The sequence below is a fragment of the Mixophyes fleayi genome, chromosome 4 (assembly GCF_038048845.1).
Source record: "Mixophyes fleayi isolate aMixFle1 chromosome 4, aMixFle1.hap1, whole genome shotgun sequence".
NCBI lineage: Eukaryota > Metazoa > Chordata > Amphibia > Anura > Limnodynastidae > Mixophyes > Mixophyes fleayi.
The window spans coordinates 281,253,271-281,325,359 of record NC_134405.1 but is presented as its reverse complement, the minus strand read 5'-3'; the positions used below and the strand labels follow the sequence as shown (position 1 = coordinate 281,325,359).

The 72,089-nt window shown below is 41.0% G+C and overlaps 1 protein-coding gene across 1 annotated transcript; it reads right to left on the bottom strand.

Annotated features, from left to right (window-relative positions):
- Positions 1-52,508: 52,508 nt before the first annotated feature.
- On the bottom strand, positions 52,509-70,814 carry PFDN1 (prefoldin subunit 1). The gene is made up of 4 exons (XM_075209795.1): positions 70,713-70,814; positions 60,894-61,060; positions 56,313-56,397; positions 52,509-52,773 (listed from the first exon to the last, which is right to left on the bottom strand). The coding sequence occupies exons 1-4, from the start codon at positions 70,743-70,745 to the stop codon at positions 52,690-52,692; spliced, it is 369 nt and encodes a 122-aa protein (XP_075065896.1). The 5' UTR covers positions 70,746-70,814; the 3' UTR covers positions 52,509-52,689.
- Between the last annotated feature and the right edge of the window lie 1,275 nt (positions 70,815-72,089).

Sequence of the window (72,089 nt, the reverse complement as noted above, 5' to 3'; positions counted from 1 at the left end):
TTCCACCTATGTATTGTACAGTATATTGTGTCTGTCTGCAATAGTCATGTGATGTATATGCAGAGCGTACCTAGACCCGCATTCAACAAGAAGCGTTTCTTCAGATCCACTTCTAGCTGAATACATGCGTATGCTCGAATTACATGCATTTTTTTAAAAAAAAACAACACATAATATGTTAATTTTGCATGCTTTAATGAATCAGGCCCTTATTGTTTACATGAAGCTCAATTGCATTTACCATTGACATTTTTGTACTCCTTATTATAATTCTTTAAAACGATCCATTTATCCCCAATTACAAAGTGACATATTTGACACAAACTAAATTAAAAAATAGTTACTGTGAAATAAGAAAAAGAAAGTGCTTCTTAAGATGAGTTTTATTAGATCATTTGTGTCTTCCCTTTTCCTTATTACTACTTTATTGTGTCCCATTTCAAAATGTGCTTAAGACACGATTATTTCGTTTTCATAAAAAGATCCTCTGTATCAGTGATCAGTGGTCCAGTGTATCAGTGACCGGGAGAGGGGCAGATAGAAGAGGGGACATTAACTGTGTCTGGGGGGGGGGGGGACATTAACTATGATTAGAGGGAAGAGAGGGGAACATTAACTGTGGGGGGAGAGAGGGGTCCCTAACTGTGTGGTGGAGAGGGGGGACCTTAACTGTGGAGTGGAGAGGGAGACCTTAACTGTGGAAGGGGGGGAGAGGGGGACTTTAACTGTGGAGAGGGAGAGGGGGACCTTATCTGTGATTGGAGGGGGGAAGGGGGACCTTAACTGTGATTGGGGGGAGAGGGGGACATTACCTGTGATTGGGGGGAGAGGTGGACATTCACTTTGATTGGGGGAGAGAGGGGGACATTAACTGTGATTGGGGGGAAGAGGGGGACATTAACTCTGATTGGGGGTAGAGGGGGACATTAACTGTGGAGGGGGGAGAGGGGGACACATTTACTGTGGAGAGGGGACATTAACTGTGGAGGGGGGAGTGGGATGTTCACTGTGAATGTGGGGAGGGGAAAGGGGGACATTTACTGTGATTGGGGGGGAGAGGGGAACATTTACTTTGGGGAAAGGGAACATTTACTGTGATAAGGGAGTGGGGGGAATGTACTGTGATGAGGGATAGGGGATGCATGTATGGCGAAGAAGGAGGGGGGCACATGTATGAGGAGGGGGGGCCTGCCAGATTAATTAGTACTGGGCCCCACAGTTTCTGATGGCAGCCCTGCTGTTGTAAGCTTGTGGTCGTGTGTGCAGTCCCTCTAAAGCCTGGATACTCACCATCATTAGCCTATCACTCTGAATCTCTTTCCTTTTACCTATGTTTTTATCATGCTCCACGGCAGACTCTCTAAGTGCATCTACCGTGATGCCTCTCCAGTTAGGCAAAGAGGTTTGTACCCTGGTCTTCAGATTTTCTTTGAGACCATCCACTAGTACTGTAACTGCTACTACCCTGTGATGCACATCATCCTTTATGTCAGATATTCCTGTGTACTGTGTCATTGCTGACAGAGCTCTGGCAAAATAAACTGTTGCGGTTTCACTATCTAGTGAAAATTTGGCTACAGTTCACTACCACTGGAAAGTATATGGCCAGCTGTGAGTTTATTCGCCTAATATTTTCTTGGTTATCATCATCTGTTAAGGATCTGTCATCCTCCAACATACAATTCTTAATAAACTTTGTATATCAATATTGGGAGGAAGACAGGCCCTCAACACCACTCGACAATCCTTATTGGCTGGCTCATGTGCATTACCCAAGTCTTTGACGAATTTCTGACATCTGGCCAACTCTTTTTAGGATCTGGGAAATCAGACATAATTGAATGTAGCTCCGATCTAGTCCAAGGGCAATGCATTGCTACATGTTTTATAGGAACTGCAACATCTTTGCCCGCTTTCCCATTGGGAACTGCTATTGTGCGGACAGGATGCAAACCAACCAAATCACTACATTTAGGATTATTTGCAGGAATTACTGTTTTCGTTACAATGATTGTTTCCCCTCCTATTACCTTCTCCACTATTCTCACCAATTTAAGCCGCTGCCCCTGCTGGTGGGACCGCTCCCTTTCCTTGTCTGCGCTGCACTTCTAGCATGTTAATTGCATTAGCAATGGCTGAAATAACAGTGGGTTCATCATCTTCTTCAGAAACATTACCTATAAACTGGCTTAAAACAGGATATAAATTGCTCGTTTCATTTTGAACATTTTTTGAATCGGCTGTACTTACTCCCCCAACCGCATAGGGCGGTAGGGACGCGTTTGCGCTTACTTCTCCTCACTACGCAACGCTTCCTTCCAGGATACATCGGTGCTTCGCAACACCTCCTTATGGTGTGCACGGGCTGCCTTGCCACGTGTTCCCTTTCTGTTGCCATAACTTTAAGCAGTTATTACTTTCAATTCTATTTTTTGTTGATTTGATCAACAATACTTTATCTCTAACATTACTTAACACCTCTGAATCGAAACTACCAACCTTGGGAAAGGGTCTCACACAATCCTTGGTCATCTTGACCCATTTGTGACAGTACGCCATTGCGTACACATATATTTCTTAAACATAATATACCTCACCGAACCAATCGGCCCTTCCTTAGGCAACACATCATTGACCATTTCTAGCGTTTGCTTAGCACCCATGTGGAAACGGACTTTTCCAACACTTCGCAGCACACAACTACCACTAGAGATTTTTATTGACCATGGACGAATTACACAAGCTGCGTCTACTCATTTCTTAACGACTAAGTACAAGTGAACAACAACATGCGATTGTCAGCGTACTCAACAAAGAAAACCTAACACAGAAACTGGGAGCACAGAAATATCAACTTCGCAATACCCTGCCTATCCAGCACACCTGCTGAGTATTTTACAACTGGTAGCACTGGTGTTACCCAACCTTGCCAGCATATTTCCTCCAGCTACCCTCCCAAGTCACAATCACGGTCACACGCTGTACTGTGCGGTCCAATCGCACTGCTTAGAGATACTATCAATAAACTTTGCGATTACTATTGGGCGTGCTACGAAAAACTCTTGTTTTCGCCACCAGTTTGCCTGCCGTGTATACCGGTCATCGGCTGTCCTACCTGTCTCGTCAAACAGCAACCGATACTCTCTGTCTAAATCAACTTTTTACTTTATAATCACACAATTCACATACACCTTTGTTTTCTGCGCAGAAAATTAATTTCCCAAGTGATTGTAATAAGTTTTCAGAGGCTTTAACAATTGATCATACTATAAATATAACAGGACTATGTATAACGAATGATTAAACACATGGCAACAATACCGGAAATACACATACGCAATTCAGGAAGTACACATACGCTATGCAAAACAAATCCAATTAAAACGCACAGTGACAATAAAATAAACAGCTTTTCTTTCTTGTCCCTAGGTTTTAATCAGCGCTCTTTGGATTACACAAAATGGACATTCAGTTTCACAACACAGAATGATAAACTGGCCTTGAACACATTCTTACCCGTATATGATGCATCCTCCACTCTTTGTTGAGGAACCGAAATCCGTAGGCTTTGCGAAATCTTCCGGTAGCATGATCTCACAGCTTCGAGCCCCCAAATTGTTATGTGCGTCTAGTCGCTATCCAATTACGATTGTCAACCTCAAATTGTGTGGTTCCAAAGCACAATGCGATTTAATAGCAAAAAGCAATAGAGTAACAATTCAATAATATAAGTACAGCCGATTACATATGCAGAAGTCCTGGATCCAGCATACAGTCATTCAGTCCTGAAGTCTGTGGTTGAGAAGAGTGTCTGCTGGGCCCAGAGCTCCTGCTTATATACAGTTAGTGATACAGTGAAAACAATACAGATGATTTGGCATGTTTCCATAGGTTCAGGTTTCAGGATGGTCCAGTATAATGCAGGTCATTGGCCAGTTCAAACGATGCCCTCCAAGGGTGGGGGTCAGCTCTCCAAAAGATGCATACTAATCTTCCCGCCAAAAGCTGGTTCAAACTGGTCTATTTTACATTACACACACAATACCATTCTGATAATTTATTCCCTATAACCCATATCTTGCATACGCAAGGTGCGATCCTTTAAGCGATTGAACCGGACATCTGAGGATAAATAGGGGATTAGAATGATACTAGACATGATATGTTTCCTGTTTCCTGAACCTTAGATCTCACTAAAGTGTATATAACATTATAATATTTAACTATAAACTCTGTTACATTTCATTATAAATAACTATGTGTTGCAACTATTTTTAATATGAACTAATTACAAGTGTATGTGTTCATGTAAATGTGTGTATAAGTATTTGCACATGTTGTGGTTAATTACGCTCCTCCACTCCGTAGCGTGCTATTTACATAATTTCAGACATAGACAATCTGATTAATAGATATTAATTTGATATGACCATATCCAATTATTTGACTTCCCCTGCAGGCTCTGTTTAAATTCTGAGAAGGATAGAAGGGTCTTCATTGTAATCTCAATTACTCTGTCTCCTTGCCCAGGGAGCTGTGCAACATAGAAGGAAGGGGAAGGGAAGGGACCAGGGCTTCTACATTGTCAGATGCGAGGGTAGGTGCTGTGCTGGCTGAATGAGTGAGGGTAGGTGCTGTGCTGGCTGAATGAAGGGAGCGGAAAGTGGGGCCTTAGTATCTGGTGTCAGTTGAGGGAGGTGAGAAGAACGTGAACTGGAGCATTCAAGTATGACTACTAGTACTCTGCTTAAATTAAATCTCTGCCATTATGTACAGTAATAAAAGTTTCCCAGATGTGAAACCTCATGCACCAATGTCTTCTTTGAATTATTTTGTAAGTGCGCATATTACCGGACCTTGTCATCTCAGAGGGGTGGTCTGTTGCATTTTGATGATGAAATAAGTATATATTTTTGCAACTCCCCTATGTGCGATGAATGTTGGTAGCTGCAGATTGTGACAAAACAAGTTTGATAACACCTTAACCAGCCTGTCCCTCGTTTCTCACAAAATGTGGATTATGACATGTACTTGTAATAGCCCTGGTTTTGTTCCCCAGCTCACCAGAGTACAACTGCAGTGTCTAATTACATGTGGATAAGGGGATATTGTAGCTCTTTGTAAATATGTATATTGGTTATTGTATATTGTTGATATTGCAGTGAAGCTGTTATTCATTGTTCTTAAAGTGAAGTCAGGTGGGTTATGGTTAAGGATGAGATTCCAGGATACAGGTGAGGGGGCTGTAGCTATATTCATTCTCCCCCTCCTTTCTCAGGAAGCAAGGAACAGCTGGGGACCCTGTGACATCATAAAGTAGTAGAAGGGGGTAATTTCAGGAGGGGCTGACTGATATCTAATATCTGAAGTTGGGGAAGGCCAATTAGCATCCATTGTCCTCCAAAGGACTAGTCCAGACATTTTGTCTGCAACCCATCAGGGAAGCTTCTAAAGAAGCACAGCTCATCTCCACTACCCCCTCCAAGCCCCTGATCCAGCACATACTAATGTTTAAGAGGGAGAGACCCAGGGGTTTGACCAGGGAGGGGAAAACACTATGGAAATTTGACCCTAGATATAGGGAGCCACTCCAGGGGGGAGGTGATATTCTTTCTGATGATTGATGGGTGGAAGCTGCAGAGTGGCTGGTTTGAGTTGCCGTTCTCTACCAGGGAACTACATCTGCAAATCCATGGGTCTTCAAGTCAGGACAGCCAGGTGACTGTAACTCCTTAAGCTAGTGGGGTAAGAGACAGATGATATGGTAAACCTGACTGGCATTTATTTACTGTGTGTATATAATATTCTAGTGATTGTTTTTATTACAATAAATGTACTTTTCTAACTGAATTTGCCTGAGTGATTATAGGAACCTTAGAAGGTACTGGATAGGCTTTCTTAGCATAGTAAGGAACCCCTGGGTGGCCAGCATGAAGTGGTAGAATTGTGCCAGAGAACCCGGTATTTTCACACAGATACAGTATATTGAGACCACAATCATGCACTGCTGATAAAGAGCATTTCTTTTATGCAGTTAAAACACATCATGCTATCTATACAGAACTGGGTTAGCCTATAATAAACCAGCATCTTCCCTTGACATGCAGGCACTCCCATTACACATGAATTTCAACATTGTGACTGTCGATATTGACATTGTCGAAAGTCACAATGTCACAATTTTAAACATGTCAACAGAATGAATATGTTGACATTTACACTGTCATGATTTTGGTGTCAACAGTTATATTGTTGACATATTCACAGTCAAATGATTATACTCCCTGCAACAAGGTCTCTCCTCACTAACAGACCCACAGATGCTGCTCAGTGTTTATGATCCAGATGTCCCATTCTCGCCCAGCCATCCTCCATCATACTTTATACCCTAATCAATCTATTGACCAGGTGCCATCTGAAGAGCGGCAGATATGAGATGTTTAGATCCCTGCACACAATGCGGTGTGTGCAATCAGATTAAACAATCAAGGAATTATACCTGATTTTAAATTGGATTCTCTACAGCCCTACACAGAAGTAAGGTTAGGTACACACTACAGTGTTTTCAGTCGATGATTGAGTCAATTGGACGATAAACGACCGTTCGGCCCGATATCGCCCTAGTATGTACAATGAAAAGATGACCGATAGTCGTCCCAAAGCCACTGAAATCATTAATTAAGATTTTCAAACTGAGTTGAAAATCTCAGCAATGGTACGTCATTCCAATTCTGCAGTGTGTACAAACTCACGACCAATTATCCGACATTCTGCCGATAGGAACTATCAGCAGAAAGATTGTTGTAATGTTAAATCAATATATGCACATACTGTCATACTAACTATTCTACCTTCACTTTTGATTACACAGCCAGATGTCTTTTTCGAAGAAGTATTTTTTGCTGTGGCAGAGCAATGTGAGACAACAACACGTCACCCAGCTGACAGAAGACAGCCAGGAAAGCCCATTTCTACACCACAAATGGACCCACACACAAAATGACAATGGTAAGGTCACCCGGACACAAGTGGATCAAACAGGCAAGAGGGGAAAGAAAATGGCACGTGAGTATGAACAAAGTAACGCTGTTACGTGGAAAATTATAGAGACTGCTAACCACTTGATGTCAAAAGAACCAGATGAATTTGACCTGCTTAGCAAAAAAATGAGGAATGCAAACAAAGAGATACAAACAGAGATGGAGTGCTTGGTTTATGACATAATTTATAGGTCACAGATGGGGAATCTCTCACAGGAAACAATATTGACCCGATGGCCACACACATAGAACCAACGACATTTCAGGCCGGTCCAATTGTATACCTTTTGTCCAGTACCACTCCACAGGCAACTTCCACTTCCAGGCAAATTAACCCTACTGCCTACAGAACTTCAACACCAATGGGAAGCACAAGTATGCTTCAGTACACAGGGAGTCCGTGACCATTAAAAAACAGTGAACATTTTCAATACAAACAACAAAATATTTGTTTCCCTTCTTCTGCCCATCTCTGGTCTGCTTACCAGAGATGCATCTCATACCCTTGTAGACCCAAATCAATGTTTGCCCTCAAATCTCTAAATATTTGTTCCGCTTTCCCATCTTCCCAAATATCTACAGTGACAAATCACGTCACTTGTAATGGTCAGAATGTAAATGGCGCTTTTAAAGTGGCAATGGGTGGACCCACTGCCTGGATTACATTATACAGGCGGTGGGTCCTCCCATTGCTGCTTTAAAAGCCCCACTTTCACTCTGATCATTACAAGTGACGTTATTTTTCACTGTAGATATTTGAGAAAGTCACTTTTTACATGTGGAGCTAATTGAAACTGTCTCTTATATGGTAAGTAGATATTTGGAGCTTGTCGCTGTTATAGTAATCATTATTTTTTCTTCGGTGTAAAGTCTGTCGGCATTGTAAGTGCCGAAATATCCTACCACACCCAGCTGCACAGTGTCAGCACCTGGGCCAACGCCACAGGACCTCTCTGACATTTTACTATATGTGAATAAGGCAGATTTCCACTAAATATTATAACATTGGGTAAATACAGGAGAATGTATACCCACACATTATGATAAACCGCATAATATAAATGTACTTTGCACATGAAGTACCACAACAGTATAAAAACTGTACTTAATGTGATACAACTCTTGCATTTAACTTTCTCATACGACAATACTCCATAACCACTGCATTCAATATTTAGCATTATCTACAGACATTCTTTGTTCTTGTTATGGTAATCCATAATGGTAAAGATCAAGTTAACCAATATACAAAAATGGAGAAAATTTTTAAATACTTAATAACTGAGGTTAGCAGATCAGACATTTATTTTGGTATATATCATATAAAATTATTGGATGCAATGTATACAGGGGGCTATGCATAATATACCCGACAGTGGCTGTGACTGTTATGTGCACAGTGGAATTATGTAAAATGTAACCGGGAACTATATGATGTTTCCTGGGGGAAAGAGGGGGGGGTATGTATAATATACCTGGGGACTGCATGATGTGTACATGGTGGACATGTAATCTACCCAAGGATATGCAATTTGTACACCCATACACCTGTGCACCCACATACCTGTGTCTTCCCATGACTTGTGCTCCCACACACCTGTGCCCTCCCCTGAGCTGTGCATCCAAACACCTGTGCCCTTTCCTGACTTGGGCTGTCTCACACCTGTGCCCTCCCCTGAGTTGTGCATCCAAACACCTGTGCCCTCCCCTGACTTGTACACCCACAAACCTTTGCCCTTCTCTGACTTGGGCACCCACACAGCTGTTCCCTCCCCTGACTTGTGCTGCCACACACCTGTGTCCCCCCTGACTTGTGCACCACACACCTGTGCCCTTCCCTGACTTGTGCTGCCTCACACCTGTGCCCTCCCGAGTTATGCATCCACACACCTATGCTCTCCCCTGACTTGTGCTGCCACACACCTGTGCCCTTCCCTGACTTGTGCTGCCTCACACCTGTGCCCTAACCTGCTTTGTGCATCCACACACCTGTGTCCTCCCCTGACTTGCGCTGCCACACCTGTGCCCTTCCCTGACTTTTCCTGTCTCACACTTGTGCCCTACCCTGCGTTGTGCATCCACACACCTGTGCCCTCCCCTGCATTGTGCATCCACACATCTGTGTCCTCCCCTGACTTGTGCTGTCACACACCTGTGCCATTTCCTGACTTGTGCTGCCTCACACTTGTGCCCTCCCCTGACTTGTGCATCCATACACCTGTGCCCTTCCCTGACTTGTGCTGCCTTACACCAGTGCCATCCCCTGACGTGTGCTGCCACACACCTGTGCCATTCCCTGACTTGTGCTGCCTCACACTTGTGCCCTCCCCTGAGTTGTGCATCCATACACCTGTGCCCTCCCCTGACATGTGCTGTCACACACTTGTGCCCTTCCCTGACTTGTGCTGCCTGACACTTGTGCCCTCCACTGAGTTGTGCATCCATACACCTGTGTCCTCCCCTAACTTGCGAAAAAATATAAAGAAATTTCACTTAAAATGCGTGTGCTTGGCACACACAGATTTATTTTCATTATACGTATATTATTTATTACTTAACACAATATCTACTGCTTGCCCCTTACTTGAAGTTAACCACTCAATACACTCCTTCACAGCCTTAGGGTACATTTACACTAAAATGTTGAGCTTCTTGTATTGCACAGACAAAAATGCAATGCTTTGAAGCTAATTTGAGAAAAATGTTCAGATTTTTATGCAGAGCAACAGTTGGTGTTCTTTTTTTATTAATCAACTTCAAAACAATAGAAAAAACAAGTTGGAATTATAGAGGTATGATTGACATAACACTTTTAGGGGCATATTCAATTAGGATTTGCGCCCGCAATTACGCGTGGAAGCATGGGTCCTGGTACCGCAAATCCATAATGTTGTGCTACCATAATTACACTTTACATACGTAGCCACGAATCCTAATTGAATATGCCCCTTACTGCACTAGTTTGACAGAAGCCTCACATCACTATTCTGTGTGAATGAGGGACTCTGCCAGTTTTACTATATCTGTTTGTTGCTTCCCTTGCAACATCATGAGAACAACATGACACCGCCATCTGATTGGCTACATGTTGTTCTTTCTGCCGACTTTACAATTAGGAACAACAGATGAAGATTCAAGATATTAAGGTGCATTGAGATAGTGAAACACATTAAAAGTGATTTGAAATCACTGACAAACCAACTTGGTGTCAATAAGTTTTACACCACCATTCACCACAACTTCAAAGCACTGCATAAATCCTACAATCACCACTTCTGCTCTTAGCTACTGGGGATATTGCTCTTCCCTGGTCCTCTCTACCTCTCACACTGCTGCAAGATAAAACAGTCACTTACAGACAATGGAGGCATCCATTTTGGAGGTTGAGCCAGTATGTAACCAGTTGGCTAGAAACAAATAACATCACATAGATGTTGCTTCTCACAGGCCTGATAAATTCATGAGGTTCTGGTTCCTATGGGCTTAATCCTCATGAACATTAGCTAAGCCAACAAAATAACCACAGTGCATAGCTGACTGGTACACTTTATGGAATTTGCTTGCCTTACCTGCAAAACCTTAGTCAGTAATCCCTGCCCAATGACTAGCTACTATTTGGATATTAATATACTGTATATCAAATGCTGTGTATTAACAGTTAAATAATATACATAAATAAAAAAAACTTAAAATAGAGGGAGGTGCTTCTCTGCAAATTGTGAGTGGTAGGCATTCAAACTTACTCTGTTGAAATGCACTATGTGAATAGGTAGAATTATACATAGGGTGTAGGTCACATAAGTCACAGCATCTTAATTGACTGCAATCTCACCTTTTTGACCTATATCAGATTCTGCTGGGATGTTGGTGTTGAAGGTGGATACAGCTATCTCTTACTAGGCAAGCGATACTATCTTTTATTAAGCACAAGAGTTCCTTCATGGCATTTCAGTGCCCAGATTGCCTAAAACATATCTATTACATCCTATGATCCAATGAAATTTGTATGTGAACTTGGCAGATGTTTTAGATCTCTGAAGCCTTCTGTGAAAATTGTACTATTTTTCTTTTCACTGCACTCACTTCCATTTACTACAGGAGCAGAGAGGTACATTGACTGACACAGATCGACAATTCTTGCTGCTAAAAATTTTGGATAATGCGTTTGGGGCACTTAAGTCTGCTTTTCCCCATCCCTAGGCCCCAGAGTGCATAACTTGCACTGAAAATGTGTCCCCTTTTAGTGTATTGAACAGAGAGGGTACAATAATGTTTTAAAACAGTTTTAAGAACTCTTATCATCTCTCGCCTTGATTACTGCTCCTTGTTGGCCTCTCCAGCACCCATCTTGCTCCTCTTCAGTCCATACTCAATGCTGCAGACCAACCAAGGCCGTAACTAGGGCTGTGCGATAGGGCCGACCGCCCAGGGCGCAATGCTGAAGGGGGGTGCAGTTTTGGAATATTTTAGATGCATTTGGTCAAAATTGAGGGCTAGGGGGGCGGCATTAGTTTTTCTTGCCCCAGTTGCTAGAATTCTAAGTTACGGATCTGAGCCCAACTAATCTTCTTGCCAGTCCTCATCTGCCTCCCCTCTTTGTCAAGCCCTACACTGGCTACCTCTCCTTTATAGAATCCTCTTCAAACTCGTTATCATCGTTATCATTTATTTATATAGTGCCAGAAAACTTTACAATTGGGAACAAACACTAATAAAACAATACTGGGTAATACATACAGATAGAGAGGTAAGAGAGCCCTGCTTACAAGCTTACTATGGGACAATGGGAGTTTGCTACACGAGGGTAAGTGATACATCATATTGTAAATTGACTCAGCTAGAATGCAAATGTAAAAGTACTTAGTGGGCAATGTTGGTCACAGAGTTTCTGTCTTGTGTTAATTGTGTAGAGGGTGGTAATAACGTAACCTAGGGAGATTAAGGTTGAGGAATATTATAAGCTTGTCTGAAGAGGTGGGCTTCAGAGAACGATTGAAGGTTAGAGAATAGCATTATTGTGAGAGAGAGGGAATTCCACAAAGTGGGTGCAGCCTGAAAAAACTCCTGTAACCGGGAATGGGAACATGTGATGAGAATGGAAGAGAGATGCAGATCTTGTGCAGAATGGAGGTGTCGAGTTGGGAGATATATTGAAAAAAGTAAAGAGATGTATGTTGGTGCAATTTTGTTAATGTCCTTGTATGTAAGCAGAAGAATTTCATATTGGATTCATTAAAAAAATAGACAACCAATGGTGAGACTGTCAGAGTGGCTCAGCAGAGGAAGAACTATTTGCAAGGAAAATTAATCTAGCCGCTGCATGCTAAATAGATTATAGGGGTAAAATTCTGATTTTGGGAAGACCAGTAAGGATATTGCAATAGTCGATGCGGGAGATGATGAGTGCATGAATTAAAGTTTTTGCAGTGTCTTGTGAGATATGTACATATTCTGGAAATGTTTTTTTTAGATGTATGCAACATGATATAAAGTCAAAGTCAATGTGGAGAACAAAGGATAGTTGTGAGTCAAGGATTACACCTAGGCAACGAGCTTGCGGGGTGGGATTTATGGTCATGTTGTCAACAGAAATAGAAATGTAAAGCAGGAAGCTTCTATTGGTGGATGGGAATATTATTAACTCTGTTTTTGAACTTTTGATTTTGCGTTGGCGAGTGTAATAGATTAAATTATGGTACAATTATATAAGTTGGATGAAATATTATTAATGTATTGTATGCTTTCAGATAGAATATTTGAATTGTCTGTATTTCATGTATTCTGTGTAAGGGTTAAATTCTTACTATGTGTCTTAGAATGAGTAGGGGGTCTCATTGTATACAGGATGTTCAAATAGATACCAGATGCTCTAGGTAGGCATAAGTTTTAGGAATGTAAAGGTCACACATGCTCCTTGACCTAAACATATAGGTTTTCTGTATGATGAAATATCTGTCAAAAGCATTTATAATTGATTTCTTTATTTTTGTAGTGTATTATTTGAAAGTATATGATATGATTTGTGACATCTGTTAGAGGGGTGGATTTTCATGTATATAATCTGAGTAAGTTGACTGTATAGTCAGTCTTATTCTTCCCTAGAACTAAGACTCATACATTACATATCGGAAGAATAAATGAATTTTGCTTTTTTAACACTTACTGCTTTCCAAGTGCTTCAACAATTATGGAGGTCAGCACCGAGATCATCTGTAAATAACTATCAGCCAACACATCCACAGATGGGAGACGAATTATATATTCAACTGGGGCCACAAAGGTAAAATTTTATCTTTTCTGATTATATACTTCTGTCTCCTATTCTCTGATTTTGCTGAAAAGGTATTTATGGTTGTCTATGTAAGTATGAAATTGCAAATGTATTTTTGAACAGTTTATATGTTTGTATAGATGTATAAGTATAGATTTGGTACCAATTAGAATCTCCAATTGCTGTTTGTTTCTCAAAGAGACTGTTTAACCTTGTTAACCATAGTATGAAAGGTTGCATGTATGTGAGTGTGAAAGGGTTTCCTTTATGGGGCCTAAATCTGGTCAGTTTTCGTGTGCGTGATAACACCAGGATTTTTCTGACAAGATAAAAGTGTGGTTCCCCTAAAACGGTTGTTGCTGATAAAGGGGTGATACATGTTATAGTGGTTGTAGCCCTATTACCATCGTGCAGATACTGAATAAGTTGGACTATAAAAGAAAAGATTAAGCTGCACTATGGGATAACATGTAGCTACACTGAACAAGCCAAATTTCCCCTGGGAGTCTGGCAGCAATTATGTTCCATAAATATGGAAAAAAGTCTGTTCAATACGTGCATAAATGGTTAACATGGTGTTAACAAGGTGTCCTGAATTTACAATATATTGATCAATATATGGCAGTTAAAACTCCTAGTGCACCAGGAGAGCAAGACAACCCAATATCTGATTTATTACCTATTGTACTGGGGGCACAAAGAAGGCTGTATCCACAGGTACCTCTCCCAGTGGATCATCAAATAGATATAACACTGGGAGACGGAATTGTGTAAGAAACAAAAAGAGATGATGAAACTCCTGTAAGGTCTGATGAGCCTAAAATATCTGATGAGGACAGTAAGGAAGGGGTAAGGGGAACAGTAAGGGGTTCTGTTACAGAGATTAAAAAAACCCTTATGGGTAAAGATTATGCAAATATATCTGCAAGTAACATTACCAGTGCTCCAAGATGGTCTGGAAAATCTCCTGATGTCCACAGGCTTCCCTTAAGAACTATAACTATATGACCAAGGTGCACAGTGGGTAGCTCATGTCCCATGGACAAGAACTGAATTGAATTTAATTGCTACTGAATGTAAAGATTATAGAACTAAACCTGCAGAGGTAATGATTAAATTGCTAAGATTATACAAAACACATAGTCACACATTTTCAGATATATTGCAATTGTTTCATGCCCTGTTAAGCGCAGATGAACTTACTACTTTAAATATTCAGTGTAAGTGGAATGAGGCTAATTTTAAAACCCCTAGAAATGATGCAAGGGCTGATATTGATACACAGTGGGAACTTACAATGGCAAAATTTAAACAAATGTTTGCCCTGAGAGTGGATTGGTCCAAAGTTTTTATGATTAAACAGGGTGCAACTGAAAGAGTTAAAGAATACAATGCTAGATTCAGAAGAGAAGTTGTAAATTATTTAGGTGTTTCTGATGTGTTTGCTAAAGCTGATTTTAAATTTATTTTAACCAGTGCTTTTGTTGAGGGGTTAAAGCAAAATTTAAAAATGCATATTAAAATACACGACCCCGTCTGGGCTTTAAAATACATTGATGCATTAGCCACAGTTGCTGCACATCATGAAGATAATATGGTAATTAAAAAAAGCTTAAGCAAAAACAAAATTGATGAATTTGCAAATGGAAGCTGCAAAAGTAACCATACAGAGTGTTAGACCCAAAACAAGGGTAAATGTAGATCCTGACAGAAATAACATATCACAAGTGATTTGCCAAGAGAGGGGGCATTTTGCTAAATGTTGCAGGAAACTTAGGAAACAAAGGGATAGGGTGAGGCCAGATCAAATAAGCACTTCCCAAGATAATATTGATTGATGGTCTCCAGCAGCTCCTGTGCCCATATGTCCAATATTGAGAAGAGATGTAAAGGACCCCACTGTAAAAATGACAATTAATGGTAATAAGAATGAATTTTTGATTGATACAGGAGCTGCAAGATCAGTATTAAAAAATGAAATTGTATTACCAACTACTAGCAAAATCGCAAATGCAGTAGAAGTCGCTGGACTTCTTTAAAAGAAACAGAACCAGTTACAATCACTTTAGGTCCTGTCACAGATAAACATTCTTTTTTATTGGCAGCAAATGCTCCCTCTAATTTAATGGGTAGAGATTTGTTGTGTAAATTATGGTGTTTAATATTTTCTACTCCTGATGGAGTGTTTTTAGACATTCCTGAGCGAAATAGATATGAAGTACAGGCAGCTCTTGACATGAATGATAATATACCTTATCACGAAACACATAAGATTCAGCCCCTATGGTGCTACCAACCAGGGCTAAACAAAACGGTAGATGACATGTTAGATTTGGTACCTAATCAGTTGTTGACTACAGAAGTAAACGAAACTGGGAAAATTAAAGTTAGGCTAATTTCTGTTAAATTAAAGCCAAATGTAAGACTTCCCTCATTGCCTTAGTATCCTTTAAGGCCAGAAGCTGAGCAAGGTATTTTCCCTGTGTTACAATCATTATTACAGCAATGTGTTTTGGTTAAACTCAAAGTCCATGTAACTCTCCAATCTACTCCATAAAGAAGAGTGCTGGTCGGGGCTATAGGCTAGTTCAAGATCTAAGGGCTATTAATGCGGTAGTTGAACCCTTACATACAGTTGTTCCAAATCCTGTAACAATTCTTATGCAAATACCACCAGAAGCCCAGGTTTTCTCCGTTTTCTATTCCTATACATGATGACAGTCAATATTTGTTTGCATTTACCTATCAGGGTGAACAGTAGACCTGGACTAGGGCTCCCCGGGGTTTTGTAAACAGTGGTATTATATTCAGCCAAGCCCTAGCAGCTGATTTAAAGACTTTGAGCTTTCCACAAGGGAACACACTCATCCATTATGTAGATGATTTGTTGTTATGCTCTGATTCTTTAGAGGCATCACTTTCAGAGTTGTTAACTCATTTGGCATATTCAGGACATAAGGTGTCAAAAGATAAAATGCAGTTGTGCAGTCCAAAGGTCCTATACATAGGACACTGTTTAATTAAAGAAAAAAGACATTTATCCCCAGATCGAATACAAGCTATTCATGATTTAACTCTGCCTATGAACAAAAGAAAATTGTACAGGCTCCTTGGTTGTGCGGGATTCTGTAGACATTTTATATCAAACTATTCAAGTTTAGCTGTCCCTTTGTATGAACTTACAAGTGATGCTGTTAAAGAACTTCTCATTCACTGTAATATGACTAGAAGTTGTTTTGAACGGCTTAAACAAGAACTCTTGATGGCCCCTGCATTGGGTATATCAAATTCTGAGTTACCATTCACTTTGTTTTGTCATGAGTTTTCAAGTCATGATGCTGGTGTTTTAACACAGCCCCGTGGGATTACCCCCAGACCCGTTGCATATTACAGTAAACAACTTGATCCAGTGGCAAGAGGGCTTCCGAATTGTTAAAAATCAGTCGCAGCCACTGCTGTGTTAGTACACAAATGTGCTGATATAGTTTTGGGAAATCCACTTATAGTACAAGTCCCATATGCAGAAGCTGCACTTTTAAATTGCCATATGACTAGACATGTTACAAATGCCAGACTAACATATATATAGCTCCAAATATTACATTTGTCAGATGCAATGTTTTAAACCCTGCAATCCTGTTGCCTATTGCTTTTGATATTGAATCTTGTAAGATTCAGAGAGGGGGAGGTATATTTGGATACAGAAGATAATGATTTGGCATTAAGTAAATCAGATGAGGAGTATACACATAAGAGTGAACATCAGAATTTTGCACATTTTGCTCATGAGCCACATGATTGTGTTGTGTACATGCAACAAACTACTGCATCACGGCCAGATTTAAAAGAAATACCATTGCAGAATCCTGATTTGATTTTCTATGTAGATGGGAGTTGCCATAGGAAAAATGATACAGGAACATAACAGTCAGGATTTGCAATAGTAGATGATAATATGACTGTATATTCTGAAAGTTTATTATCTCCACATTTATTAAAAGCATTAATTAAAGCTTGTCAATTGGCAGAGGGTAAAACAGTAAATATTTACACAGATAATTAATATGGGTTCAGTGTCATTCATGATTATGCTGAAATATGGCGACAAAAAGTTTCATTACAGCTAATGGTACACCTGTTGCTCATCATGAAATTGTAAATGAATTACTGCATGCTATTCAATTACCAAAAGAGGTAGCAGTTATTAATTGCCAAGCACATATGACATGATGAGGTAACAAAAGGAAATTATAGAGCTGACATAGCTGCTAAGAAAGCAGCACAAACAGACATTGCAGATTATTGAAAGCACTGAAATACTAATTGTTATAATTCCTGATCAAACTTAACTAATTGAGATGCAAACAGGTTGTGCTTCACAAAAAAAGGCCTGATGGGAAATGGCAAGATGTTAAATTGATAAAGATGGACTTTGGCGTGGGAAGGGAGGTAAGCCTGTAGCTCCCAAAACACTCTTGCCAGCATTGGCACAAATGAGTCATGGATTAACCCATGCAGGTTAGACTGCTATGCAGAATATAGTCCAAATATATTGGTATGCACCTAGATTTTCAGCCATGGCTGCCAGGTACTGTGCTTCATGTGTTATGTGTCTACAGTGTAATACAGGGAAGGCAATAAAAACAATACATAATCACCTGCCACCAACTGACGGACTGTTTCAAATAATTCAAATTTATTTCATCCAACTTCCTAAGTGTAGGATGTTAGAATATGTACTAGTATGTGTTGATCAATTCTCTGAATGGATTGAGGGATACGCAGTTGCGAGAGTCACTACTAATGTTACAGCTAAAAAGATTGTACAAGAATTTGTATGTAGATATGGCATACCACAGGTGATTTCTTCTGATCAAGGTCCTCATTTTACTGTACTTGTTTTTGTCACGAGCCGCGGCGGTACGCAGCATCCTGGCGTAATGTAGCAGCCGAGCACGTGCATTAGTTACTATGCACTGTTATCTTTGTGGCATAGAGTAGGAGGGTGTAGGGACATCCTCCAACTCCAGGGGGAGCTCTCGCATGATTCTAATTTGTTCTTTTATATATTTATACATGTTCCTGGTTTATGATATGAACTATGCTAGTTCTAAGCTAGTAATTAATTAGCAGCCTCCTGAGGCTGATTGTCAGCCACGCTAGTTCTAAGATACTAGTTAATTAGCAGCCTCCTGAGGCTGATTGTCAGCCCTGTCCTCCTCCTTTCTGATTTGTCCATCAAAGTATTTAAGGCAGTGAGGACTGGGCCTCACTGCCGGTTATAGCGTTCTGTTCCCAGTATTGCTGCCTGCTTCTCTGCTGTGTTGGTGGTTTACCTCAGATTGTTCTCTCATGTATGACCTCTGCCTGTCCCTGGATTCTGAATATTTGCCTGTGACCCCGATCTTCTGCCTGTACCCGGATTCTGAATATTTGACTGTGACCCTGATCTTCTGCCTGTACCCGGATTCTAAATATTTGCCTGTGGTCCATCTCCAGCTAGCACCTGTCACCTCCACCTGTGCTTGGCCACTCCGCAGATTTTCGGCTTGTCCCTACTCTGTGTATTACCTCCTGTTCCTGTGCGCCGCCGTTTGGACATAAACTTGTACTACACTGAGTGTAAGTCCTGGGGGCATCCGAGTACCTGTGAGCATGACCAGTCTCTACGGCAAAAGCAGCTACTATAGGTGAAGACCTCTTCTGCTAGTTCTACAAGTTTATGACCCACTGGTGGCTATAACGTTATAACCGGCTAGTGAAGATTGGAGGTAATTTCCTTCATGGATGACAGCGAGCCGAACCTCTCTCCAGCCTAGGTCCTGGCTAATCAGATCCAGACCTTGTCACAAGTTGTTCAGAATTTATCTCATTGCTTGTCCGCTCAAGAAGAGTTCTCCAGAAACCCACAACTTCAAAAGGCCTCCTCTGGCATCTTTACGGAGCCGAAGCTGAACCTGCCGATCGATTCTCTGGAAGCAGACCCGCATTCCGCAACTTTAAGGAGAGTTGCAAGTTATACTTCCGTCTGAGACCACGCTCTTCTGGCTCTGAGCAGCAGAGAGTCGGTGTTGTTATCTCGTAACTCCAGGGCGATCCCCAGTCCTGGGCCTTATCTCTCCCAGCAGCGTGCCCCTCCTTGCAAATTGTGGACGCCTTCTTCCAGGCCTTGGGTCTGCTATATGACGACCCAGACAGAGTGGCCTCAGCAGAGTCTCATCTCCGGGCATTAGGGCAAGGACACTGTACTGCTGAGGAGTACTGTGCAGAATTCCGGCGATGGCCAACTGATAGTGAGTGGAATGATCCGGTGCTGCGGAGTCACTACCGCTTAGGCCTTATTTAACAAATCAAGGACTCCTTACTTCAGTATCCTTTACCTACCTCACTTGAAGATTTGATGCAACTTGCAATCAAGATTGATTGCCGAATCAGAGAGAGGAAAGCTGAAAGAGTGTCATCTGTACCTCCTTGCTCACCACCCAAGTCTAGTTCTTCTTTTCTGGACTCCCCTGAACCTTTGCAGTTGGGCGCTTACCATCTGCCTCCGGAGGAACGTTCCAGATGACACTCTCTAGGTCTCTGTTTGTATTGTGGCCAATCGGGCCACCTAGTTCGTTCTTGTCCCAGCAAGTCGGGAAATGCCTAGACCTAAGCGCTGGTGAAGAGGTGCGCTTAGGTCTCCAAGTAATCTCTTCAGAAAACTCTTTGTTAGTCCCTGCACGCCTAGCCTTCAGACATCGGTCTACTGAATTGTCGGCCTTCCTCAATAGTGGTGCAGCAGGTAACTTTCTGGACATTCTCTTGGCTCAAACACTTGGGATTTCTGAAGTCAAACTGGAATCGAGCATTACCGCCTGTGGCTTGGATGGCAATCCCCTGGTTGGGGGCCGAATACACGCTAAGACCCCATTGGTTCGCTTATCCGTAGGCGCTCTCCATTCTGAAGAGCTCACATTCTTCCTGATCAACTATCCCTCTGCTCCTGTGATTCTGGGGTACACGTGGCTGCAAAGTCATAATCCCCTTATTGATTGGAAAAGAGGGGAGATCATCCATTGGAGTCTAGAGTGCTCTTCCTCATGTTTGACCCTGCCACTCAGAACTCTACAGTCTAGTCCAGAATTGTTGCCTGCACCTTACCAGGACTTCAGTGATGTGTTCTGTAAACAGAAGGCTGACTCTCTCCCGCCTCAACGGGACTATGACTGTGCTATCAATCTTGTACCGGGTTCAAAATTGCCCAAAGGGGTCTGTATTCCTTGTCTGCCCCAGAGACCCAAGCTATGGAGCAGTACATAGAGGAGAATCTATAGAAAAGATTTATCCGTCCCTCCAAATCACCAGTAGGTGCAGGATGTTTCTTCATGGCCAAAAACATGGCTATCTGAGACCCTGCATCGACTACCGTGGCCTGAATAAAATCACAGTCAAAAACACTTACCCGCTGCCTTTGATTTCTATTTTGTTTGACCAGCTCAAATCAGCCACCATCTTCTCTAAGATCGACCTGCGGGGTGCTTATAATCTCATCCGCATCAGACAGGGAGACGGCCTTTAATACCCTCTCTGGGCATTATGAATATCTGGTGATGCCATTCGGATTGTGCAACGCCCCGGCAGTCTTCCAAGATCTCATCAATGACGTCTTACGTGAATTCCTGGGTAAGACCGTGGTGATTTACTTGGGTGATATTTTAATTTAATCTCAGTCCTTGTCTCAGCACCGCCAAGAGGTTTGGGAAGTTCTGGAGAAGTTACGCCAGCACCACCTCTATGCGAAATTGGAGAAGTGTGAGTTTGAGGTCTCCAGGGTGGCCTTCTTAGATTATATTATTTCTTCATCTGGTTTCTCCATGGACCCCAGTAAAGTTCAAGCAATCCAGGACTTTGTCCTTCCTACAAACCTCAAGGCAATTCAAAGATTCCTTGGCTTGGCCAATTATTATCGGAGGTTCATACGCTCATTTTCTTTCCTGGTGGCTCCTATCACTGTCCTCACCTGGAAGGGCGCAGACACAACTAATTGGTCTTCGGAAGCCTTTGCGAGCTTTACTGCCCTTAAAGCCGCCTTCACATCTGCACCCGTTCTCAGGCACCCAGACCCTGGGCTCCCATTTATTGTGGAAGTGGAAGCCTCAGATGTAAGAGGGGGCGCCATTCTTTCTCAAAGAGATCCACAAAGCAAAAAATTGCATCCGTGTGCATATCTGTCCAGAAAATTCTCGCCTGCTGAAATTAATTATGATGTCGGGAATTGTTGGCCATCAAGTGGGCCCTCAAAGAGTGACAGCATTGGTTATAAGGAGCAACCCATGTTATAACAATCTTCACTGACCACAAGAACCTTCAGTATATTCAGAACACCAAAACACTAAATCCTCGGCAGGCCCGCTGGGCTTTGTTTTTCACCCAATTTACCTTTCTCATCACTTACCGTCCAGGATCAAAGAATACCAAGGCTGACTCTGTCCCGGAGATTTATGGCATGCCATCCTCAGCCGCCTGACCCACAACTTATTATTCCTTTGACCTCTATTAATAGCAGGCTAACCCAAGATCTTGGGGCCACACTCCGCCACTTCCAGAAGATTGCTCCAGCTCAGACTCCTGCTAATAAATTGTTTGTTCCGGTCCATCTGAGGAAGTCTGTCCTTATTGAATGCCACAATAATCACTGAGCAGGTCATCCTGGAATCCATAGGACCATAGAATTATTTTCCCACTGGCTTTGGTGGCCCACCTTGTCTTCTGATGTGGAAAGGTACATCTGCGCCTGCCCAGAATGTGCCAGGAACAAATCCTCCAGAATCCGTCCTCCTGGTCAACTGCTACCCTTGCCAACTCCAAGCAGGCCTTGGACCCATCTTTTTATGGTCTTTATAGTCAACCTCCTATTGTCCTCAGGTCATAACACCATTTGGGTAGTCGTTGATCGATTCAGCAAGATGGCACACTTTGTTCCCTTACCCAAGTTGCCGGATGCCAGAAGTTTGGCCACCTTGTTCATCACTCATATCTTCCGTCTCCATGGCCTCCCAGAGGATATCGTCTCGGACCGAGGGTCCCAGTTCATTGCACAGATTTGGAGGTCCTTCTGCAATTCCCTCGGAATCAAAATCAGTTTGTCCTCAGTTTACCACCCTTAGTCAAGTGGTCAGACGGAAAGAACCAATCAATCCCTGAAACAGTTCCTTGGCATTCATGCTTCCAAGTTCCATGATAACTGGTCCTCTCTCTTACCTTTGGCAGAGTTTTCTTATAACAATTCTTGCCATTCTGCAACACATACCTCTCCGTTCTTCTGCAATCTCGGGTTTCACCCGGAAGCTAACTGTTTTTCTTCTGCTGTTACCGTTGATGATTCCGGGACACCTACTTTTATATCCCGGTTGAAGTCCGTCTGGAAGAAGGTGCATTCCGCACTATGTCAAGCCTCCCTCAGATCCAAAACCTTTGCTGATCTTCATCGTGGTCCGTGTTCATTGAAAGTGGGGGATCAAGTCTGGTTGTCCACATGGAACATCAAATTGAGGCAGCCCTGCAGGAAACTAGGGCCACGATACATCTGACCATTTACAATTGAGAAAAGGATAAACCCAGTGGCATTCAGGCTTAAACTACCACCTTCTTTAAAAATACCCTGCACATTCCATTGCTCTCTTCTGAAAAAAAGCTGTCTCTCCTAGCAAGTTCAATCGGCCTTCTTCAAATAGGCCTCTGCCTTTTCTTGTAAATGGAGATTATGAGTTCATCGTTTAAAAAATTATGGACTCAAGGAAAGTTCAAGGTCAGGTTCAGTTCTTAGTCCATTGGAGGGGTTACGGCCCAGAAGTGTGATGGATACCACAGAAGCGTCTCCATGCTGAGAGACTCATTAAGGAATTTTTTATGAAGTTTCCTACTAAGCCTGAATGTCGGGGTTCTTTGGCCCTACCTCAAGGGGGGGTACTGTCACGAGCTGCGGTGGTACACCGCATCCTGGCGTGATGTAGCAGCCGAATACGTGCATTAGTTACTATGCACTGTTATCTTTGTGGCTTAGAGTAAGAGGGTGTAGGGACATCCTCCAACTCCAGGGGGAGCTCTCGCATGATTCTAATTTGTTCATTTATATATTTATACATGTTCCTGGTTTATGATATGACCTATGCTAGTTCTAAGCTAGTAATTAATTAGCAGCCTCCTGAGGCTGATTGTCAGCCATCCTAGTTCTAAGCTAGTAATTAATTAGCAGCCTCCTGAGGCTGATTGTCAGCCCTGTCCTCCTCCTTTCTGATTTGTCCATCAAAGTATTTAAGGCAGTGAGGACTGGGCCTCACTGCCGGTTATCACGTTCTGTTTCCAGTATTGCTGCCTGCTTCTCTTCTGTGTTGATGGTTTACCTCAGATTGTTCTCTCATGTATGACCTCTGCCTGTCCCTGGATTCTGAATATTTGCCTGTGACCCTGATCTCCTGCCTGTACCCGGATTCTGAATATTTGCCTGTGACCCTGATCTTCTGCCTGTACCCGGATTCTGAATATTTGTCTGTGGCCCTTATCCAACTAGCACCTGTCACCTCCACCTGTGCTTGGCCACTCCGCAGATCTCCGGCTGGTCCCTACTCTGTGTATTACCTCCTGTTCCAGTGCGCCGACGTGTGAACATAAACTTGTACTACACTGAGTGTAAGTCCTGGGGACATCCGTGTACCTGTGAGCATAACCAGTCTCTACGGGAAAGGCCGCTGCTATAGGTGAAGACCTCTTCTGCTAGTTCTACAAGTTTATGACCCACTGGTGGCTATAACAGTTTTTAAGCAAACGTGTGAATTGCTAGGTATAAAACTTCATACATCTTACCACCCACAAACTAGTAGAATAGTTGAAAGATAAAATGGAATTATTAAAAATAAACTCTCTAAGATATTTAAGGAAACAGGAATGCAATTGCCTGAAGCATTACCAATAGTTTTACATGCTATCAGATTAACCCCTCGAAGGCATCTCAATTTATCACCATATGAAATTCTGTTTGGAAAAATTCCTAATTTGCTTCTGAACTGCAATATCAGTCAAAACCAAGTTAATGATGTGACTGTTAACTACATTCTATCATTTACAGTTGAAACAGATTCAAGCTGCTGTGAGTAGCACATAATCAATTCCGATTGACGGAGCCTGTCATAATCTGCATCCTGGAGATTGGGTAATGATAAGAAATTTCTTGAGATCTGGTTCGCTGACTGATCGGTGGGAAGGTCCATATCTCGTGTTATTGACAACGCCAACTGCAGTAAAGGTCCAAGAGAAAAGCACTTGGATACATGCTTCCCATTGTAAAAAGGCAACTGATCCTGATCAACTAAGAAGATAATTATCACCTTTATTATTCTACAAGTAAGGGATATTTCTGATTCCATAATAATGTCTCAGCCCTTACAAATGCAAGACACTCCCCTCTTGATAAAGTCAGGGGATGAGAGTCTTGTGAAGAGGAAAGACAAGAGGCGGAAAGAAACTGGTATTCAGAGTTGATAGGTCCTCAACCAAATTTGAAATTATGGTCATTGCTTTTTGTTTTAACACTAATTAAATTTACAATTGGTATTTTTCTTGACCTGTATTTTTACATCCCTGTAAATGGACAACAGAACAATATTGTAACAGCCTTGGAAAAGAGACGTAAAAGGGAAACTACATCACATGAGCATTGCAAAGATTTATCTCCAATTCAAGCATGTATTTGTAAATATTGTGAGCATCATTCAGAAAGACAATGTGTACAATGGTGCTCAGATGATCCAAATTATTTTAGTGATCAACATCCTATAGATGTGTTTCATTAATAAAAAGGAAAGAAGCTTAATACCAGTGAATGTTGGGTTTGTACTCAAGTACCTCGTAGACACCATAATGTTGGTCTTATACTGTTTCCCATTAATGATAGTAAATTAGGTGAGAAGAAATGTGGTAACAACTAAGGAAGAGTATATTACTACCATGCCACCACATATAAAGTTGATAAAATATTATAATGTGATACATAAAATATAACAAGTTATAATAGAACTGCTAATCCTACAATTCAGCAGAAGGGAGTAAATTATAATGTACCGAAAATATATTTAGGAGCAATTAAAGTATGTTTGAGAATTGTACAGTTTTACAACTTAAATTTAATTAAAGAACTGATCAATGTAATATTGAGCGGAAATGTAACTAGGTGAAAGAGACATTCTGGTAATCAGACCATTGGGCTATGAGGCAGCTCATAATTTAATGTCTCATATACCATATACACTTCCTGAGAATTTGTATTTCATATGTGGAAGGCAAGCATATAAATGGCTACCTCCAAATTCTGAAGGTATATGTTTTATTGGATAATTAATTCCTAGTACAATTGTCATGGAACATAAGGATTTAATTGACATAATCATTTAGAATATAAACCATAGAACGAAGAGATCTATAAAAACTATAGGTGCTAAATATATATCTATAAATATTTTTAAAATAGAACATTCAGTTAAAGTAAAAGTAGGTTTTGAAAATTATTTCACTCATGCACATATTGGATATTTAAATAATATTGAGGCAATTGAACAATTAGCTGATCTCCTCCTGGATGTCCTCTCGATTCCTCAAACTTAACCTCGCCAAAACTGAACTCATAGTCTTTCCTCCCCCTCACACCTCGCCCCCTTCTGACCTCTCTATCACTGTCGACAACACCTCTATCTCCCCTGTCCCCCAACTTCGCTCCCTCGGTGTCATCCTCGACTCCTCTCTCTCCTTTGGCCCCCACATTCTCTCTCTTGCTAAATCCTGCCGCTTCCAGCTGCGCAACATCGTTCGCATCCGGCCCTTCCTCTCCCAAGATGCCACCAAATGTCTTATTCACTCTCTGATCATCTCCCGCTTTGACTACTGCAACCTCCTCCTTACTGGCCTCCCCCACTCTCATCTCGCTCCCCTTCGATCTGTACTTAACGCAGCCGCTAGGCTCATCTTCCTTTCTCGCCGCTCCTCTTCTGTCTCCCCCCTCTACCAATCCCTTCACTGGCTCCCCTTCCCCTACAGAATCCTGTTCAAGCTCCTCACTCTTACATACAAGGCCCTCGCCAACTCCACTGCACCCTACATCTCCACCCTCCTCTCTATTCATGCTCCATCCCGCCCTCTCCGTTCTGCCAATGACCGTTGCCTCTCTTCCCCCCTGATCACCTCCTCCCACGTGCGTATCCAAGCCTTCGCCCGTGCTGCCCCCCTCCACTGGAACAAGCTCCCTCCCTCCATCAGAACTTCCCCTAATCTGTCCAGTTTCAAACGGGCTTTAAAAACCCACCTTTTTCTTAAAGCCTTCTAGTCTCCCACTTAACTTCCTACCTTTTCTTCTGCCTCTTCCTCCCCACTTAGCCTTATCCTCCGTTCCTCCATCTCTCCCCCGTGTCTCTCTGTCTGTCTACCCCACCCCTTAGATTGTACGCTCCTTTAAGCAGGGTATTCTCTCCTCCTGTCTTCACCACTGTTAACTCTGCTCTCCAGCTACTTAGCCCTCCCCCTTGAGGACCCTCTTTCCCGCGTCCCCTCTCGCTCCCTCCTCTCCCCTTGGGGGACTCCCTGTCATCCGTGCCTTCCCTCTTGGACTCCGTCATTGGCGGACCTTCCCCTCTCCCCTCCTCCGCCCCTCTAGCTGTGCTTTGAGCTCACTGAGTTACTGTGATTATTGTTTACTGTACTGTGCTGTCTCACCTCGTATTGTAATTTCGTTTGTCCCTGTATGGCGCTACGGACACCTAGTGGCGCCCTATAAATAAAAATTAATAATAATAATAATAATAAAAGATAACATTACTGAAATTTATGATGACTTTCAGGTATGTTTACAAAGAGCTTCAAGTTTATAAAACTGAATTAATCCAAAATAGATTAATATTAGATTATTTAACTGCACAAAGTAGTGGATATTGTCACACCTTAGAAACTGTTTATGGAGTTCATTGCTGCACATATGTGACCAATGTAACTGACAATCCAGAGGGAGAAATAAATAAATTTATGTTAAATATAGCTCTAATAAAGGATAAATTCAGAATAAAGCATATTGATCAAGATTCTGAAAATGATGACTGGTGGGAAAGTTCCTGGTGGAATCCTTCTACTTGGTTTACAGGTATATTTTCAGGAGTGTTAGGGTTGTGGAAAGGTTTATCCTGGACATTAGGAAAATAAGTGATTATTTTTTAATAACATGTGCATTAATTTATCTACTTTTTACTAATATATGCATTAATTTATCTACTTTTAACATGTGTTCGAGGTATGTTAGGAAAGTTGTGCAACGCTGGAACATAGGCTTTACATATTAATGTTGTCTCAAATTCACAAGGGAAAGTCTCAATTGCATTGAAAAAAATAAGGGAAAATAGGATATTTGTACCACAACTTTAATGAACATTTCCCTCTTGATAGTTAGGTTTATATATACATATATATATATATATATATATATATATATATATATATATATATATATATATATGTGTATATATGTATATATATATATATATATATATATATATATATATATATATATATATATATATAAATATATATATACATATATCTGCAAAGTAGGTTATGTTACTGTTCTTTTTACTTTGTTTTAGAATTTTTTGTACTTGAAGTGTTTTCTAGTTAAAGGTTATAGTATGTGAATTGCATTCACAAATGGAGGGGTGTAATAGATTAAATTATGGTCCAATTATATAAGTTGGATGAAATATTATTAATGTATTGTATGTGTTCAGATAGAATATTTATATTGTCTGTATTTATTGTATTATATGTAAGGGTTAAATTCTTACTATGTGTCTTAGAATGAATAGGGGGCCTCATTGTATACAGGATGTTCGAATAGATACCAGATGCTCTAGGTAGGCATAAGTTTTAGGAATGTAAATATCACACATGCTCCTTAGAAAAGAGGCATCAAAGAGGAGATATGATTTATTGTATTCTGTGTAAGGGTTAAATTCTTACTATATGTCTGAGAATGAATAGGGGGCCTCATTGTATACAGGATGTTCGAATAGATACCAGATGCTCTAGGTAGGCATAAGTTTTAGGAATGTAAAGATCACACATGCTCCTTAGAAAAGAGGCATCAAAGAGGAGATATGATTTATTGTATTCTGTGTAAGGGTTAAATTCTTACTATATGTCTGAGAATGAATAGGGGGCCTCATTGTATACAGGATGTTCGAATAGATACCAGATGCTCTAGGTAGGCATAAGTTTTAGGAATGTAAAGATCACACATGCTCCTTAGAAAAGAGGCATCAAAGAGGAGATATGATTATTCCAATAATTGAATAATTGAAAAAGTTCCAATGAAAGTTCTCTGTATTGACCCTTAATGTATTTGTACATAATAATGTACAAATACATTAAGGGTCAATACAGAGAACTTTCATTGGAACTTTTTACCCCAAGGACTATACACAGGACACACGGTCACCCCCTAAGGTTAGAGGAGAGGACATTTCACAACCAGCAAAAGAAGGGGTTCTTTACAGTAAGGGCAGTCAAGATATGGAATTCACTGCCAGGGAAGGTTGTGATGGCAGATTCAATAGATATGTTTAGGAAAGGGTTAGACAAATTTTTGGCGGAAAAGTGTATCCAGGGAAATGACCATTCATTAAAATAGCAGTGGACATAGGGTAAAAATAGGACTGCAATATTGGGTCTGGAGGGATTTTCACAATTGAAACAGATTGGCGGTTGCTTATTCTGCATCAATTTCAATTATAAGTGAGGGATCGCAGGAGATCCAATATAGATTGAACTTGATGGACTGGTGTCTTTTTTCAACCACATCAACTATGTTAACCTAGGCATATAGGTTTTCTGTATGATGAAATATCTGTCAAAAGCATTTATAATTGATTTCTTTACTTTTGAAGTATATTATTTCAAAGTATATGATATGATTAGTGACGCTTGTTAGAGGGGTGGATTTTCTGACTAAGTTGAATGTATAGTCAGTCTTATTCTGCTCTAGAACTAAGACTCATGCATTGCATATCGGAAGAATAAATTAATTTTGCTTTTTCAACACTTACTGCTGAGTGCTTCAACAGAGAGAGAACATCCAAGATGAAATGGCAGAAAGACAGTCAGTAACACAAGACAACACAGATGGTGAGAGATCAGGAGAGGATAGATAAATTTGTGCATCATCTGCATAGAGATGATACTGAAACTCAAAGGAGCTTATTAGTTTTCCTTGAGAAGTGGTATAGAGAATAGCTGAGGATTTAGGACTGAGCCTTACATTACTCCAACTGATAAAGGAAGTGAAGTGGAGGTGGATCCAGAGAAATTAACACTGAAAGAGGGATTAGATAGGTAGGGTGAGAACCAGGACAGGACAGTGTCTTGATGGCCTAGGGATTGTAGTGTTTGTATGAGGAGAGAGTGGTCAACAGTGTCAAATGCAGCAGAGAAATCCAGGAGAATTACAAGAGAGTAATGGGCTTTAGTGTTAAATCATTGATAACCTTGGTCAATGCAGTCTCTGTAAAGTGTTGAGAACGAAAGCCTGACTGAAGAGAATCCAATAGGTTGTTTGCAGTAAGAAAGTGTGTGAGGTGAGTGTAGGCAATTCTCTTAAAAAGCTTGGAGGCACATGGGAGCTGAGAGATCGGGTAATTTGAGAGATTTTGGGTCAGAACTTTTCTTTTTTGAGAATAGGAGTAATCACTGTGTGCTTGAATAGTGATGGAAAGATACCAGTAGAGAGAAATATTACAGATTTTAGTTAGAGGTAGAATGAGCAGAGGAGACAAGAATCTACCAATTTGTTTGAGTATAGGAACAAGAGGACAGGAGATAGAGTAAATACTGTCTCTATGGGCCTGATTCATCAAGGTACGCAAACGCAAACGTATGCGGATAATCTGCTAGTTGTCTCTGCGCATGCGCGAAAACGAGACTTGAGCAGCGGAAAGCACCACATACGCTGCTCAAACACATCAGATACGGCACTCAAAGGCAACTTAAATGCAAACTCCATCGCAAATAAATTTGAGATGGTGTTGCGATGGTGCTTCACCACTTGAGTATAACAGGGTGGGAATGGGAGGAGAGTGGGCGCGGACTTCTATTTTTAGGGAGTTATAGGTCAAGTGAATGTGTTCTAAAGAATTTTTGGCCGTTTAAAAAGCAAAACTAAATATGCACAACATACATATATATCAATACAGACATTTGTGACAAGCTTTTTATTGTTTACAACAAAAAACATTTATTAGTATTTCTATATATTACAAATGTTTCATTAGTATTTGTAATTCACAAATACCTTTTTTCCTTACAGACACCTTTCTAATAAATGCCAATGGCAAGTGCAAGATGTCTGATATTATTTTAGCCCATTGCCCTCAATCATGAACTGCTGGAATGGCGGAAGGGTGGAATTAGTTAGCTCAATATAGCGCACTCTGCTGCCGAGTGGGTCTTCAGTAAAGAGATTATACTGCTACATTGTCACTTTGAGCGTCAGAAGTGGCAGAAAATAGAGCTAGCTGACTTTCACTATATTGACATTTTGGTACATCTTAATTAATAGAAACTAAGTACAAAATAACTGTTTACACGCGCACAAGTGGATTGGGGAGGACTTGAACTCACGTTTACAGTGTGCAAAGGTGCATTCTCTAATCGCTACAACAATTAGCAAGTGATTCTACAAATGTTGACACTTGCAAAAATGTAACTACACACTAGCAACCTTATCTACTTTACCTATGTTTTGTGTTTATACAGATAATGGCAATTAATTAACTATAAAGTATTACAGATGGCACTCAGTGGGATATGCACTGTGTAATGTAATAAACAATAATTTAAAATTGGGATTTCACATGTGGGTCAAACATTTCTTTATCCATTTTGGACACTTTTGAGACAAAGGGGTTTGCGCCTCATGTTTGAAAATACACCACTGTCCTAAAAGTGTTTGCACACAACTTATTTGGGTCAGCTGAATCGCTGTCTTATTCCTGAATACTCTGTCATGTTGCATTTATTATAAACAGCATGCCGGATAACGCGCTATTAAATTGATAACCCTAGACACACACACACACACACACACATAAATAACTGCTTTACCAGGCGACTTTCAGCCGTGTGTTGGAGGTTGCCTGAGGGCGTTTCTGTCGCGGCTCCGGCAGTTTATCCATCTGCCACTGGATGGGGAGTCTCTTGTGCGGATCAAGCAGCAGTTTGCCACCATAGCTGGCTTTCCGCACGTCATAGGGGCTGTAGATGGGACGCATGTGGCACTGGTGCCGTTGAGTGGAAATGCTTCGGTTTTTATGAATCGGAAGCATTTCCACTCAATAAATGTCCAGGCTTTATGTGACCCGTCTCTCCAGATTCGGAACCTGGTTGCAAAATGGGGGGGGGGGGAGTAACCATGACTCCTATACATTTCGTAACTCATGGTTGTGGCCTAGATTGCAACAGAGGCAAGGAGGTGTGAGACCACACGGAGATGTGTGGCTTCTTGGTAATTATTTGAAAATAATGGATCTGTCAACTAGAAATTGTTAGTAACAATGTCTGACAAAGATAGATTTCCTAAATATAATATTGTACTTGAGATGTTACTGTTACACAATGTGTTATATAGTGCATGTGCCTTGTATTTATAGTTGCCGCTACTATAGAGTAATTTAATCAATGTTTATAATACTTTGATATTTAATGGTAATGTAGACCTATTAGTGAAACAGACCTAATAGCAAAGGGTATGTGTCCTGTGAATAGTGTACACCGCCAGGTGTGTAAGTAATAGTTTGGTGTACATTGTAATTCTACAATGTGGAATGACTTTTGGTTTGCGTCCATTAATAGACATGGTTAGTTTTCATAGTATGGTAGTTAAACAGTATTTGGAATTTGTAACCTTACTATTTAGCATAGAATGAAGTTTGGACTCAAATTGTATTATGTTTACATTTTTTATGCAGGTATAGTTGTACTCTTAAATCGTTATAATCTTAGTTTCTTTTGTCTTTCCTCTATTCCTACATAGGAGACAATGCGTATCCCTCCTGCCCTTGGCTCCTCACTCCTATATTGAACCCACACACAGAGTGGGAGGAGGCCTATAACTTGGCTCATAGGGCCACCAGAACGGTCATTGAAAGAGCTTTTGGGCTGTTGAAGGCTCGCTTTAGATGCCTTGACCAGTCTGGTGGTGCCAAGTAGGTGTGTAGGATCATCGCTCTGTGTGTGGTGTTCCATAATATTGCCATCAGGAGTGGGGCTCCAGGGGTCATGGACGAGGTTGCTGGGGTGGACGAGGCGGAGGAGGAGGAGGCGGAGGCGGAGGAGGAAGATCTTGTAGACCCCCCTCGTGAAGCAGTGCATGCCTCCAACTTCAGAAACTATGTGGTGGAGACATATTTTTGAGGTAATGTATTTTTTACCACTTTTTATAATTTCAAATTACAAAGCTCTGTGGTGAAATCATGTCCAAGCTTAGTCAAAGTAAGATTAGCTAAGGTATGGTAAGTCAAAATTGGAATATTAATATACATGGCCTGGTGTGATAGTGAAATGTTTTACATGTGTAATAATAGGAAAAAACAATGCCAACCTGTATTTTAGCTTTACAATGTGGAAGTATAGGTTAATGCCTCTACGTTTAGCCTCAATGTCTTTTGCTAAATGCACCTTTAATGTGTTTGATTTCATCTACAGACTAATGTGGCTACATAATCGACCTTTGGTTGAAATGTTTTGTACAGTTTGCACAGTCCATACTTTTCACACTTGCTGCTTGTATTAGCTATGTCACTAAAGGGCCTAATGGTTTAGTATGTCTATGCCCCCTAGTGTCAAAATGACCCTGCAAAATATTTAGATAGAAAATGTACCCTAACTCTGCTCATTTAGGCATGTGAGGTCTATAGGTTATTGATCAGCACATATAGTGTGGAAAAGTGCACATTTCTCACACTTTGTGTTTGTTATATCTACAGGCTGTTTACAACACTTGGCCTGTAGTGCTGGCCTTTGTGCCATTGCACTTTCCTTTGGCGTTGGTGGATGTTGCCATGGTGAAGGCTGTTGACAAATGTAAGTATCTATAGTGTTATCAGCACTAAAATGTGACTGTCAAGTGAGTGTGCTCCATACAATAATGACGTTAGTAAGCCTTGAATGTGTGGGTGTGCAAACGAAACGTATGGCCATGTGCTAGCTATGTTACATATGGTTTTGGGGTTTGTAATCATGTCAAATAGTACAATCTGAATCCAAGATATAGCTCAAACACACAAGCCATTATTAGACACTATTGTGTAGAATATTACCTGATTTTTTACACATTTCAATACAGTGGTCAACTTCTTGATTAACAAGTCATCAACTAGATACCTAAATGCAAGTTAGTTGTGAGCTAATATTGCCATAGTAAATGCTTGATTCACATTCAACAGGGTACATTGGCGTGGATTTTGGAGTTGTGCAATTCGTGTCTCACTACATGTTGAAGTATTTCTCCAGAGCTCCAAGCCTGCTTATGTCTCTCTTCAGTCTCGTCAGATTGTCATCTCTTCATCTAAGGAACTTTGCCACACACACACCATTGACTTCTTTGCTATGTCTCAGGCCAAGTGCAGAAGCAGTTCAAGCTGGTTTGCGTTTTGGAGTTGTGCAATTCGTGTCTCACTACACGTTGATGTATTTTTCCAGAGCTCTAAGCCTGCTTATGTCTCTCTTCAGTCTGGCCAGATTGTTATCTCTTCATCCAAGGAACTTTGCCACACACACACCATTGACTTCTTTGCTATGTTTTTGTTAGCACGTTTGGATTCATATATGTAATAAATATATCCTATCCTGCAAATGTCTCAGCAATCTGTTGTCATGCAATTTTGTACGATTACTATAGTGCAGTGATTCCTCTTTGAATACACATACATCCATATGTAGAGCTTTGGTAACTATTAGGGAACAGTTGTATTTGGACAATATATTGATTCAATGTGTGGTTCTTTTGTCCTTTGCCACAGACACACCATAGCCTACAAACACACTCTCTGGTGTTAATGTACAGTTTTTGAAAATCAGGTTAGTTTGGAGGTTTGTATGTGTGTTTGGTTGTTTAGTAGAAAATTTCTAGTACACTTTCAGCTTTTAGAGGCAACATGGTATGTGCATAGCAACATAGGCATTTATAAATTTTTAACGTATACAAATTAAACTTAAATGTTAGCGAAGTTACCTCAAACACTACCAAGTTTTGGGCCTTGGCCAAACAGGGTAAAAATCTTTCTCTTGTGCTAGTGGCACTTTGTTTCAAAGTGGCCCAACACCCACATGGCAGACACAAAACTCACACTAACAATCATGGGAAATGCGTTAGTGCCAGAAGCTAGTGGAGTCTTGCTACAAGGCCATATTAACATTATGTGTAACCCACCTTTGGGACAGCAGATAAACCAGTCTCCACCCTTTTCATGGTGTATTTACATTGTAAAATATTTGTGATATGTAATACATCACCGAGATTGCTCATTGGTCCAGGCAGCCAAAGTACCGTTTCCGGCCCACACATATACTCCAAATTAGCACTAGTTAAATTAGTCTGAATACACACATTGTTAGCTAGCAGACACGTGACATGTTTTGTGCCCTTGACAATGTATGCTCCAAATAGTTTTTGACAATAGTTGATTTTTGAATGTGGTGTATAAATGTGTAATTGTTTGTCCATACAATTTGCAGTTATATTGCCCTCTGAAAGTGGAAAGTATTGAAAAAAGCCACATTCCAGGTGGGTTTTGCTTCAAATCATATATGTCAGTGTGTGTGTAAATAGTCTTTATGGATACTTTGTGGCATAATAGCAACTATGCCTGTTTAAACATGCTAGCAAATGTAAACAAATAATTCGTACTTTGAAAGTGTTATACATCACATTATTGTTATCTAACTTACATACTGACTCTTATTTCAAGAGGCACACAAATGTTTTTCGTATCCTTAAATCCAAATACTCATTTGCACCTCGTGCATTTGGACATGGCTTGGGTAAGGGAACTTCGAACCAAAAAGTTAAATTGTACGTGGCTTTAAGATGATGGGCCCATGTTCAAATTCCTTTTAGAACACCATCTTATCCAAGAGTGTCTGGCCTAGCACACATTAGTCCTTTGACTGTTTAATGTCTGGTTGATATTGTAGATAATGTATAAATGGTTATGTGAGGCATCCTAGTTGATAGTTTTATAATTGCTGATTGTATGAAATGGGTAACTGTCTCTGTAATATAAATCAATCTAAACATACCAAACTACCAATTTGAATATGTTGGCCATTATGTCAATTTCCTTGCCCTTGCTTAAATTAAAGCAACTACTGTAAGGGAGCTAAAACCTAATGACGTGGCCAGTATAAAAATGTGTGAATCCCAGTGTTCAGAAGCAACCAATCTCAAAGGTCAGTTTGGGAAATAAAGCCCTACAGGCTTCCATATTGTATATATTTCACATGGATTGGGGGGATCAGACCATAGAGATTTGTAAAAGCACTAGTGCAATTTTGGAGACAAATGAGCTCTTGGACATCCATCACTAGGTGATGTAGATAATGTGTTGTCTACTTACTTGGATAACAGGGTGTGCTTCTTTGGCAGAGGTAATCATTTAAAAACTTCTGGTCACCCGTGATGTAGAGGAGTCAGAGGAACCAGCTAAACGTGCAAGGGGAACAGATTGTGTCCGACGCTGTGAAGGTGTAGGGTCATGGCCAGGGGGGACAGGGGGCACGACAGGAAGGAGGGAAAAGCCACGGGCAAATGCTAAACAATGAAGACGGGATAGGTTTGGGTCAAGGAGGGAGGAGTCAGACACAACAGGGAGGGAGGAGGCAACAGACACAACAGGGAGGGTGGACGCAACCGACACAACAGGGAGGGTGGACGCAACTGAAACAACAGGGAGGGTGGACGCAACTGACACAACAGGGAGGGTGGATGCAACTGACACAACAGGGAGGGTGGCGTCAGACACAACAGGGAGGGTGGACGCAACAGACACAACAGGGAGGGAGGAGTCAGAAACAAAAGGGAGGGAGGAGTCTTACACAACAGGGAGGGAGGAGTCTGACACAACAGGGAGGGAGGAGGCAACTGACACAACAGGGAGGGTGGCGTCAGACACAACAGGGAGGGTGGACGCAACAGACACAACAGGGAGGGAGGAGTCAGAAACAAAAGGGAGGGAGGAGTCTTACACAACAGGGAGGGAGGAGTCTGACACAACAGGGAGGGAGAAGGCAACTGACACAACAGGGAGAAAGGAGGCAACAGACACAAAAGGGAGGGTGGACGCAACAGACACAACAGGGAGGGTGGATGCAACAGACACAACAGGGAGGGTGGACGCAACAGACACAACAGGGAGGGAGGAGTCAGAAACAACAGGGAGGGAGGAGTCAGAAACAACAGGGAGGGTAGAGCCAACAGACACTGGGTATGGGGGCTGGTGAAACATTAATCTGAACTGGGTGAAGGGAATGTGCAGGAGGTGCGTTGGGAGTGGGCATGCAAGAGATCACCCAGGAGTGTTGCGATAGTTGACATGGTGTTATTTAGAGTATCCATTTTGCTGTTGAGTGTTCTCATGCAAGTGTGTTATTGAGAGTGGTGATTTCTTGATCTGTGTGTTGTACAGTGCTAGCTATTAGTGCCAGGTGAACATTCTGTGCTTCAGGGGCGTTTTGAAGTCTTTGGGATGCGAATGAGAGTGTCCGCACCCTTACATGTTCAACTGGCTCCAGCTGAGGCTTCTCCACATCACGGGCATCTTCCTCCTGCACGTGTGCAGCAGGCTGCTGTTCAGATTCTGTAGAGAGATAAAAAGAAACACTAACATATTATATTCAAACAGTAAGGTTCAATATTATATTTGCTAACAAATTTTAGTACATGTGATGTTGCATTGGTCAAGTCTCAAATTACATTGAATGTGCTAGCAGGCCTTGACAGTCCCCAAAAGCAGACATTGCCACTTATGTTTTAACTTTTTGCTAAAAGCCCTACATATTGAGACATTTTGTCTTCAGTGTCTACATTTCATTTCCTACAATCTGATAGGCTAAGACATTGTACAATTAAAGTTTTCCTTCAGACACATCCTGAGAGTTGACACATTTGCTCAGACAGACATAAACCTTTGCAAACATTAACAAAGCAAACTCATCATGTACCTAGTGGAGCAGCCTCGGGGTGGGCTATAGCCAGTGTCTATGTTACCCACCCCAACAACCCCACCATTGTTATTGCGGTCCTTGCACCCTCTAGGGGATTCAATGTTATGTCCAGGGGTCAGTGGCGGATCCAGGGGGGGGGCGATCGGGGCATTCGCCCCCCTAGCAGCAAAAAGCTAGGTCCCAAACGCCGATCAAAATGGGAGGGGCGGGGCTAAGCGCAAGCGGGGGCGGGGCTAAATGTGGGCCTGCCAATCAGAGTGGTCCCAGCCGACGATCACAACGGGAGGGGGCGGGGCCAATCGCGGGCGGAAGGCGGGGTTTAACGCGGGGCAGCCAATCAGAGGAGGGGCGTGATTATGCAAAATCGCCCCCCCTAAACATAAAGTCTAGATCCGCCCCTGCCAGGGGTGGACCACCCCCAGTCCCTTCTGCATGACGGTGTTGGCGAGCTAGCTTGCTCTTAAGTCTGCCTTTATAGTCTGCCCAGCTGTGGAATAGACAAACATTATGGCGTCAAATACCAGCTTAAAAATCAAAATTAAAACAAAAAACAGTGTAAGTTTGCCATTTACAACAATTATTAATGGCAAAATTTACACAAATGTGTGGGCCTTTTTAAGTGTGGATAATGTTCAAAACTGATTACCGTATATACTCGTGTATAAGCCGAGTTTTTCAGCATACTTTTGTATGCTGAAAAAGGGCACTCGGCTTATACACGGGTGAACTTACCTGGTGTCCGGTCCCTCGGCTTCAACTTCTGCATATGCGTTCCAACACAGGAAGTTCGGCATTTGGAACGCAAACATATAGCGTTCCACTGCTGGGTAAGTGGTTATTTATGGTTTAGCTAAAAATGATTTCATAGATTAAACCTATCATTTTTATTTAGGTTTTTAAATTAGCGCTCTTTTCCACCCTAGGCTTATACTCGAGTCAATAAGTTTTCCCAGTTTTATGTACTAAAATTAGGTGCCTCGGCTTATATTCGGGTCGACTTATACTCGAGTATATACGGTATGTAAATGTGACCAAGGCCCATGCAGCTTTTTAAAATCAACTATATCTCACAATCTACATACATATCTATATCTATTTTTATATATATATATATATATATGAATAAACTACTATACACAGTCATTCAACTTATCTAGGGCTTTATGAAAAACATTTGCTTAGTACCGTTTCTGGACCTCATGCAATTGACGGCCATAGGGCGAGATTTCATTAATTGCAGCTGTAATTTGCTCCCAGTGCCGGGGACGCTCATGTCCACTAATCTGCTGGTCTTCTGAATGGAATCGACTTAAAACCTCCGTTAGCAACACCTCCAGTTCCTCGTTTGTAAAGTTCTTTTTTCGCATGCTTGGCCGCCCTGGTGCCTGCTCGCCACTGGGGCCTGGCTCAGACATATTCCTATTTGAAAGATAAGGAGTGTATTTATTGCCAATGCAAACAGTCAGGTGCAAATACAGATTGTAAGGCCATCCATCCCCTTAAAAGGTAGCATTTAGCAAACTTCTACCTATGTATCAAACACATGCCCCTTATTATAATAAACATTGTTGCTTCAATATTTAACCATCATTGACTTAGTCCACTGCATTTTTACATGATTGTCCTACAAAAACTACTTCAACATTCTGCGACAACTACCACTCGTCACTTTTAAAAGCATAATTTCCTCCTCCAATCCCTCACCCGCCACCACCATCGCTTCACTGCCCTCTATTAATCAGCTCTGGTGCTCCTTCACCCCTACATCTGGTGATGAAGTTTGCTCCCTTATTCTTTCCTTTCCATCCTCTACCTGTCCTCTTGATCCAATCCCCTCTCACCTCCTTCGCTCTCTTACTCCTACTGTTTGCTCTCACCTGGCTCACTTTTTCAACTTATCACTCTCCTCTGGCACAGTCCCCTCTTCATTCAAACACGCTCTCATCTCTCCTATCCTCAAGAAAGCCAATCTTGACCCCACCTCCCTTGCAAATTATCGCCCTATCTCTCTTCTCCCCTTTGCCTCCAAATTACTTGAGCGGATTGTCTGCAGCCGCCTCACCAGACACCTCTCGGTCAACTCCCTCCTTGACCCCCTCCAATCTGGCTATCGCCCCCTCCACTCCACTGAAACTGCCTTGGCCAAAGTTACCAATGATCTCCTATCAGCCAAAGCTAAGGGTCACTTCTCCCTACTCATCCTTCTCGATCTCTCCGCGGCCTTTGACACTTTAGACCACCCCCTCCTGCTGCAAACTCTTCTCTCTCTCGGTCTTTCCGGTTCGGTCCATGCCTGGTTCACCTCATACCTTGCTAACCGCTCTTTCTCTGTATCCACGTCTGGTTCTTCCTCCACCCCCTCCCCTCTCCCTATTGGAGTCCCTCAAGGCTCTGTTCTGGGCCCTCTACTATTTTCGCTCTACACTTCCTCCCTTGGCGCTCTCATCTCCTCTTTCGGTCTTCAGTATCACCTCTATGCTGATGACATTCAACTCTACATATCTTCTCCTGATCTTTCCTCCTCCCTCCTCTCTCGTGTATCTGACTGCCTCTCAGCCATCACCTCCTGGATGTCCTCTCGCTTTCTCAAAATTAACATCTCTAAAACTGAACTCATTGTCTTTCCCCCACCTCGACTCCCTTCCCACCATGACTTCTCTATCGTTGTTAACAACTCCACCATCTCCTCTGTCGGCCAACTCTGCTGCCTTGGGGTCACTCTTGACTCCTCTCTCTCTTTTGCCCCCCACATTCAATCCCTCGCCCAAGCCTGTCACTTCCAACTCCGCAACATTGCCCGCATCCGTCCCTTCCTCTCTCAGGAAGCCACCAAAACTATCATACACGCACTCATCATCTCCCGCCTTGATTACTGCAACATCCTCCTCACTGGCCTCCCCCACTCCCACCTCGCACCCCTCCGCTCTATACTCAATGCGGCTGCAAGACTCATCTTCCTTTCACGCCACTCCTCCTCTGCCTCCCCTCTCTGCCTTGCCTTACACTGGCTCCCTTTCCCCTACAGAATCCTTTTCAAACTCCTTACCACCACATAGAAGGCTCTCTCTCAGTCTACGGCCCCTTACATCTCTAACCTCATCTCCATTCACACTCCTGCCCGCTCCCTACGCTCAGCTAATGACCGCCGCCTCTCCTCCACTCTTATCACCACTTCCCACTCCAGAATCCAAGACTTCTCCCGTGCCGCCCCCCTCCACTGGAACGACCTCCCTCGCTCCATCCGTCTCTCTCCTAATCTGTGCTCCTTCAAACGAGCACTCAAAACTCACCTGTTCCTTAAAGCCTACCAACCTTCTACCTAACCCGCATCTCCTCCAAACGTTCTACCCTCTCTCCTCCCGGTCCCTCTCCCCACACTTCAACTTCCTCCAATTGTGTCTGTTTCGTTCACCCACCCTTAGGATGTAAGCTCGAATGAGCAGGGCCTTCTTCCCTCTTGTCTCCACACCTGTTCTTCTACTCCGCCTCTACTGCATTGACCTAACTGGAGTTTCTGAAGCATTGGTATTTTTGTTTATTGTTCTGTACTGTTATACCCTGTATAGTCTACTGTTTGCTTTGTGTACGGCGCTGCGGAAATCTTGTGGCGCCTAACAAATAAATGATAATAATAATAATAATAATAATAACATTGGTTATCAGGTTATCCACACACAAAAGTCACTTATATCACATTCAGATTTTGGGAGTGCCAAACCCTATATTGTGCTTAAAAATTTAAGCTTATTGTACAAATCAGCCACCACCACCACCACCACACTTAATAGTGTGTACTATAAATGTAAATTGTTAGCTAATCTTCTAAATAAGTTGATACATTTGGAGCCATGTGTCCATCAATGCTATAAGCAAATTATTAGTGAGTTTGATAGGGATAAAGTAAAGGTACTTAGCATAGTGTAGCCTACTATTGTATTCTTTGCTGTAAAAATGTGAGCCCAAGGCCACTTTTGGTAACAGTTTCATTACAGCAATGACACACATATTTCTGCCTAAACAGATGCCTACATTATGAGATACAAACAATTGGTATATGCTAAAAGATATCTGAACTATTTATACTTACTTATTTTTGTTTTTGTGAAGAAGCACAAATAAGTAATATGTTTACTGGATAATGCTTGAGCTGCCCTGCAAAACAGCAATAAAACAGGATTGAAATCCAAGGTCAGGTAATGTGATCAACAATGTTAAAATCCAAATATTAGTGAGTTTGATAGGGATAAGGTAAAAGTACTTAGCATAGTGTAGCCTACTATTGTATTCTTTGCCTGTAAAATGTGAGCCCAAGGCCACTTTTGGTAACAGTTTCATTACAGCAATGACACACATATTTCTGCCTAAACTGATGCCTACATTATGAGATACAAACAATTGCTATATATTATAATATGTTAGATAATTTAGCACTTACTGTTTGTTTGTTTCTTATTAGGCAAAGCAACAAAAAATTCTCAAGTCTTCAATTTGGCCTGTCCTGGCAAATAAGCTAATGAACAGGAAGGAAAGCAAAGTGCAGGTGGGTTTAAATGGAGGTGTACACTCTTCTTCCTAATTGCAGAGCACAGAGTACTCGTGTCATCGGCGGCGCCGCCATGTTATTGGTGGGAGAGACAACCACAACACACGGGTGACTTAAAGATCCGTGTGTGACGTGAGCACGCCCATACGTGCTCTGAGAACCAATCAGAGCACAGAATACTGCAGAGGAGTATTTTTGGTAGAAAAATGAGGGCAAGTGTTTTCAGCCGGCGTGAGCTCCGTGTCCTCACCGAGAGCATGTATAGCGTGCCCTCAGGGCGCTACTGCTCCAATGAGCTTAAGCTGCGGGCCTACCAAAGGGTCCACAGGTACATCCGGCTGCTTGGAATCAACGGCGCAGTATTGTACAACTCCAGCGCCGCTAGAGCGACCTCCGCCGGCGTCAGCCCCAGTTCCTGGAGGAACTCCGGCAGGAGATAAGAAGAAGTGAGTCCTCTAATAATCGCCAAAAACCCGTGTACACACATATATATTGGCTCTATATTTGAATATATGTTTACCCTAAATACCTAACCAGGCCTATATAACAATGTGCAAGCACAATATTAAGTTATTTCCACTTCCAGTGCACCCAAAATGCTTTGGCTCCTGTCTCCTACATTTGTCTGGTGACAATGTACTGTCCTAAATGGTTTCGATAGAAACCTCAGAACATTAAGGATGATTTTTGAAATCAGGCTTTCAAACTCTTGACCCGAGTGGTGTAACTTGTTGGTCTAACCTTAAAAACAGTTTGGAGTGGCAGATGTGTTGTAATTATTGGGCAAAGATTTAAAAGGCAGGTTTGAAAACCCAAACACCTTTGCGTTGTGACAATTTTTTTTAAGGTCTCATAAGGTGCACACAGATTACAGAGTGTACTAGATATAGCTAATTATTCATTAAATAACTGGCTACTTACACTGTGCGGTAGTCCCAACAAAGGGTGTTTCCTAAAGTATACTCAACATTCACAAATTTTGTGATCCATCCACTAATTCAGTGGTCCTGTACAGAGAGAACTAATTGACATCATTACCGGCCCCATGGGAGTTTGCAGACTTAAATTCCCTAACATTTCAACTTGACCTCCTTGACTTGAAATCCTGGCCACTGAGAATTTCCACATCTCTATGCAAAATACAAACATTTGTGACTGGTCATGTGAAATGCTTTGTGTTCATCATGTTTAACTCCTTGCTTTGGCAGTAGCTAATATTTCTGTCTGCTGGCAATGCAACGTTTATTAAACATATATGATCACCTGATTGTCATAATGCTATCGGTTTATAAATCTGGTGAATGTGTTAGTTTTTTCCAACAGACCAGGCACGCTGGGAACGCCGGCAACGGCGCCGGCCGGTGGTGGAGGCAGGGGAGGAGGAGGAGGCGGCAGCAGTGGTGGTGGAGGCGGAGCCGGAGGAGGACAGCAGCAGCAGCCGGTGATGGCTGAGGAGGAGGAGGAGGACCAGCTGCGCCTGCCGGTGGTGGCTGAGAAGGAGGAGGACCAGCTGCACCTGCCGGTGGTGGCTGAGGAGGAGGAGGAGGACCAGCTGTGCCTGCCGGTGGTGGCTGAGGAGGAGGAGAGTCCAGAGGAGGCAGCATCGGCCAGCCAAGAGCCAGACACCTTTGGAGATAGTATTTGCTATAAGTGCTGGACATAATTGGCTAAGATTGAGATGTCCATTATCCTTGAAAAAAAAACCTGCTTTCACACATGTTGATTTAATGGTAACCTAAATGTCACAGGTTTAAATGGCCCTACAAATGTAAATTTCTTTAACCACTCAAACCACAGACAGAGCCATCATAACACATGGCTACGCAGGGCAGGGCAACACAAATGTGCCCGATAGCCTAGTCAACTTGTCAGAATGAATGTTTTTTTTTTTACTTCAAATCTAAACCAAATTATTGTAGCTTCCTGTGAGTGGTTGTGTAGATAGTGGGCCACTGTAGTGCTTTGCCTTGGGGCCTATAATGCTGTTAAGACCACCCTGTCAATGTGTCAATGAGCCTCTCCCCGGGCCACACTAGAATGTAGAACATCTATCCAAATGCAACACTAAAGCCTTATCAACGTCTATTGTGCGGCCAAATGCATTTGTACCTAGAACCCTAACATTTGAAAGTAATGTGACAGTAGGCATCTCTAGTAAATCTTGTCTGTTTGGCAAAATAGGTATACATGTATTGAATGTTTTTTTTCTGATTTCTTTCAGCACACATGGAGGAAACTGACAATTGGCCTCCCCCCCACCAACCTTGTCAGAGATGCGGGCCGAAATTGCTGCATCCTAGGAAAAAATTAAGCAGCTCCAAAAGGAGCAGCAAAAATGCATGGAGGAGCTGGAGTGGAAAATGGCCTATTGGTCGACCTTGTATGAATAGTTTTTCTATTTTTTTTAAATTTTAAATGTAAATAGTTTTAAACATTCATGTAAATATCAAAATACAATAGATAATACAGCGCGTAACTCTAGGTAGACAAATAGGTATAGATTAAATGTCTCTTTGGATAAACGAAAGTCCTATGTTCAGGCGGCTGCCAAATCCCCACAAGGCCAGATGGTGTACTGGATAAAATCTAAAACAAAATAAGCGAGAGGGGGCGCCACATAGTATAATACTGTATGTAACAATACAGACTAATGTACCAAGTAGTAGAAATAAAGATCACCACGTGGGTACAGACACACAGGTTGAAGTGAATCAAAAATAAGTGCACTCAAGAGTACCAGCACCATGCAAATATAATATGCGTACCAGATATAAAATCTTTAAGGCTTATCTGTTAGTATCCTGTATCATCAGGAGCTCAGGTTTTTCTCCCAAGTCAGTGTTGTCTCACACAGCGATAGGGGTACAGAGCTGGCACTTCATATGTCCACAGTAACCAACATGCAGCTGGACTCAGTAATCACATCAGAAACAGTCCTCAACGCGTTTCGTCTCATGTAATAAAGACTTCATCAGGAGGAAATATCCTCCTGATGAAGTCTTTATTACATGAGACGAAACGCGTTGAGGACTGTTTCTGATGTGATTACTGAGTCCAGCTGCATGTTGGTTACTGTGGACATATGAAGTGCCAGCTCTGTACCCCTATCGCTGTGTGAGACAACACTGACTTGGGAGAAAAACCTGAGCTCCTGATGATACAGGATACTAACAGATAAGCCTTAAAGATTTTATATCTGGTACGCATATTATATTTGCATGGTGCTGGTACTCTTGAGTGCACTTATTTTTGATTCACTTCAACCTGTGTGTCTGTACCCACGTGGTGATCTTTATTTCTACTACTTGGTACATTAGTCTGTATTGTTACATACAGTATTATACTATGTGGCGCCCCCTCTCGCTTATTCATGTAAATATGTTAATATTTGTTATTATCTCCAAATTTATATACATTTAAGAAAAAACAACCTTGGTATGTGTGTCTTTATTCATCTAATTCTCGTACATGTGGGTGTAAGGACAAAAGAGATTGTATATAATAATCCAAAAAGATTAACATTTAAATAAAATGGTTTGTTTTGAAGTCCATCATCATTTCGCTAGCAGAAAAGATTGTGATTTGTTCTTTGCATGTAATCCAAAAGGAACATGTGCCCTCCACGAACAAACCACCCCTATAAGAGGTATTGCATCTGTAGGCCCTGTGTGCAAGATAAAGTCCAAAAAGGTCAAACGCCCTAGCTAGTTACCAAATTTCCCCACATCATGTGTCATTGTAGTGATAGTCCAAGGTTACGTTACAAGTATCAGAGCAAAGCCAGTCACACATTGAAGAGAACATCGAAAGTGTACCCAGAAGAGGCGTCAGTGGTGTAAGGCAGAAGTACAAGCGATGCAAAGCTCCATGGTACTGGAGTGTGGTGAGCGTCCTGTTTGGAAAAAGCTGAGTACATGACATAACGTGTACGCTGTGGATCCTGATGAAAGTCTGTTTGCTGCCTATGTTGCATTTAACTCCAAGGAAGCTGTCCCCTACAACCCACCCCTCCCTTAGTCCATTCACGGAAATCAATGTCAGCATGCACATAATAATGAGCATGTGAAGTGTGGGCCGTGAGGCTTTTCGTAATTTCCCTCCCAAAAATGATTTGCTTACAATACAGGATAAATCAGAGGGCATATTTTACAATATGGTTGAGCGTGTATAACATCAAAAACCAAAAATGAAACCATTGTGTTACGGTCATGCGTTTCTTGTTAGGATAATGATTACAGTCCACACATTAATAACTAATATGCTTTGTATTTGAACTCATGGCTGCTGTGTTGTGAGTCCAAAGTGCTAACCAGTGAGCTACCTGTTATTTTGACAGAAATTTGTGTGAATAATGAGGACTACTAGTAATTGACATTTGCCTGTGTAGCACACATGCTGTATTGTTGGTGCTCTCTGTGTTTTTTCACCTTTCAGGTTGGGCTAGTGGGTAGCTCTCCCACTTCCCATAAAGAGTCATAAATTTTAATCCAGACTGAAACTCTCAATCTGTGTGGAGATTGTAGACACTCTTTTGTGTATGTGTGTGTGTCTCCTCTATGGAAGAGTATGCTATGCATTTTCCAGAAAAGCCAGATGGATTTCTAGTACAATATACATATACATTTTAATCGAGTCATTATGTATGTGTTACGAACCGCAGCGGTGACCAGCCGCCGCGACTCTCTCACAGGCATCCTGGTCGTCGCTATGATGACCGGGACGTAACGGCCGGGGCGAGCCCCGGAAGTGACATCCCGGTCGTCATAGCGACGGCCGGGACGCCTGTGAGAGAGTCGCGGCGGCTGGTCACCACCACGGCTCGTAACAGTATGTGCTTTTAAGGTAGCCATATCCATGCATTTTGCATACTATTCGTCGATTTAAATTCCAAAACACAGAAAGGCCATGTGTGTTTCTGTTAAAAAGTGTGTTTCACACTATTAGCAAAGGAAACACAACGTTCAGAGTGTGCCACATCATTGTTATTTGGCAGTGAGTAATGAGTAAAGGGCTATCCCATAAAAATAAGCCCCAGGCAATTGTCATGTTCTGTGTAAACAAACTGTTCATGTCCCTCCCACAGTGGGCGTAACGTATGCATAAGCTTCCCGTCAATCACTTGTGATCTGTCGCTTGTGCCATGTTTAAAGATCCGCAGGTGGGTGTGTTTTATAGCGTTTGCACTGCTTATTTCTGTCCCTTAAGTGTAGAGGACCACAGGAGGGTGTTTTTGCTGTTTGAGGTGCTTATTTCACTCGCGTAAGTGTTTGCGTCACTCAAAGTATGCAACGCAGATACGTATGCGTTTGCGTACCTTGATGAATCAGGCCCTATATTTGTGGGATCAAATCAAGAGAAGGTGTCAAAGGTGCTGCGAAGGAATTGAGTCGATTGCTTGTAGAGGGAGATGATACCATTTCAAACTGTATCTCATCAATCTTGCCCTTGAAATAGGAAGAAACATCCTGGGCACTGGATGGTAGTCAGAGGGTTTGGGGTGGGATAGTTTAGAAGATTTAAATTTGTGACTGATCATTGTATTCAAGTCCAGTATTTGTTACTGGGACTCATACACTCTAGTCCTTTTTTTTTTTTTTTTATTACCAACAGTGACTATGAATACTAGAGCTCCGGAACATCAAAAACCAAGAGTGCTGCGATCTGTGATACTTGTTTGGGACTCTGATGTTCCTTATTTGACCTGCATTCGTTAGATTAACTTTTAGTTCAGTTTCTCATCTGATATTGCTAGGTCCTCTGCTGTTCTCTATCTATATCGCTTCTCTTGGAAATCTAATAAGTTCTTTTGGATTTCAGTATCATCTCTATGCGGATGATACCCAAATTTATCTATCCTCTCCTGATCTCTCAACATCTGTGTTGTCCCGTGTAACTGACTGTCTTTCTGCCATTTCATCTTGGATGTCCTCTCGCCAACTCAAACTTAATCTTTTTAAAACAGAGTTAATAATATTCCCACCCACCAAGAGAATACCTGACATTTCTATCTCTGTTGAGAACATGACCATAAATCCCACCTCACTAGCTTGCTGCCTAGGTGTAATCCTTGACTCACACCTATCCTTTGTTCCCCACACTGACTCTATATCTAAATCATGTTACCTACATCTAAAAAACATTTCCAGAATTCGCACATATCTCACGCAAGACACTGCAAAAACCTTAATTCATGCACTTATCATCTCCCGCATTGACTATTGCAATTCCCTCTTTACTGGTGTTCCTCAAAACAGACTCAAACCCCTACAATCTATTTTGCACGCTGCGGCCAGATTGATTTTCCTTGCAAATCGTTATTCCTCTTTTGAATCACTCTATATGTCTCTACAATGGTTGCCTGTTTTCTACCGAATCAAATATAAAATACTTTTAATACCCTACAAACCCATCAATAAGGCTCGACCAACATACATCTCCTCTCGTCTCAAAATATCTTCCAACTCGGCAACTCCGTTCTGCCCAAGATCTGCGTCTCTCATCCACACTCAATACATCCTCCCATTCCTGGTTACAGGACTTTTTTCGGGCTGCACCCACTCTATGGAATTCTCTCCCTCGCACAATAAGACTCTCCTCTGGTCTACAAACTTTCAAGCATTCTCTAAAAAACCCACCTCTTCAGACAAGCTTATAATATTCCTCAACCACCCTCTTAACCTCACTACATTATCCTATTACCACCCGTTACACAATTTCATAAAGACAACTACCCCTTGACCAACATTGTTGTGTGACAGGATCATTTAGCTTATACAAGTCACTTTTACCTTTGCAGTCTGGCTGGGCCACAATGCAAAATCATCTTTTATTTATATAGCGCCAACATATTCCGTAGCGCTTTACAACTGGGGACAAACATAGCAAACTAACAAACTGGGTAAAACGGACAAAGAGGTGAGAAGGCCCTGCTCGCAAGCTTACAGTCTATGGGAAAATGTAGTCTTAACCTCATGTGTCAAACTCCCATTGTCCCATAGATTGTCAGCTCGCGAGCAGGGCCTTCTCACCTCTTTGTCTGTTTTACCCAGTTTGTTTCTCACTGTATTTGTCCCCAATTGTAAAGCGCTACGGAATTTGTTGGCGCTTTATAAATAAATCATGATGATGATATTGTCATTATGGGATATTGAGTTCTTAATTTAAGAGGACATTAATTAGATCTAAATGAGGTCAATATTGCATTAATTCAGTGGTTCCCAAACTTTCTCAGTTCGAGGCCCCCTTAGGGTCACCATAATTTTTCCAAGGCACCCCTAAGCAAAAATAATTACCAGGTAGTCGCGTTTTTTAAGTAGTTGGGTCAAAATGACGTAAGATGTATTTAGACCCTTTCACCATTACATTGTGCCCCTTTATCATATCACTCTGTATCCCCTTCGTCATCTCACACCGTGTCCCCCTCTTCGCCATCTCACACCCTGTGTCCCCCTCTTCGCCATCTCACACTCTGTCCCCCTCCTTCAGTCTCTCTGTCCCCCTCCTTCAGTGTCTCTCTATCCCTCCTCCTCCTTCAGCCTCTCTCTGTCCCCCTCCATCAGCCTCTCTCTGTCCCCCTCCATCAGCGTGTCTCTGTCCCCCTCCTTCAGCGTCTCTCTCTGCCCTCCTCCTTCAGCGTCTCTCTCTGCCCAACTCCTTCAGCGTCTTTCTCTGCCCTCCTCCTTCAGCGTCTCTCTGCCCCCCTCCTTCAGCGTCTCGCTCTGCCCCCCTCCTTCCGCGTCTCGCTCTGCCCACCCCCTTTAGCCTGTCGCTCTGTGCCCCCCTGCAGCCTCTCTCTGTGTCTCCCTTAAGTGTCTCTCTGTCCCCTTCAGTCTCTGTCCCCCTTCAGCCTCTCTGTCCCCCTTCAGTGTCTCTCAGTGCCCCCCTTCACTTCCTTTACTTACCTTCTTCCCTGACGTCTTCTCTGCTGCTGCTCCTCACTGAGGCTGCTGGACATGACGACGTCACGCCCGGCAGTCAGTGAGGAGGATCCGGCGCTGGATGATGGATACGTTTTTTTTTTCCTAGGGCGATCGTGGCACCCCTGTGACAGCACTGTGGCACCCCAGGGAGCCGCGGCGCACAGTTTGGGAACCGCCGCATTAATTCAAATAAAACATTAAATATTTGGTATCCCCAGCCACTTACACTAATAGAAAACTGCCTTACTAGAAATAAGGAATCACTCTTCCCTTTATGTAAATACAATCAAAAAAGGAGACATCTAGCAATAGAGGTAAAATACTAAATGCAAATGGTGAATACAACACTAAATATCAAATGTTATGGAAAGTGCACTTTAGTGTCTATATTATTGTGATCATTTAACATGGTATATGTCAGTCTATGTAATAAAGTATACATTTTCTCTCCAGGAAAAACATCAGTGACAGACTGCTATTCGGCAAAAGGTACAGGGTTTGGACTGCTGAGAGATGGGATAAAGTCATTTTGTCCGATGAATTCCCTTTCGGATTGTTTGGGGTATCTGGAAAACGCTTGTCCGGAGAATAAAAGGTAAATCGCTAACTTCAGTCCTGTGTCATGCAAACAGTAAAGCATCCTTAAACCATTCATGTGTGGGGTTACTTCTAAGCCAAGGGAGTGGGCTCACTCACAATTTTGCCTAAGAACACAGCCATGAATAAAGAATGGTACCAAAACATCCTCCAAGAGCAACTTCTCCCAACCATCCAAGAACAGTTTAGTGATGAACAATGCCTTTTCCAGGATGATGGAGCATCTTGCCATTAGGCAAAAGTGATAATTAAGTTGCTCGGGGATCAAAACGTCGAAATTTTGGGTCCATGGTCAGGAAACTCCTCAGACCTTAATCCCATTGAGAACTTGTGGTCAATCCTCAAGAGGCAGGTGGACAAACAAAAATCGACAAATTTGACAAACTTCAAGCATTGATTAGGCAAGAATGGGCGGCCGTCAGTATGTGGCCCAGAAGTTGATTGACAGCTTGCCAGGGCGAGTTACAGAGGTCTTCAAAAAGAAGGGTCAACACTGCAAATATTGACTCTCTGCATAAACTTAATGTAATTGTCAATAAAAGTCTTTGAGACTTATGAAATGCTTGTAATTTTACTTCAGTGTTTTAAGACTTTTTTGTCTGATGTTGCTATGATATACTGAAGCAGCAAAAATGTTATGAAAACAAATACTCAGGGGCGGGCTGGCCCAGGGGGGCAGGGGGGGAAACGGCCCCCCGGGCCGCTGGGTCAGGCGGCCGCATCCCCTGTCATATGATGCGGCCGCCTGTGTGCCCCCCGGTCATCCCTCTCCCAGCCCGCGCCTGCAAATACTTGTGTCATTCTCAAAACTTTTGCCCATGACTGTACTTCTTTGTTAGAGGAAGCCTTATTTTCTCTACACATTTTATTTCTTTTGTTTAGTGCAGCTTTCTTTTTATTAGTTGGCTGGTTTTCTTCTGTATGGAATTGCAGATGTTTCCCAGACAACAGCCTTATTGTTAATTTAATTAGTTTGAATTATTTTGTTGTTTTTAGTGCCAGAAGTCTTTTTCTTTTGGCTATTGGGAGTACAAAGTCAGCTAATAGTGTGAAAGAGTATGGTAAAAACAAATTTCATCTACAACCTTTTGCTCCTGTATTCCTCTCATGATGCAGTGGCTACAAAATGTATTCAGATCTGTTGGTATCTTTCACATTTATTTTCTTACATTATGGATTTAAAAAAGGCATTTATATGGGAATTCAGAGGTCACAATAATTGACTGGAATAAACCTGCATTAACTGTGTTTCAATACATTTCAAAATAAATAAATCTGTCTGTGAGCGGTCACACATATGGTTAGTGCAATGTGTTTATCACTCAAATCAAAAAGGTTATTGAAAAGCGATAATTGAGAGAAAAATAGATTGCAAAGACTTAATATCCCTCCATCCATCATAAATAGAGATACTATGGTACAACTGTGAATGTTTCTAGAATAGCCTGCCTTCCAAACCGGAGCTGTACAACAAGTGCACTTATTAAATGGGAGGCAACAAGAGGTCTATGGCAACTCTGACAGTTACAATCTTCTGTGTAAGAGCCTGTCCAAGTGACAAAAATAGCCTGGATAGTTCATAAATCTTAATTTTATGGGAAGGTGGCAAAAAGATTTGTTGAAGAAAACTCACTTGAAATCTGACCTAAAATTAGCCAGAATGTGTAACTGAATGGGCCATTGAGACCCAGAGAGAGATGTATATTTACCAAGCAGTAGTTTGCTGTTAGTTTTTTTAAAACTGCAATTTTATTAAAGACATAGCAAATTGGGTTTTGATTTTGCTCCTGATTAGTCTTTAAAAATTAATACAGTAACTTAACAATGAATAAAAACCCAAGACACTCACAATATTCAATGAAAGTGTTTACTGGTAAATTTAAACATAATGTATACATGCAGGCAGGAACTTAATGTAAACAAAGTGTAATAAAAGCACAAACAACAGTGCCTATATTTGACAAAATGAAACGCTTCCAAATAATGTAAATACTCCACATTGAGAGGAACAATATATACGAATTGCTAACATTGCTAATGTGCTTTTCTGGCCATCAACATTTCTCTAATGTTATCTTCAGCATCTTTCACACTTCGTTCCAGATAAGACTTTTTCTGCTGGAAAACAGAGAAAAAAAAAACATTAGTAAAATATAGCATCTAAAAAGTGTGCCATGATTCTTTAATACATTTAGGGGCTACATTGTGCCTTTTCCCAGCAGACCTAGTGGTCTACGTTCTGTGCATTAGAGCAAGAACTGTAAGTGACGGTAGTACACTTTGATATATTTACTAACATTAAACCCCCTTGACAACTTGCAATACAAATATTCAGATTTTATATTTTTTTTAAAAAAAATGAAATCTAATGTAATTAGATGTACGGTTATGCATAGGCTATGGTAGCTAATTACACTTTACATATAAAATATATAATTGTCCAAAAGCAGAGATGGAAATGGACTTTATAATACCAGCTGACAGAAAGTCGAGTATTAAGCACAATGTCAAGTAGCAGCTCCAAATGCGAATTAAATCCTGGGCTGCATAAAAAAAGGGGATAAATGCATGTGATGCAAACATAGTATTACCTGTGCATAAGTTACTAGTTAGAGTACATCTTGAACATGGAACACAATGCTGGGCACCTCACTGTACCATAGCAGACCCTAATAGAGCAAATGTAGTTTTAACTTATTACGGAGATATACAGTAATGCATGGACCTTTTGAAGGCTAGAGGTCTACAGGTTGCGCATTACTGATCCAGGCGTCCTTTACGTTCTGCCTACTTTCCATAACCCTTATCCGGCATCAAAGCGATACAAGATACGCAGACCACTTGCTGCTTTTGTTAACCACTATTCACACACATATATATATATATATATATATATCAACACATAGAAATCTGTCCTTCCCTGTGAATGATTAGTATACTATGTGTGCTACCCACCAATCCCTTCTCTCTGAGCAAATAACACAAGAGCTAAAGGGTTTTTGAAAAACAAATGAAAAAAAAACCTGCCGCCCAGTGGTATTCAGCCAAGTTTCTTCTGTTGACCGACTGGCTACATCTTAGGAAGAAGTCTAACTTAATTTAATATTTGTTTAATTTCATAATGTTGGAGGTTTTCATTTTTACTGAACTCAAGAGTTCAGTATGAGGAACTTCCTTAGCATTGAGAAAGTAATCACAAGGCTTTCTTTAGTGCTTCTCCGATTTTTTATTTTATTTTTTATTTTATTTTTTACAGTGCAGTGCTGGGATGACTGTGCGATTATATAACATATGCATAATTTAACACTATATGTCACTTGGCAGGTCAGCATGTGGTATACATTTGCTGCTTGTAAATAAATGTTAAGAGTGGGTAACACTGTCACTGCTGCAGCTCACCCGATCCTTACACTCTGTATTGTTGATGGGGTGTACAACCCCTCTCCCAGCCTGTGCTTCACCCACGCACTCATATGGAGTCCCTGCACGGAGAACACTACATCCAAGGACTCAGTCCTTTATTTGGCTCTCAGGGTGTACCCGGAGACCACAATACCAGGGTCATCCCTCTAGGATCCCACTTGAGGGGTTTGGCCCAACACATGGTACTACTCATCAGGTGCCCGCATTTCCACCATGTCAGTACTCTTGCCACCCTCAGAACCTCGTATGGCTTGCCAACATTGGAATACATGTGTCAAAAAAAAAAAAAAGACTGTCCCAGAATGCACCTTATGTACATTCCCCTACAGCTTTACACGGTTCTGCTAACCAGGACTGGGTGATTCCACGATCTTCCAGAATGTCATTGTGCCTACCAAATTTCACAAGCACCTACAGGCCATTTTTACTTCATTACAGTGGACATGGGAACACTCTGACACCCAGGTAAATATCTGGATAATAATATGCATTACGTTTAGAAATAGAAAATACCAAAAGCGATATCACTTTCAAAAAATGGTTTTCAAACTCATACTACGGTAGATGGGACATGCATCACACAAGGGATACAAATGCAAAACTATACAGGTAATTCTATTAGCCACCCTGGGGTATCACCTCTGTGGAGGCTTCTACCCTGGCACTGCTGTGCAGCAGTCAGCTGTCCTGCTTCATTGTCTTTCCAATTTTGGAGGACACACAGATCCACAAGACCTGCAGAGATTCCAGAAGGAAAGGAAATGGTGATCCTCTCAGTTCTTCTGTAGTGATCCAATCTTCAGCTAGTCCATATGCTACTGTAACTCAGCACCTGCCTTGACACTCAGTTCTTCCAGGTGGCAGAGTGTGTTATTGATGCAGCAGCATGTATTCTTTATATAGTCCCCAATCCAATCTCCATCACTTCAGCAGCAGGTCCACGCTGTCTGAGGATATTAAGTTTACACTTTGTGTCTCTCAAGAGAAGTCTGAATCACTGTTGATGAAATTATCAAGGCAATTTCCTAGTTTTCAAACAAAAGAGCCTAATCAGTGGGGATGTGATTAACTCTGGCATAATGACTGGACTAACACTGGGGGCTGGGACATGGCTCAGATTCTGCCCATCTTTGTATCAGACCCCTTGATAGTGGAGGCTCCATGCTGTCTACAGATTCCATGTTCATACAAAGGATCTCCTGAAAGGAACCTAATCAATTGTGATTACATTAGCAAGAGTATGGTCCTGGATCTTAGCTGCAGAAGTTTAATAAAAGGTGATTTAATTATCAGGGGTATTGTTCTCGGGTTCATCTATCCCTTGCTAGTCTGCAAACGCTCAATCTTACCCAGGATGGCTGTGACTCTAAGATATTTTTGAATTTAACATTCAGGCACAGTATATGCACATATTAATACACTGTATAATTACTTAAAACATAACTGGGGATCTGGGGAGGGGGGCAGGGTAACAGGGCTAAACAATATACTGATCACACTCCACTTTTGTGAGAAAAGAGGTGCAACAATGGTGGTGTCGAATTAACCCCTCATATCCTCACACACGCAGTTATTCAAACAAACTGTATTGCACTAAGATTATTAAATAAAAGTCTATGCTAAAATATAATTTGCTGTAAGGAACCAACACAACATATTTATTACTGTTTTTTCTTACAATAAAACATTTTAATGGATATGGACCTTATTTTTTTTCTTTCATTTTATTTCTATATAGTAATTTTGTGTCCGAATGGCAAGTATACAACGTGTCCTCATGCTCTCTATTACTGCTTAAAGCTTTCTGTGCTTAGTAGCCTAGTGGCTCTGAATTGTGTTTACCTACAGTAAGTATACAAACATGCCTAAAATTACCATAACAATTGAAATCCAGACACATAAATTAGTAGTGCTAGCAGGAAGTTCCACAACCTAATCCAGAACTGATTAGTTTTTCCATATGGAGCTAGTATGCTGTAACTGAAGTAGTGATGAAAACAGAAAGGAGCATATTAAATATACTAAAACAAAAATCCACCGTCCTCAATATGTTAAGTTTTATCCTGATTATAAATGAGTCATGCAAGGATCTCAACCTTGCAATAATATGCTTGATATTAACTACATATCTCTCAAGCAGACACAATGGGTTTCCTACTGGACACCAAAAGCCGAGTAAAGCCAAAAGTATTTCAGGACATACTACATACATAGTGGGTGGGTAGAATACAAACCTCTATCTCTGCAATCTTCTCATCAGCAACTTTTTGTTTATTCAGTAATTGGCTGTGAATTTTTTCTTTAGTTTGAAGAACAAACCTAGAAAAGAAAATATATTTATATTACCAAAATGAATCAAATTAACATTAAATAAAACATTAACATTGTTTGATTCAATAATACATAAATATGACCAATATATCACAGTGGCCGTTTTTGGCAGGCCCACCCATGCTGCAAATTTCTATATTAATAGTGAGAACCAAATGTGGCTGGTGTCCACTCTAGCATGGGGACCCAATGCCTGCCTTTTGTCAACCTTGCTGTATAAACTATGGCCCGTTGAGTAATTTGGGGAAAATAGCATGGTGCTTGATTTATTGTTTTTTTTAATGTAGGTAGCTTCTCCCATTCATTTCTATAGCCTAAACCCCAATGAAATAAATACAAAAACTTGGCGCCGCTGGAGATCAGGACATTTGCAAATCACATAACATTTATATTTAGTTTCACATGCAGTTTGAACTTGCGTTTTTTTCATGCAAATACAACCCAGGGTGTGACCAGTCTACCTGGTTGATCAAGGTTTTTTTCAAGTTGGTCAAGAAAACCTTTTGAACTGCAAGTGAACACAACTCAAAGCCACTGGGCTACTAAGAACAGAAAGCTTTAAGCACCAACATATTTAACCAAGTAAAAAAAGCCATGTAAGTCAGTGCTTTAGATTAAATGAAAGTGGAGTTACACTTTTAAATAAAAAATAATAAAAAAGGAAATATTATTATTATTATTATTATTATTAACGTCATCCAAGCAGTCAACCTTTTTTGGGAATCTGTAGTTCAAAATTCTGCCTGCCCTTCTAGAAATATAAAAAGTGTTTCTACTCAGACACATTTTGTAGTATATGTTTCAACCTATGAGTCACAGGGCTATTAATATCCGTTACTTTCCAATACCTCTATTATGTTACCTAAAGTAATAAAAATAGCATCATTTCCAATGTTTTGAATTGCTAGACAGTTACACACATGGCAGAAAACCACATTTAAACTCTAAAATAAAACATGTTTTGATATCAGTACCGGATAACATGTAATATATATATAAAAATTGCTGGTCATACCTTACACTTTATTAAAGCACTAGACATACTTCAAGCAGTCTTTTCAGTACTGCGTTCTAAATGAAAGTTACAAAAAAACTACAAAAAAAATCTACCGTCGTTAAAATACATTTTTTGCTACAATTTTGCAAGTGTTCAAGTGCATAGTAATTAAAACAACAACACTGAAAAGTCAGTGTTTGGGAAAGGAGACAGGGGCCATACAATAGATATTAAAAGCATATATTGACATATTGTGATGCAAATACTTAAAGTTGCTTATAAATAACATTCATAAAGGTAAAGGAAATGAGAACTGTGCTAATAGCATACATTTATAGTAACGGGTCAGAATAATAATCTTATCATCCAAGCAAGATGTATAATTTAAAAGCCCCATTCTATGCACAAATACTATAAAGTGTATAGTGACTGCGCTAGAAATAAGCATTAAGTAAAAATAGTCGCATTCCCATTCACAATAAACAGTAAATTATTTATTCTTAAAAACCGATATAAACAGATACATTTAGATTTAAAAACCTTGATAAAAAGAAACACAATTGCATGAAGCATATAAATAAAGTGTTGATTACTGGAATGGCATGCAGTAAATATGACCTGGTCTGATGGTATATTAGGAAATAAAACAGTCTCTGTTTAGTTTCACCTCAGTTGCTAAAAAGGGCACTGTACAATTATTATAACTCGAGGAGCCAGATAGTAGCAATATAAATGATATTTCTGCACAGCGTTGTTAAAGTATATTACGGCTATAAACGGCTATTTAGATCAGTCCCCACACTAAGCTGATGCATCACCTTGCGCTCGGTTCCACTTGGTGAATTATGGACACTTCAATGTTGCCCTGCGAGTTAGAAGTTTACAGTCCCAATCACATGACTGAGTGGTGTGGATTCCCTTCACACAGAGGATTCTCCACAATGTATATGATATTTAAGTAGCAGGTGAAGCACTGATAATATGAATTCAGAGGTCTTGCACACACACAATAAAAAGTTCCAAATTCCAGTATTCCAATATTGGCAGGTTATTGAATCAGCCTTCACGCGTTTCTGTGCGAGCAGCACTTTCATCAGAAGGACATAAGTTTTAAGGTGAATACAAAGGTTCTATTTATTCAGGTGCACAATCAATCAAGCACTTGGTAATTGGTTACATGATGAGAACAATCAGGGATTGCATTTACAAATACAGATTAACAAAGAAAGGGAGAAATAGGGAATGCGACATTAAAAGTTCAAAAATTATTATGACAAAAACAAGTGCATCGAGGACCTCAATATTATATGACCAATATATTATACATTCATACAAATGATCATTTTGTAAGATCATGGAGGTACATATTAATCTGATCTATAATACATTTAGCATATTCTTAATTATCAACATACCAGAATTGATTACTTATGAAAGAAATTAATCATTTTTCTAGTTCTTTATGACAAAAAATTCACATATAATAAACCTTTATAGTAATAATCTATTCCAATGGTATATAGCTAAAACAGCTATAAATATAAGAAATTCACTCAGATGGTAAGGTATCAGTTCAGTATACCAATAGTGTAGAGTTCAAATCATGGGTAGTCCAGGTCCTCATAGTTAAACATATGAAACACTTCAAAAGATGTACAACATACCCAATATATGAATACAATTAAATGGCTTGAAAAACTAATCAATAATAATACTATGAACAATAATATTAATATATCAAAACTAAATACAAATATGCGGGATGAGAAATCAAAAAAAGTTCAGTCTGTGCATTCATTTAGATCCTCTGGTCTTAGTGTGTTTAGACAATGAATCCAATACGTTTCTCTTAGACACAGGTGTCTGAAATTATCACCTCCTCTCGCAGTAGGGGAGATGCTCAAATCCTATCAATCTAAGGCCCATTGGGTTAACATTATGAAAATCCTCAAAATACAGAGACACTATGATCTGCTTTTTGTATCCTTATATTGCGCCTATGTCCTAAGTATTGTATTTTTAATTTGCAAGTGGTTCAACCAATATATTGGTATCCACATGGACAATAGAGCAATATACATCATATAATCTGTGTTGCAGTTGATATATGATTTTATACAAAACCTATCTTTAGTGGATAAAGATTCAAATGAGTTTATACAATCAATACATTTACAAGTAGTACATTTAGTAGCACCACATTTGAAACAACCTAGAGATTTTATATAATGGCTTGGAGCACGAAAAGTTTTCCAAATTCTTTGCTTTTTTAAAAATTACTCTGGCTCGAGTATCCAGTGAGGAACTCAATAGAGGATTTAAAGATAAGATACCATAATTCTGATTAATGATGTCCTTTATCTTGTTAGAGCTTCTATTGTATCTAGAGATAAATAATGGGTGATGATCAAACAGCAACATGTTAGTTTTTTTAAGGTTTTTCTGTGGTTAATAAATCTTTTCTCCGTACGGAGAGTGAGTTTTGTAATGCATGCTCTAGTAACGGAATCGGGTATTCTTTTTATTTAAATGCCTCTATTAATGTTTGCGCTTGTTCTTTAAATATATTATCATTGGAACAATTTCTACGTAATCTCCTTAATTGACCTGAGGGGATATATTTAAACCAACCTTTTTGGCGGTTACTTCGAAAATGAATATGGTTGTTAGAATCAACTTCTTTTCGAAAAGTCTCAATACAATTGTCTACAATTTTAAGAGTAATATCAAGAAAATCAATGGGTGAGGTATTCGAAATCCCTATAATCTTACATTTGTAGGACATTCTATTTAAAATGAGTAATAAGGTCAGAAACTGTTGATGAATCCCCCTTCCATACAAAAAAGAGGTCATCTATGTATCTCATGTAGAGGACCAGGTTCACTGTGAACTCGCGCTCCAAATGTACGCCTCTTCAAAGAAGCCCATTTAGAGATTGACGAAGCTCGGGGCGAACCTGATCCCCATTCCTGTGCCATGGATTTGTAAGTAAAAACATTTGTCAAATAAAAAATAATTATGGGATAGTATAAATGATATGGATGACAGAATGAATTGTTGCTGTACAAAAGATATTGTATTTTGATGGTCTAGAAAATAAGTGACCACTTTAAGTCGTGGGGGATATTCGTTTAGAGCAACTGAGCATCGCATGTGGTAAAGATAAAACTGGGGTACCATTTCAGTTGACCAATGAGACTCAGAAAATGGGTAGTGTCCCGTAAATGAGAGCGTAAGGAGGTAGTCAAAGGTTGTAAATAGGAATCCACATAAGCCGAAAGGTTAGATTTTAAGGATCCCACCCCAAAGTAGTCTGCAATTACTCTTCATGTGACACAAAAACCCTTTTAGTCAATATTACTTTTGTAGCCATTCAGTGCACATCCTGCTGTGTTAAATGCCCATATTCCTTAAAATTCTAACATTTTTATATTACTATTTGAAAATATACATATAATTGGGGGGGGGGGGGGGGACTTTACTTACATCCTTCCCACACCTTCATACATTGGAGTTGTATCAGGCAAGAGCTTAATTTCACCATTGGTAAGATGGGCATGCTTCTTTGTTCTGTTTAATTGCTCAATCTGTAGATCAGCCACTTTCACCTTGTGTTGTGTATCCATTACTTTGGCCTGAAGTTCTGTAAAAGCCTGCAATGTATATTTATATATTGAGGTTATTCATACAATACCATTAATAACATTATATGGTGAGAAAAAAAAAAAAAAAAGAGAGAAACCAGTAGCACAAGTATTACACATGTGCAGTGCACATATGGAACTTCCATATTAACTTAATATGCAGAAAAATAAAGGCAAATCTGTTATTACATTATCTATTTTGGTAGAATCACTCAGCTTTTTGTTTGGACTATTAGATGCAATTAAGTGTTAAACAGGATTAAGCAATCACAGCACTATTATACTATACTGACGGCTCTGTTACTTTCTCCACTTACAATCAGTTTCTCTCAACCTCTCCATTGGCTCTTCTGCATCAGAACCAATGGAGAGACAGGGCCAGGAGGACTGTAACTGAAGGAGGAAGCAGACCTACTACTTTAGTAACAATGAAGTGGCTGATATCTCTGGCACTGCAATCAGGTGCCACCACTGCCAGCCACGTATTTACGTGCAAAATTTCATGGCCAAATACAGAAAAGACAAAACACATTATTGGCCTATTATAAGTTGGGTTTTCCAATGGAATAAAATATGCCCCTATAAGAGAATACAGTAGATTTATGATTGTGTGATGAGTATATAACTGACACACACACTAGAGAAAGAAAACAGGGTGGCCAAATTGAGGACCCCGAGGAACATTTCGCCACACCCTTTCTCCTGCCTATAACTGCAAAATATACATGCATTGTACGATAACTAAATACAGATTTGTATGTGCTATTGTGTATTTATAAAAGTTAATAAACTTGTTAAAATCTGTAAAACAAAGTTTATGGTTGCATGAATTTTATCCAAGGGTTACTTAAAGTATAGCCAGGTGGGTGCCGAAGACAATATGGCCCTATTGTTTAATCACTGGGACTTAATGAACTTTTCAGATTGCCTCCAAACTCACACAATTTGGTTATGTTCACAGTAAGACCTATTGTCTGGGAACAAATATACACTATATGGAGAAAGTATTTGGCTACACCTGTTAATTATTGAATTGAGGCGTTTCAATCAGACCAGTTGCCAGAGGTAAAATCAAGCATCTGATCATGCAGTCTCAATTTTCAAACATTTGTGATACAAAACGGATTGTTCTGAAGAGCTCAGTGACTTCAAGCATGGTACTGTGGTAGGTTGCCACCTTTGCAATAAGACGGTCCATGAAATTTCACCCCTGCTGGATATTCCACGGTCAACTGTAAGTGATATTATTAGAAAGTGGAAGCGTTTTAGGAACAACAGCAATTTAGCCATGAAGCAGAAGACCACGTAAAATCACAGAGCATGGTGACCGACTGCTAAGGCGCATGGGTCGTAAAAGTCGGCAATGCTCTTCTAATTCTATAGCTAAAGAGTACTGAACTTCCACTGCCATTAAATAGAAGCACAAAAACTGTGTGATGGGAACTTAACGGAATGGATTTCCATGGCTGGGCAGCTGCATGCAAGCCTCACATCACCAGGACCAATGCCAAGCGTCAGATGGAATGGTGTAAAGCACACACTGGACTGTGGAGCAGTGAAAACGTGTTCTGTGGAGTGCCGAATCATGCTTCTCTGTTTGGCATTCAGATAAGCGAGTCTGTGTTTGGCGGATGCCGGGAAAACGTTACCTGCCTAACTGCATTATGCCAACTGTGAAGTCTGCTGGAAGAAGGATAATGGTATGGGGCTATTTTTCAGGTTTTGGGCTAGGCCCCTTATCTCCACTAAAGAACAATCTTAAGGCTTCAGCATGCAAATTCATTTTGGAAAATGCCCTTTTCTATTCCAACATGACTGTGCCCCAGTGCACAAAGCAAGGACTACAAAGACATGGTTTGATGAGTTTGGTATGGAAGAACTTGACTGGCCTGCACAGAGGCCTGACCTCAACCCCATCGAACACCTTTGGGTCATTCCATGTCAAATCACCCAGAAAAATTTCATTATGACACCCACCGACTCAGATTTACATAAAACTTGGTACACTTGATACTATACATATCTACTAATTCATGTAAAATTAATATTATCTAGGCCTCATAGTTTCTGAGATATAGGGGGTCAAAGTTATGTAAAATTGCTCAGCAATGCCTCTCTTCATTCTCCATTTTTAGTGCAATATGTCTCATAAAACAATTCACATCTCCGTGCCTAATACACATATCACTTTGAAATTTTTATTCTTTGTCAATCACAATATGGGGATTCCAGAATAAAAAGTTTTATCAATCTTGCCTGAGTCTGAGAGTCATAAAAAAATCATTGGGGGAATTTAATTCCCCCTGAATTAGCGTGGTGTTAAAGCTGTTACTGTTATTTTGCCTAAGAACACAGCCATGAATAAGGAATGGTACCAAAACATCCTCCAAGAGCAACTTCTCCCAACCATCCAAGAACAGTTTGGTGACAAAAAATGCCTTTTCAAGCATGAGGTAGCACATTGCCATAAGGCAAAAGTGAAAAGTGATTGACAAAGTATAAACATTTCAAAGTTATATGTGGATTAGGCACGGAGATGTGAATTTTTTTATTAGACCTATCAAACTAAAAACAGAGAATCAGGAGTGGCATTTCTGAGCAATTTTACATAACTTTGACCCCCTATATCTCAGAAACTATGTGGCCAAGAGAATATAAATTTTACATGGGTTAGTAGATATGTCATAGTATTAGCTTTACCAAGTTTCATGAAAATCTGAGTCGGTGAGTGTCATGGCCTGGGTGAACTGGCATGGAATGATCCCTTTGCTACAAACTGGAACGGAGATTGCGAGCCAGGCCTTCTCGTTCAACATCACTGTTTGACCTCATAAATGCTCTACGGAATGAATGGGCACAAATTCCCACATAAACACTCCGACATGTTGTGGAAAGCCTTGAAAGAAGAGTGGAAGCTGTTATCGCTGCAAAAAGGGGGACCAACTCCATATTAAAGTATATGTATTTGAATGCAATGTCATTACAGTCCCTGTCGTTGTAAGGGTCAAGCGTCCAAATATTTTTGTCCATATAGTGTATGTTAAACATAGAACCAGGACAGCCCAGACATCACATCACCATACAAGTCAGTATAGGAAAGATCACTATAGCAGGAGTGTAAAGATAAGATGCAAACTTTCTGATGGGGTGTTACTTTGTAGGAAAATTGAGCAGGGATCCAGTTTCCATCAGTTCGTCATATCAAATGTCGGTTTAAGCGGCCATGTGAGATGGTATCCCAAGCCAGAGCTATTCCCCATTACCAGAAACGCAAAAAAGTCAGATCCTGCTTGCTGCCTGAAATTGTCCATTGTATGGATGCCAGCTCTATGTGCTAACCACTGCAACCTGAACATTCTATACTGTTATTGCCTCAAACGACATTGGTGGTAAAACGTTAGCTGTACACCAACTGTTGTACAGTGAGAGATGTGTGTATATATATATATATATATATATATATATATATACATACACATACACACACATACACACACACACACACCATTTTGTGAGTGACAGCAATCTCAATCTCATCACATGATAGTGCTGAATCTGCAGCTTACCACAGGATGTAATGGCATACTATGTCTGTATTGCGCAAGAAACACGTCCATTAAAGCTTCTGCCTTAATCATCATAATTTCATTGGTTTTTGGAGTTAGAGTGGAAGCGTTTCAATAACTTTCTTACATTTTAGATTGGTCATAAGAAACCTTAATTGGACTATCTTGTTACAATGGTACTTCAAGAGGTGGGATATATTAGGCTGAAAGTGAATAGTCAGTTCTTGAAGTTGATCTGCCGGAAGCAGGAAAAATGGGCACACGTAAGGATCTTAGCGACTTTGGCAATGGCCAAATTGTGATAGCTAGACAATTGGGTTAGAGAATCTCCAAAACAGAAGGTCTTGTAAGGTGTTCCTGGCATACAGTGGTTATTATCTACCAAAAGAGAACCAAGGAAGGACAACCGGTGAACTGTCAACAGGGTCATGGGCGCCAAAGGATCATTGATGCGCATGGGGAACGAAGGATAGCCTGCCTGGTCCAATCCCACTGTAGCACAAATTGCTCAGATCAGTGCTTGCTATGATAGAAAGGTGTCAGAACACACAATGCATCACAGGTTACTGCGTATAGGGCTGTGTAGCCACAGATCGGTAAGAGAGCCCATGTCGACCCCTCTCAACCACAGAAAGTGCCTACAATGTGCAGGTGAGCGCCAGAACTGGACCATGGAGCAATGGAAGAAGGTGGCCTGGTCTGATGAATCATGTTGGCTTATATATCATGTGGATGGCCGGATGCTTGTGTGTTGTTTATCTGGGGACCGGGATGCACTATGGAAAGCAGGCAAGCCGGTGGAAGCAGTGTGATGTTCTGGACAATGTTCTGCTGGGAAACCTCGAGTGCATGCATTCATGTAAATGTTACTATCACACATACCACCTACCTAAACACTGTTGGTATTCCCTGATGACAGTGGCCTCTTTCAGTAGGTTAAAACGCCCTGCCACACTGCAGATTATTCAGGAATGGTTTGAGGAACATGACAAAGAGTTCAAGGTGAGGGTTTTAATGTTGTGGCTGATCAGTGCAATATATAAGTTACAGAAGCTTGCAGTCACAACAATCAGAATATCAGTTGTGGGGGGTGCATTTCCTCAGTGGCAATATATGACCACATAAATATAGTAGAAAATAGAGGGCACTCACCAGTACTTCATTAAGAATCTGAATTTTGATTTACATACTGAATTCAGGCAAATTTAGACATTGTTGACGTTTCCATCACCAAAGGGACTTTTCTCAACAGAGAAGCAGTATGGAAAGCCTGAACATCTAATCCCACCACACTTAAATAAACTGTTTATTAGCATGCTAACACCACATGCACCATCCACCGAATATTGCCAGAAACCGAAAGTCACCCTGCCATGTGTTTCACAGTGGAATGCAAGCCATAAGTTAATACAATGATGATGTATTTCAATGATGATATATTCATCATCAGCTTCGCATAAAGTGCCACAGCTAATACAAAAATAAATATATAGAGCCTCAAGATTGTTCCCTTATTATAAGTAACTTGAAAAACTACACTATTAATATAATTAACAAGTATAATAGTCAGATTAAATCCTATTGGGAAGCCTACTACTGTGTAGCCTGGAAACAATTCAGTCACATATATAAGCAAATCCGCCCTGAGAATGAAATAAATATATATTTTAATACTACTGGTAAGTACATATTAAAAATGTCAAAGCAATAGGGTTGACTTTTTATTACTGAGATTAAGTGTAATGTGCAGCACTTTTGAAGAATGGAGGGCCATGGCCCTTGAAAGCATATGGTTGGCCATTACTGCTATACAAGCATAACATTTGTGTCAATAGAAAAATTCTTCAACAAGAAAATCAGTCAAACGATCACTTCTTTGATTGTGGTGGAAAACATTGTCTAAAGCTGGGTACACACTACAGAAATTGCGCCCAACTTTTTATGCCGAGCGATTTTACATGCGATCGATGTTCCGATCACTCGGTCCATGGACTGCATACACACTAGCCTTGTTTAGGACGATAAAGGGAAGAGCGGACGTCCCTTTAGCGACTTTTTACGGCCATGTTGTCGTGAGCAATGACTGTAATTTCGTACTCACTGTTGTGGGTCGGTCGGAACTTTATACACACTACACAGCGGAAACGAGATTGGAACGAAAATATTAAACGGTACGACCAACCAAATGAGACGATAATCGTCCATTTGGGCAGACTTTCGACCATCGTGTCACTGCACACACTGACCCGACTTTTGAACGAGCGGTCGCATGTCGGCTGTTTGAGCCGATTATTGGACGAAAACAGTGTAGTGTGTACCCAGCTTTAGACGTCATTTCAGACTATCCCATAAATGCTTGATTGGATATAGATCTAGCAAACAAAAATGCCATGACAAATGGATAGCATCAGTATCATACTCATCAAATAACTGCGAGACCACAGGTAAAGGAATGTGCGTACAGAAAATGGCTTAAGCACCATAAAACAACCATAATCAATGAAGAGCCCATAACCATAACAAAATTATTCTGTTGCCATGTGTATCTAACAACACAGCACATGAAAGCCAGGTGAGAGGAATCTACGCATTTAATTATGTACAACTATATATTGCTTCAGACAAAGGACAGTAGTACCATAATGCAAGGCATAAGTAAAGTACACAAAACATAACCAAGTGCAACAAAGCTGGTCAGCAATGAACTCAACTTGTTAGCACATAGATAAAGAAAGCAGCAATAGATATTTACATAGGTGTGCACTTAGCATTGTTAATTACCCATAATCCAGACCCACTTGTTACTTGTAGCTGAACGTAACCAGCTGCTCAGAACTTTAACAGCCCAGAGAGATAAAGTGGTCTACTAAATGGCTGTAAATATTTTTTAACTCAATATAAAATTACAATACAGGACTGTTCAAACAGTTCCGACTACGTCTGGCTCTACTGAAGACTGGTATTGCAGTCTGAGGATTACCGCATACACAGGCCCACACCATGTGGCTTCCAACATCTCCCTTTGTGCCCCATAATGATCCTCACAAGTATTGGATAATATCACTATCAGGATCACAGTCATTTCCATCCCCAATACAAATAATAGGGCTAATTGCCTTTATTTTGTGCCACTTGAATGACCAATAATTTTTCCTGTATTGAAAATAATGGGTATTTGTATTATCAAGATCACTGAGCGAAGCCAATGGGTCTATATATAAGAGGGGAAAAAGAACCATCTCTAGCGCAAATCTGTGTTTTCACTGAAGATAGGGCTTCAAAGGCTTCAATAGCTTAACAAGGATAGCGGCAGTACATGTTTCGCCACAATCCTCCTTTCACTATTGCCATCTCATTATGGCGACAACAGGATATATTCATAGAAAAAAACTTTTTTGCAAATAGGAAAATGGGGAATTTTTTTTATTTTAATACATATTTACATGTTTTTAACTTTTTTTTGGGTCAAGTGGACCTGGAAGCCCAAGACATGCTGCAAAGCCAGTTCACAGAACCAGAGACACACTAAGGGGCATATTGATGTAGCACCATATAATATGAAAAATAGTTCAATCCTTATCAATGCGATAAGGATTAAAAACTATCTTTCATATTTATAAATAAAACTGCAGCAAGGACAGCAGTTACGATAAACTGCTGTCCCTGTGACGTTTAACACTTACCTTTACACTGGCTGATCATTGCGAAAAAACTTCAGATGACAGCATATTCTCCTGAACACCTAGCTGACCTGAAATATCGGGCATGCATACAAAGACTGCACTGACCGACGACTGACTCATGTGACAGAGAGGGATAACATCATCATCACCATCAATTTATATAGCGCCACTAATTCCGCAGCGCTGTACAGAGAACTCATTCACATCAGTCCATGACACATTGGAGCTCACAGTCTAAATTTCCAAACATACACACACACACACACACACAGACAGAGAGAGTGACTAGGGTAAATTTTGATAGCAACCAAATAACCTACTTGTATGTTTTTGGAGTGTGGGAGGAAAATGGAGCACCCGGAGGAAACCCACGCAAACACAGGGAGAACATACAAACTCCACACAGAGAAGGCCATGGTTGGGAATTGAACTCATGACCCCAGTGCTGTGAGGCAGAAGTGCTAACCACTTAGCCACTGTGCTGCCTCACATGATCCCTCCACACATGCGCTGTCCAGCTCTTCTCTTCGCAGCAGAGCTGACATCTAGAAAAGTTTTCAATTACGTTAAGCAAGATACATAGCAAGATTCCGAAAATGTCTTTTTTTCGGAACTTGTTGAATTGCATTTAGAAGCAGTCCCCATAGTCTTTTATGGGGACTGCACAGAAAGCAAAATGAAATGCAAAGCAGCAGATATCGATGCAACATTCATATATTTCAAGCATCCTTCAAACTGCGGTGGATTCACGGCAAGTGTAGTTATGGGCCTATGGGCAGCACAGTGGCTTAGTGGTTAGCACTTCTGCATCACAGCGCTGGGGACATGAGTTCGATTCCCGACCATGGCCTTATCTGTGTGGAGTTTGTATGTTTTCCCTGTGCTTGTGTGGGTTTCCTCCGGGTGCTCCGGTTTCCTCCACCACTCCAAAAACAAACTGGTAGGTTAATTGGCCAATATCAAAATTGACCCTAGTCTCTGTCTATCTTAGGGAATTTAGACTGTAGAGTGTCTGTGTGTGTTAGGAAATTTAGACTGTAAGCTCCAATGGGGCAGGGACCGATGTGAATGCGTTCTCTGTTCAGCGCTGCGGAATTAGTGGCGCTATATAAATAACTGATGATAATATTATTATTATTATTATTTATGAAGCAATTTAATGGGCCAAAATTTTTTTCGGGGAAGCAGCAAGACTTCTTTTTTTCGGCTGACGCAGCGATATTTAGTAAGTAGATTGCAGTCATAACAGATTTTCTAGTACCACGATAAGCAGCGACAATCTGTGTTATCAATGCGCACATTAATAATATGGGCCTAAGAAAGTGATCAAGCATTATCATCAAGTGAGACTTAGCAGTGCAAGACCTCCTGCTGAGACACTGGGGCATATTTAAGAAAGCGCGGTTGTTCACTATCGTGCACTTACCATGAAATTAAGGTCCTCTGTGTCCTCCGCATATTTAAGAAGGGTGCATCGCAGCAGATATCGTGGAGCAGTCACCATTCTACAGTATGGTGACTGCTCCCGGCCGCAATCTAACAAATTCTAAAAAAAAAGTCTTTTTGGAAACTCGTCATGATAATGTACGCCAGCTTATCATAAATGAAAAATGTCAGTGCTGTCAGCTCTGCTCCGAAGAGCAGAGCTGGACAGCGCATGCGTGGAGGGATTACATGATCCTTCCCTGTCACTCACAGCTCTGTCTCTGCTACTATAGTTGCAGAGACAGAGCGGAGATGTTTGTGCGCATGTGCAGTTTCGAACTGCACATGCGCAGTTGATCTATGAAGAGGAGCGAAGAACACCTGGAGGAGATCCGGAGACAGCGCATTACAAAGAGGCGGGGTAAGTATGTTTTTTTTTTATCACAGAAACAGCAGTTTATCGGAACTGCTGTTTCTGTGATCTGTTTTTCATAAATTTGAGAAATAGTTCAATCCTTATCCATGCGATAAGGATTGATAACTATTTTTCATTTTTGCCGAACATTGATATATGTGCCTCACTGTCTTGCATATACAGCTATTCAAAAACAATTAAATGGAAAGATATAGTTACTAGACATTTTACTTTTTATAACTATGCTTAACTGAACAATGCACAATATTTGAAAAGTTTACTTTCAAACGCTGTAGATAAAAATTAAAGTTAATGAAACATGCTCATCTCATACAATTACATTCAAGCCTGTAGTAAACCATAACATTATTAATGTATATGTCGATATAAAAAACGATGATATATGTCCTAAATCATCGCAGCATCCTAACCTTAATATTGAATAAATTAATCATACTCAAAAGGCTAGTACTATTCCTACCGTTGCTTTGGAATGAAATAAGAGACAACCAATATAAATAATTCCTACATTGGACTGTTAGTGTTACAAATAAACCGATTTCTGTATCTACCTTTTTCAGCTCCAGATCCACGGGTGTAGCCATGTTGCTTCTCTTACCATGGCATTGTCGAGCGATACTACCGTGCCTATGACATCTCAACAATACTCCTTGTGATTGGTTTACAGGCAACTGAACTGACACATTACTGGTTACTGTTAGTCAAATGAAATCTGGTATCCAACGAGGTGTATAGTGATTTATGGACGTTATTCCGTTGGAAGTTGTAACTATAGCGAGATGAAATACTTACAGAAACATCTAATATAGCACGAATCATGCAAGAAGCAACATAACCCCCGTCATTTGAGTGATACAGCTGTTGTATGCCGTGTAGTAGTACATTGAACATAGGTTACATGCCTTTAGTACACAGAGAACAAAATCTGTTTGTATCACTGCTAATTAGATGCTATTAATTATCTTTAAAGTAACGATAAAGCCCTTGGTATTTCAAATAGTAAAATAAAAATATCAATTACTGCCGTTGTTAGTCGATTTGAAAGCTTTGTTGGGTTGTACTTTTGCGAGCATTTGACAAAATGTACTAAAAGACTCTGGGGTCTATTTATAAAAGATTGAAAAGCCAATTTAGGGCTTCAAACTATTTAACATTGTCCTGGGACGGCAGTAGCTATCACCGGCAACAGCATTCGCCAGGGGGCCACTGGCATAGCTTCCTCATGTTCTGCCAACAAGGCCAGTACTGCCTCTGGCGGACCCCATATCGGGCCCACAGGCAAGGAAAAAATGATTTATTCATAAAATAAAACGTTTTCCTGGTTTTTTTAAAGTTATTTAAATATTATTTTTAAACAACTTCTTTTCTGTTGAATCTGGAACTGAAAGCTCGAGCAGGGGAGGGCTGGCAAATATCAGCCCAAATAAAAGACCAGGGCCGTCTTTCCCATTGGGCACGCTGGGCAACTGCACAACGGCCCCTCGGGCAAGGGAGCCCCATAGGTAGGGCTATGAAGTAATAAAGAAAAAAAACAAAACTTACCTATTTGCGTTCCCTCCCTAGTCCCCTCCTGCGTGCTGCGCTCACACTGAATGTCGGGCATGACGTCATTATGCCCGACATTTTCAGTGAGGAGCGCGGCATGGAGGAGCCACAACGTGACGAAGAAGCAAGCAAGGAAGAAAGAAAACAGAGAAGAAGGCAATAGAAAGGTAAGTAAAGGGGGACAAATAGAAGAATAGTAGGGCACAGTTTCTGAAACGGGCGGAAGCATGATGAAAGGGGACAAATAAGCATTATGGAGGGCACAGTGTCGACTCTGATACAAGGGAAAACCAGAAGCATGATGAAGGGGGGCCAACAGGAGCATAATGGAGGGCAGTGTGTGTGACACATGAAGGGGGACAAAAGCAGCTGATGCATGCAAG

What these genes read in the sequence shown, in the direction of transcription:
- PFDN1 (XM_075209795.1), bottom strand. Translation starts at nt 70,745, where the DNA reads ATGGCTACACCCGTGGATCTGGAGCTGAAAAAG. An exon ending in TGGATCTGGAGCTGAAAAAG is followed by an intron (nt 61,061 to 70,712) that starts GTAGATACAGAA and finishes TATACATTGCAG; the next exon opens with GCTTTTACAGAACTTCAGGC. An exon ending in AGAAGATTGCAGAGATAGAG is followed by an intron (nt 52,774 to 56,312) that starts GTTTGTATTCTA and finishes TCTGTTTTCCAG; the next exon opens with CAGAAAAAGTCTTATCTGGA.